At 41.7% G+C, this 72089-nt stretch overlaps 1 protein-coding gene across 1 annotated transcript; it reads left to right on the top strand.

Moving 5' to 3' along the window:
* The first annotated feature begins 21415 nt into the window (after nucleotides 1-21415).
* LOC142149758 (beta-1,3-galactosyltransferase 2-like) lies at nucleotides 21416-48853 on the top strand. Its single transcript, XM_075205060.1, has 2 exons — nucleotides 21416-21653; nucleotides 47525-48853. The coding sequence occupies exon 2, from the start codon at nucleotides 47554-47556 to the stop codon at nucleotides 48538-48540; it is 987 nt and encodes a 328-aa protein (XP_075061161.1). The 5' UTR covers nucleotides 21416-21653; nucleotides 47525-47553; the 3' UTR covers nucleotides 48541-48853.
* The last annotated feature ends 23236 nt before the right edge of the window (nucleotides 48854-72089 follow it).

The raw sequence follows: 72089 nt of genomic DNA, 5'->3' as shown, positions 1-72089 counted from the left end.
ATAATAGATGATAGGGGTATTCATGTTATTGATAATAGAGGTATAATGTATGAGTAGTGGTAACAAATCACATACTTTCAATTAGCCATAAACCAGTGTGAACATAAAGTAGTGGTACTAGGTAGAACGAATTCAGTAGAATAAGAGTTGGAACTTGATTGAAGTGACTGATAGCTTCGGCCACTAGTCCTGTCCAGCTACCAAAAGATCACTCCTGGGCAGCCTCTTAACCTGTCAGTTTTTGAAATGCTCTTGACCCCTCGTGAGATGAGATTGTAACTGGGAGGCTAGGTTAGACCTTGAGAGAAGGTAAATAGTGAGACAGCAACCGAGAACGTCCAAAACACTGTTTCCTGAAAAGTCACACTAACTGTCAGGATGTTGGATCAGGAGAGTAAGTTGTGGAGCAATAATTTCTTACGCTCAGGTTATTTGACAGACAGGTACCAGGTGTAGGCTACCAGCATCACGGCTTCAAGGGTAGCAGAGACACACTGGTGCCTATTCCACCCACTGCAGAGGGGCCAACACTCAGAGAAGGGTCAAAGGGCACTCATGAGTATGTTTTGGAAGGCCTCGAATGCAGTTAGTAGCACCTGAGCCAAAGGCTAAGACAGTTGTCCAGCATGAAGTTGTAGTTTTTCCGGTTTTGTGTTCTTTCATTTCATTCTCTTCTCGGGATGGTCAATTCCTTTAATTATTAGCAAGTGACAGAGACTGGTTCAGGTAATGATGTTGAGGAATTGGGGATGAAGGAGAAGTTAGTAGCATAATCGGTCCAGCCAATTACTCTATTCAATTCAGGGGTAAAGGAAAATTTGGAAACCTTGGAGCTTGGAGAAAGTGCGAGGGGCTATTGTCTGAGTAGCATTACGTCCGTAAGTACGGTGACCCCATGGTTAAAAAGAGGTACACCCAGAGATGCCAGTCCAGTAATATTTTGACTTGAGCAGGCATCCTTGAGAATGATTATCATTCTTGGGAGGGTAAGGTTTTAGACCAAACAAAGTGCTGGGCGTGCTCTCACATACCTCAGTGATTATATCAAGTAGGGCTAGTTCTCTTCCCACTAAATATTCTTGAGGTACCCGAACTATGGGTGGGAGGTCACTAGGGGAAAAAGAACGACACCTAGGTCCCTTAGTCTGAAGTCTCCCAATGCTTTGCAAGCCGATCACTGTTAAATCTGAGTAACTGGAGACTGGGAAGAATGAACAGACAATAGCCCGCCCACAAGTGTTGATGAAAAGAACTGATGACATTATTAGAATTGTGGATATTAACGCAAGCTGAAGGAGATTGTATATGACATTATTGATAGACATAGGATGATGCTATTGATGAACATGAAGTGTTTAAATGTATTCTGAGCTTAAAGACATGCGTTGGACAGAAGAACCTGTTAAACTTGAAGAACTGTAGTAGAGTAGCTGATACATGTTCTATTGTACCTTGTACCGTTCCAAATAATGTATTACGTGTTTTATTGCACCCTTGAAGGGCATACAAAAGGTTATCTCCAAGCTCCAGAAGTGTACGGTTTATAGTAAAAGAATAAGTCGTTTAGAGGATTAAGACTCTCTCTTATGATAACTTGTTAGATCTACAAACAGCGTAGTTATAACCCAATGGGGACTTGCATTACATTGTGGTACTGAGATCCTGCATATAACATCTTTAAGGTGATAGTTTATTATACTATCAAAGGGTGGAATTGTTGAAGTCGTATAATTGGTTGAACGAAAGTATATTGTTAATATTGTTTTGCCGTGCGATTGCGATGTGTACGCCACTTAATACAGCACGTGGTGCGATCGCACGGTAAAATTCTCACGCACACACTCGCAATTACAACATTTAGTTATCTATATAATTCATATTCATATTGGTTCCGTTACACTGTAATTTATGAGCCGATAGTATTTGGTTTATTATTAGTTTATATAATATGATTATATGTACACTTCAGTGATATTCAAGGTTCAGGTTATAGGAAATGTATCATGCCTAGTGTCATATTAAAGCCCTATTCATCAGCAGCTGTCCGGTGCAGTCGGCGAAGAGATCGCACATTGCATACTTTAGTTATTGATATTAGGGAATAAACCTTTGTATGATGCTGGCTATGAAAGGAGCAGACCCCCTGGAGAGACGACCCCCAACTTTGGATTCCTTAGATTGAATCAGCCTATGACCTGTTTACCCTGGAGCCACCCTTTGTCTGGACCTATAGAAACAATCTACGTCATCTCTATTGTTCACTGTGTAACACTGTACTGTATATAATCATAGCTGCACCCCCATGGCCCTCAGTCAACTCTGACACAGTATTCTAAGCAGATATACTGTCCATTGGGTCCCGTGGTTAGCACAGCGAGCGCATGCGATAAGAGCGCGGTATGTATGTATCTTTTGGTATTGGCTGTACTGTACTGTTCTTTATATTATGACAATGTATCTGTGAATTGTTGACTATTTACATCTGCTAAAATAAATCACTTTGTGCGTTAGAAACACAATACGATCGCTTGGGCAATGCTTATTTGAAAACGATAAAATTACTTTAATATTTTGGGGGCTCGTGAGTTTAGGAGGTTACGTTATCTGAAGGTACGCAACGCTTGTGGACTTTGGTTGCTCAACAAAGGGTGGATATTGACTGACGCGTCTCATATGGGAAAGAACGCAATGTGTTCAAAACCTGTTGTCCATTTTGTGTTGAGAAGCCGAATGTCCGCAGTTGCGTAAACTGAAGGAACGCTAACTAGAATCTAGGGACAAGAAAGGAAAATGTTTCTTTTTATTGTCGTTTTACGTTTTAAAGTGTATTGCATTGCATAGGGTATGTGTACTTCCTGCCTTGCGTATGTGAACTTCCGCTAATATTGCCACGTGGTTAAACAATCGTTTTGATAGTTATTATATATGCATAGTATAATTACTTGTGAAAGCCTCTGAGATATTATTACTATTGTTGGGAACTTTTAATTTTCTGCGCAGAAAAGGTGTATAGTGTGTGATTTTGGAACGTAGATACACTGTTTATTATTCATTGTGCTCAGTTGCTGTCTGATGAGGTGGGTTGCATAACTGAAGGACGGTATACAGGGCAGGTATACCGAATGCGAAAACTGGATTTTCCCAAAGCGCTACCAATAGATCGCAAGGTTTGCTAATAACTAGTATTGGTAGGCAGTGTGATCTAACCGCACGACAACCGTTAGTGTGAATTGGTGAAGCAGCTAGGAGGAATTATACTGGAAAGGTAGGTTGATTGTATCAACTTGCGCTCCCAGCGATAATAAACTCAGCAGATTTTGTGGTGAGCCAGGGTATCGAGGAGCTGATAGCCCTTGGGGCCCACAGTGATATTTCTGTATTAGGGGTCCTCGCCGGGTGCGAGAAAAAGCGAGTGGACGCGGCTAATGGAAATACGTCCACCGGGCATTAGAGATCTCTAGAGTGTTTATAGCAACAAGGTTGAAATTGTTTGCTGGAAGGAACAGAGTATTGTGGTACATCTGTGTTCCGCATAGAAGGTATTGTTTGCTGGAAGGAACAGAGCATTGCAGTGTATCTGTGTTCCGCATAGAAGGTACTGTTCAACATGGGTGCTAAGTCAACGAAAGTGAGAAATGCACATAATGATTGTTTAAAATCGTGGCAAATGGAATGTAACACGTGGCAGAGCAGCGAATGCACAGCGGAAGTGAGTGTGGCGAAAAACGTGTGTTCAGCGGAAGTAAGCGTACCGGAAACAAGCATTCCGGAAGTGTGCGTTGCAAAACATGGCGAACGGAGCGCAAACACACCCCCGACAAATTCGGTCGGGGCGGAAAGTACAGCCAAAACCAAAAATGTAAAAACTGTAACTAGTAACTTGTATGTTGTTTTAAGTAATGTTAAAAGTAATGTTTCAGGACAAACAAAAGGAACGATCCCACCAGCAGGGGCAGCGGCTGAAAGTGGTGAGAATAATGTAAAGGTTAACACAGGGGAAGACATCCATTGTACTGCAGCAGCAATTTCAGCAACTAGTTATAGTGATTTGGTAGACTTGCATCCTGTCTGTACAACAGCAGTTCCCAATGGGAAAGCGGACAGAGATAGTGATGTTCCCTTAAAACATGTAGCAAAGCATGATCCATGCACTAGGTCTGAAACATTTTCAATTTTGTCTGATTTCCCTGATCCTAGGAAAGATTTGACCAAATGTCAGCAGTTTATTAGATATTATGGTAATGTGTACGAGCCAACTAATAACGATTGGCGAATATTATTGAAGACCTGTCTTCCTCTTAATACTGATATACAAACGTTCATTAAGGATTGTATGTTGGAGGAGGATGAATCCTTAACCGAGGATGATAATCAGGACAATATTAGACATATAACCACACAGTTGGCCATATATTTTCCAGTGATAGTGGACTGGAGTAAAATTTTTACTATCAAGCAAGTGGATAGTGAAAATGCAACAGACTATTTTTGCAGGGCTCTGATAGAGATGGCCAAATATACTGGGGTATCAGACATAAACAATAATGTATACTACAGGGAGGTTGCTATTTCAGTTCTAATGGATGGCCTCAGGGAAAACTTGAAAAGAAGGGTGCAAACTTCATTACCAAACTGGAAAGGAATCATTGTAAGTGCTCTCAGGGAGTCAGTTATAGGACATGATAAAAGTATAAATAAATATAAAGAGACACTAAGTGATAGGGTAATGATGGTAAGTATCCCAGCACTAGAGGGACTGCACACACGACCACCAGCATACAACCCACATAACAGGAAACCCAGAATAGTGAGATGTTACAATTGCAGAGAAGAAGGACACATTAGGAGAGATTGTAAAAAGGAAGAGAAACAACATGAGTTGAGGAAGTGTTTTCAATGCAATAAAATAGGACACCTAGCAAAATATTGTGCAGACATGACAGGGACGTGTTTCTACTGCCGTAAGAAGGGACACATGAGTAGGAACTGTGTAGAGAGAAGAATGGATACCTGGGTTGGAAATCACATAGACATCCACAAAGGAGGCGTACACTTCTCTCAGAGGTTCCCCTACAATTGATTGCACACTCTGTAACAACTAATACTTTGGGGGAGAATTATAGCCAACTCTAGAGTACAGGTCAGACCTGTAATCCTACAACTAGACAAGGTAAAGGTTAAAACTGTGGTAAGTATTAATGTGAAAGTTTAGAAAGAAACTTATTTAAAAGGTAATCTTTGTTGATTTTGTTTGTTTGTTTTATGTTGTCACATGTTTGCTTTCCTAAATCGCTGGCCGATGGTAAAGAATGAGAATGTTTAGTTTGTTTGTTGTTTAAAGATAACTATCTTGTTTTTCTTCTTACAGATAAAGGGGTACACAAAAGAAATATAGACGTAGTGTTTAAAGGGGTGAGGTAGACAAATAGAAAGATTACTCTTGAAAGACTAATTAACAATAGACAATTGGAACACTCTTTGTTTTAAGCTGCAGTGTCTCATGATAATTTGTTTGGCTGAGAATCATTGTCCAACAATGAAGTATGTACATACTTTTCTCCAAAAATATCGTTTTATGTATCTCAGATGAGTCATCAACAGTTAATTTTTACATTTCTCTATCATAAGTTAGGAAAGTCCGTTGAAAAGGTATGTAGTTAATGTGATACTGAGTTCTTAATGAACAAATGACGGACGACACTGGATTGCACGGTTAAGACCCCCTAGTCAAGTACGGGGAGGGGTCATAGTTAGCAAATAGCTAAGGGGAGCAGTGGAATGAAGTCAGCCATTTCCCCATAGAGTCCAATCCAGCTGTCATTTTGGCTGTAAAATCTCCCTTTCTACATGTATGTTTGTATTCAAATCTTTGTATTCCCATTGTTCATTGCTTTCTTATTTATCATGCTCTACACGAATGCTAGTACCCCTCTATCTTTCTTTTTCTCTATTTCTCTCTCTCTCTCTCTCTCTCTCTCTCTCTCTCTGATCTGGTAGAGATAAAATCAGACACAGTCTCATCAATGGGGCTAAGACAAATTTTTATTTTTTTACATAAGACAAATTCAGAGATACACACACTAGATTGACATGAGTTACAGAAACAGTCAGGGGTTTTGTTTTCATGTGCATAGAAACTGCTGATTTTAAGCAGAACGGTTCTGTTGTGGAAATACGATTCATGTTTTATAGATTGCATATCTGTTTCATTTTCTTTGTTTTTTGTTTTGGTTCGTGCCTCCTGTACAAAAATGTGCCTTTATATGGATGCACAAAGGGTGGGGAGGACAGGAGGACAGAAGAATGCTAGAGGTTAAGCATACAGATATGCATCTCTGTATAGAACATTGGAGTAGGATTTTTACCGCAAGATAAGACATAATGTGAAACCCTAGAAAATGTAGAATTTTCATGTTTTATATTTTTTCACTGTTAGACAGACATGTACTGGATACTGTTATATTTGAAGAAAGTGTTATAGAAGTAGACCCCTTTTGCCTTTCCCACTTAGTCAAGTAGCTGAATGTGAGGTACTGAGAATTGCATGTGAGTTGGCAGAGGGAAAATCGATTGATATACATTGGTCTTTAGCATTTTTCTAGTCTAGGGGGCGATGTTGAGTTGACTGAAAAAAAAATCATTTTATAGCAAAACCAGCACATGAGTAGGACACTACATAGAGGACTTTATACAGTGACACAGTTACCAACTGAAGTAGCTGCTAGTAAAGTCCACACTTACACACACGACCATACATGGCTGTCACACCAGGGCGAACATAGCTGTCAAATAGACAGCAGGGTTTTATGTGACAGTTAACAAATCTATGTTTTGTTTTGTTTTTCGTTGTATTGTTTTAGTTTTAAAATGTGAACACACACATGCACGCATATACATATTGGTTAATATAGGAAGATTTGTGTTACCTGAGGAATAAACTGTCTGGAAGATGAAGAGATGTGGTGAGGAGTCTGGTGGACTCTGGAGAGATGGACAAGGTAGACCAGAAGCTCCCAGAGTGTATCTCCCAGTCCCAGAGGAGGCAGCAAGTGGTCTGGCTCAGCTGGGTACAGAAGGTATGTGCAAGCTGGTAAGAGCATATTGGGGTGCACCAGATATTTTGTCTCAAGCTAGTAGGACGGCAACGTCCTATCTTGATTAAGAGAATGTCAGGAAAATGATACCAATAGAGCCATCCCATATCCCTCCTGCTGATGGGTTTTCCTCCAAGTAAAACAAATACACGTCATCCAATTACCACCATGCAGGATCCTCAAGTATACACAGGTGTACCAATGAAATATGTCTGGGTAAAGGTGTATTGAAATGTGTCTAATGTATTACTGTGTCATACTCAAAGCTTTTGTTATTCGATGTGATAGTCCTAGAGTTATAATAGATGATAGGGGTATTCATGTTATTGATAATAGAGGTATAATGTATGAGTAGTGGTAACAAATCACATACTTTCAATTAGCCATAAACCAGTGTGAACATAAAGTAGTGGTACTAGGTAGAACGAATTCAGTAGAATAAGAGTTGGAACTTGATTGAAGTGACTGATAGCTTCGGCCACTAGTCCTGTCCAGCTACCAAAAGATCACTCCTGGGCAGCCTCTTAACCTGTCAGTTTTTGAAATGCTCTTGACCCCTCGTGAGATGAGATTGTAACTGGGAGGCTAGGTTAGACCTTGAGAGAAGGTAAATAGTGAGACAGCAACCGAGAACGTCCAAAACACTGTTTCCTGAAAAGTCACACTAACTGTCAGGATGTTGGATCAGGAGAGTAAGTTGTGGAGCAATAATTTCTTACGCTCAGGTTATTTGACAGACAGGTACCAGGTGTAGGCTACCAGCATCACGGCTTCAAGGGTAGCAGAGACACACTGGTGCCTATTCCACCCACTGCAGAGGGGCCAACACTCAGAGAAGGGTCAAAGGGCACTCATGAGTATGTTTTGGAAGGCCTCGAATGCAGTTAGTAGCACCTGAGCCAAAGGCTAAGACAGTTGTCCAGCATGAAGTTGTAGTTTTTCCGGTTTTGTGTTCTTTCATTTCATTCTCTTCTCGGGATGGTCAATTCCTTTAATTATTAGCAAGTGACAGAGACTGGTTCAGGTAATGATGTTGAGGAATTGGGGATGAAGGAGAAGTTAGTAGCATAATCGGTCCAGCCAATTACTCTATTCAATTCAGGGGTAAAGGAAAATTTGGAAACCTTGGAGCTTGGAGAAAGTGCGAGGGGCTATTGTCTGAGTAGCATTACGTCCGTAAGTACGGTGACCCCATGGTTAAAAAGAGGTACACACAGCGATGCCAGCCCAGTAATATTTTGACTTGAGCAGGCATCCTTGAGAATGATTATCATTCTTGGGAGGGTAAAGTTTTAGACCAAACAAAGTGCTGGGCGTGCTCTCACATACCTCAGTGATTATATCAAGTAGGGCTAGTTCTCTTCCCACTAAATATTCTTGAGGTACCCGAACTATGGGTGGGAGGTCACTAGAGGAAAAAGAACGACACCTAGGTCCCTTAGTCTGAAGTCTCCCAATGCTTTGCAAGCCGATCACTGTTAAATCTGAGTATCTGGAGACTGGGAAGAATGAACAGACAATAGCCCGCCCACAAGTGTTGATGAAAAGAACTGATGACATTATTAGAATTGTGGATATTAACGCAAGCTGAAGGAGATTGTATATGACATTATTGATAGACATAGGATGATGCTATTGATGAACATGAAGTGTTTAAATGTATTCTGAGCTTAAAGACATGCGTTGGACAGAAGAACCTGTTAAACTTGAAGAACTGTAGTAGAGTAGCTGATACATGTTCTATTGTACCTTGTACCGTTCCAAATAATGTATTACGTGTTTTATTGCACCCTTGAAGGGCATACAAAAGGTTATCTCCAAGCTCCAGAAGTGTACGGTTTATAGTAAAAGAATAAGTCGTTTAGAGGATTAAGACTCTCTCTTATGATAACTTGTTAGATCTACAAACAGCGTAGTTATACCCCAATGGGGACTTGCATTACATTGTGGTACTGAGATCCTGCATATAACATCTTTAAGGTGATAGTTTATTATTCTATTAAAGGGTGGAACTGTTGAAGTCGTATAATTGGATGAACGAAAGTATATTGGTTAATATTGTTTTGCCATGCGATTGCGATGCGTACGCCACGTAACACAGGTCCGTACGCCACCTAACACAGCGCGTGGTGTGATCGCACGGTAAAATACGCACGCACACACTCGCATTATAACATTTAGTTATCTATATAATTCATATTCATATTGGTTCCGTTACACTGTAATTTATGAGCCGATAGTATTTGGTTTATTATTAGTTTATATAATATGATTATATGTACACTTCAGTGATATTCAAGGTTCAGGTTATAGGAAAGGTATCATGCCTAGTGTCATATTAAAGCCCTATTCATCAGCAGCTGTCCGGTGCAGTCGGCGAAGAGATCGTACATTGCATATTTTAGTTATTGATATTAGGGAATAAACCTTTGTATGATGCTGGCTATGAAAGGAGCAGACCCCCTGGAGAGACGACCCCCACCTTTGGATTCCTTAGATTGAATCAGCCTATGACCTGTTTACCCTGGAGCCACCCTTTGTCTGGACCTATAGAAACAATCTACGTCATCTCTATTGTTCACTGTGTAACACTGTACTGTGTATAATCATAGCTGCACCCCCACGGCCCTCAGTCAACTCTGACACAGTATTCTAAGCAGATATACTGTCCATTGGGTCCCGTGGTTAGCGCAGCGAGCGCATGCGATAAGAGCGCGGTATGTATGTATCTTTTGGTATTGGCTGTACTGTACTGTTCTTTATATTATGACAATGTATCTGTGAATTGTTGACTATTTACATCTGCTAAAATAAATCACTTTGTGCGTTAGAAACACAATACGATCACTTAGGCAATGCTTATTTGAAAACGATAAAATTACTTTAATACTTAATAACAATCAAATGGTGATAACTATAAATATTGAAAGTGTTCAAATGAAAAAATATACTTATATGTGGGTATTTTTTTGAGTGTTTTATTCTTCCATCTTCTTAGATGGATGAACCAGATATTCCCATAGAAATAAACATAATAAAAATATAGTGTATTTCACTTAAACACTTATCACATAAAATTGTTACTGATTTAATAATAGTGCTTGCAATAATAGAGTTAGTGTAATCTTCGTAATAGTGTGCATCATTGGTGGAATCTCCCTTTTCTTGAATGTATGTAACATAATCAGCTAAGGGAGAAATACATCTGCTTTTGGTACTACAATTCCCTTTCAGATGTATTAAGTTACAGTGCATTATTTTCTCCTTATACGGTCACTAGATGAAGATAAGCAGAAGGGTATACATCTGTTGTACTACTGTGTCTTCTCAGCTGTGTTATCTTTATTGATTGTAAGCTCTATTGCAATAAATGAATAATACATAATCAATATCTTTAGCAGAGCTCAGGTACTCTTGTTTAATTTTGCAAGATCTTATACATTACACTGAAAGGACAAGAATACACAAATGGGGGAGGCTATGCAACAATTGGCTGTTCCCATCACCTTTAGTAAACAGATGTTTGTATTGACCCGCTAAATTCCTTGGCATGGACACCAGGGACAAGATAAAACTGTGGTTAAGATCAAGGTTTTATGGCCAGGTATCTATGCAGACATTGCTAGATTTTGCCAAGCATGTCCTGATTTTCAAAGAACAGCTACAAAAACATACAGTCCCTGCTCCAATGGTTTCTTCTACCCTACTGTTGGTTTTCCTTACGAAAAATAGGAGTGGATGTAGTAGGACCTATTGAGCCATCCTCTAAAGATTTTAAGTTCATGCTGGCTGTTGTAGACTACAGCACTTGGTACCCAGAGGCGTTCCATATGAGGGTGGCTACCAACAAACAGGATACCAATAAGGTAATGTAATTATTTTCCCATGTGGGTTTGCCAAAGGTGGCTCTCACTAAGCAAGGTACATTTTCATGTCACGGTGGTTGATACCAGGGGTCCTGAAGCTCTTAAAGGTAAGTTTGGTGAGAACACCTGTATATTATCCGAAGACGGTTTAACTGCGCTTTAAAATCCATGTTGAAACTGAGAAGTGGTTGATGAACTTCTACCCTACTTGTTGTTTGCTTTACACGAGGTGTCTAAGGCTTTTAGATCGTTTTTTTTTTTCATCGCCTTTGAAAGTCATGGGAGCAACAGCCAGAAGATGTAGAGAAAGTCTAACAATTTGTTGGACATATGCATAATTATTTGGATTTAGTTAGTCAATTAGATAGAGACAATTTATTAAATACGCCACAGGTCCAAGAGCGACTGTATAATCATAATGCTCATGCTCATTTCTTTGCACCAGGTAATAAGGTTTTGCAGGGAATTAAACGGTTTGCTAAATGTTAACTACAAAATATCTCAACCTGACACTTGGAAAGGGAAACAGATTTAACATATAAATTTGTTAAAAGCCTGGAAAGAGCAGAAGACTTTATTTGTACACCCTTGTAAGTGTGACCTTGATCTTAGTCATCAGGTACCACTAAGTCCCCAATTGGTGCATGTGGTTCCCTGTGAACCAAGTTTAACTACAGAGCAAAAAGGTTCCTTATAGGTCCTAGTGGCTGAGTTTTCAGATGTGTTCTAAGATATTTCAGGGTGGACTAAATCGGTTCAGCATGACATTGTGACTCCACCTGGTATGGTGGTCTGTCAGAGGCTATACAGACTCCTTAGGGGGGAAACAAGAACATATGAAAAATGAAGTATGTAACATGATGTGCTTAGGTATCATAGAAAAGTCTGCTAGTGAATGGTGTACCCCTATTGCGCTTGTCCCTAAGTCTGACACAAGTACCCGCTTTTGTGTGAGTTTACACAAGGTGAATGCATTTTCAAAATTTGATGCATACTCCATGCCAGAGGTAGATGGACTCCTTGATCAGCTGAGGTCAGCCAAGTATATTTTTATTCTCGATCTTAAAACAGGTTATTGCTGGATTGTACTGACCGAGAAGTCCAAGTGCAAAACAATGTTTTCTAACCCCCTAGGATTGCAGCAATTTATGTCTATGCCCTTTCGACTTCATACGGCCTCATCAAAATTATGCTGCAGTTTATCTTTATATGATATCATCATCTACTGTGAAAAATGGAATGACCATCTTAATCGTCTTCCTGCTGTTCTTTAGCCACTGCGAAAGGTAGGTTTAATGGCTAATGTAAAAAAATATACCTTAGGCAATAGAGAGAAAATATTTGGGATACACTCTAGATAGAAGAGGCCTAAAGCACCTTTTTAATATTGTCTAGGCATTAGACAATGCTCCAGTCCCGTGTACAAGTGTATCATCATCATCATCATCAACATTTCTTTATATAGCGCTAGCAAATTCCGTAGCTATTTACAATTGGGAACAAACATTAATAAAGCATTACTGGGTAATGCATACAGACAAAGAGGTAAGAGAAAACTGCTCGCAAGCTTACAATCTATGGTACAATGGGAGTTTGAAACACAAGAACATGTGCTACATCATATTGCACATTGGGCCAGCTAGAATGCAAAGGTAAAAGGTTTTGAGTGGGCTGTGTGATTAGTCACACAAACAATGTTGGTCAGAGGGTTGTTGTCTTGTGTTTCCTGTGTAATAGGGTTACCTAGGGAGATTAAGATGGTGGTTGAGGAATATCTTAAGCTTGCCTGAAGAGGTGGGTCTTCAGAGAACAGTTGAACGTTTGAAGACTAAAGGAAAGTCTTACTGTGCCAGGGAGGGAATTCCACAAAGTGGGTGCAGCCCGAAAAAAGTACTGTAACCGGGAATGGGAGGATGTGATAAAAGTGGAGGAGAGACGCAGATCTTGTGTAGTACAGAGGTGTCGAGTCAGGAGATATTTCGAGACAAATGAGGAGATGTATGTCGATGCAATTTGGTTGACGACCTTGGATGTTAGTAGAAGAACTTTATATTGGATTTGTTAAAATACAGGCAATCAATGTAGAGACTGAAAGAGTGGCATAGCAGATGAAGAACGGTTTGCAAGGAAAATCAATCTGGCCGCTGCGTGCAAAATAGATTGTAAGGGTTAAAGTCTGACTTTGGGAACACCAGTAAGGAGGGAATTGCAATAGTCGATGCGGGAGATGAGGAGTGCATGAATTAAGGTTTTTCCATTGTCTTGTGTGAGGTATTCTGGAAATGTTCTTTAGATGTATGTAACATGATTTAGATACGTGGAATAAATGATAATTGTGAGTCAAGGATTACACTTAGGCAGCGAGCATGCGGGGTTGGATTTATGGTCATGTTATCAATAGAAATAGAAATGTCAGGCAGGAAGCTTCTTTTTTTGGGTGGGAATATTATTAATTCAGTTTTTGAAAGATTGAGTTTGAGTTGGCGAGAAGACATCCAAGATAAAATTGCACAAAGACAGTCAGTAAAGCGAGACAACACAGATGGTGAAAGATCAGAAGAGGATAGATAGATTTGTGTATCATCAGCATAGAGATGAAACCGAAACCAAAGGAGCTTATTAGTTTTACAAGAGAAGTGGTGTAGATAGAGAATACCAGAGGCCCTAGGACTGAGCCTTGTGGTACTCCAACTGATAAAGGGAGTAGAGCAGAGTTGGATCCAGAGAAATGAACGCTGAAAGAGCGATTAGATAGGTAGGATGAGAACCAGGATAGGACAGTGCCTTCAAGACCTAGGGATTGTAGCATTTGTATGATGAGAGAGTGGTCAACAGTGTCAAATGCAACAGAGAGGTCCAGGAGATTTATAAGAGAGTAATGGCCTTCATTTTTTGCTGTGATCAAATCATTGACAACCTTGGTCAGCACAGTCTCTGTGGAGTGTTGAGAGCGAAAGCCTGACTGGAGAGAATTAAAGTAAGTTGTTTGATGTCAGAAAGTGTGTGAGGCAAGTGTAGGCAATTCTCTCGAGATGCTTGGAGGGGCATGGAAGCTGAGAGATGGGGCGGTAATTTGAGAGAGAGTTTTTTGTCAGAATTTTGTTTTTTTAAAATGGTAGTTATCACTGCATGATTGAATAGTGATGGAAAAATACCAGTAGAACGAAATAGATTGCAGATTTTAGTTAGAAGGGGAATGAGCACAGGAGACAGGGACCTACTAATTTGTGAGGGTATGGGATCAAGAGGACAGGAGGTAGAGTAGGAAGATGAGAAGAGAGTAGAAACTTCCTCTTCATTTGTGGGATCAAATGAAGAGAGAGTGTGAGAAGGTGCTACAAAACAAATTGAGATGATTGCTTGTCGAGGGAGATGATAAAGGGCAGTCGCTAGGGTTTGGTGAAAATGTAGTACTGCCCAATCAGGGGAGAAGAATGTAGAAATTGGGGAGAGAAGGTGTTGGAGAGATATGGAAAACTGTTGAAGATCAGTAGAGTTGATATTCCTGCGGATGTGAGGAGGCTTGGATAAGTTTGACACTGGGAAGGGTAAAGAACTGGGGGTGAGTGAGTAGCTAATAAGGTGATGATCCGAGAGGGGGCAAGGAGTGTTAATGAAATCAGAAACTGAACATAGTCCAGAGAAAACAAGATCAAGACAGTGGCCATCCTGATGAGTAGCGGATTTAATCCACTGGCAGTGGTCAAGTGAGGATGTAAGAGAGAGTAGTTTGTAAGCAGCATTGGATTAGAAATAGGGATGTTGAAATCACCCATGATGATGGTGGGGATGTCAGAGGATAAGAAGTGAGGGAGCCACGCAGAGAAGTGTTCAAGAAATTGTTGGTGTGGTCCAGGGGGGTGATAGATGACAGCAACACACATAGAGAACGGGTTAAAAAACAGCATGTACTTCAAAAGATGTGAACGTGAGTGATGGGACATTTGGAAGAAATATGAACGTGTACTGAGGGGAGATAAGTAGTCCAACCCCACCTCCTTGTCTGCCTCCTGGTCTGGGGGTGTGGGTGAAATAGAGACCACCATGTGAAAGGGCTGCAGGTCAGACAATGTCTGATTGTGTGTGCTGTGTTTCTGTTATTGCTAGAAGGTTTAGGTTATTTGAGAGGAAGAGATCGTGTACGGAGATAAGTTTGTTATAAACAGTGTATAACAAAATAGTTGCACTCCTTTTCAGGATTGGCGGGCTACTATAAGAAGTTTATTCCCAAGTTTTCTACATTGGCGGTCCCTTTAATGGACCAGCTGAAACATTCGGCTAAAAATCGGGTAGTATGGTCTACTGATTGTCAGGCTGCTTTTGTTACTATTAAGTGGATCCTTTGTGAGGGTCCTATTTTACAGTCCCTAAACTACTACACAACTTGTGCCCGATGTGGGACTAATCAGGGATGTGCCTAGTGATTCTGCTGCTTGAGGTGATAACTAATAAGCACCTTTCTCAGCAATAGCCACCTCTACATAAACATATGTAAATCAGTTGTGTGTAAAACAAATATTGTAATTGTTAAGCATTATTAGATTCACCAACAATACCAATAGATGATACAAATAGATCCAATTTACCAGCCAACCAGTGCATACTCATTTGTCGCCCACCACATGGATACTGCGGATTAGGAAACCAGCTTACTGAGGTACTCAAAATTATGAAAAATAAGGTTGCTGAGATGCTGGAAGTTGGGGGTCATTGCTCTTTTTTTGAAAGGATATATATCGCACCAGGTAGACAATTCCTCTTTTTACCATAACCATCTCATTTTTATAATGGTTTAATCAAACTATATTGTTATGGTTTGGAGGACAGGTGCACCCACACTTAGTGTCAATTTTTAATTGTAAAGAGAGAGAGAAGAGTAGTGATAACGGGGCACTCTTTGTCTGAATAAAATGTAACAAATCTTTATTAATATACATTAAAAAGTGTACTTATATATGGAACATTTCATTTTTATAAGTACAATTGAGAAATAGCGAAATATTTAAAAGATGAAATAATAGTATGATGATTGTGTTAATAACTGTTAAAAAGGTAGTAAATTACTACCTTAGCGCGTCGCTAAATTAGTGTATGGGAAAAATTATTTTAATTTTAATTAGTACATATAATAGCCCAACACTACCTGCTATATAAATATAATGTAACAGTTGAGCTGTCCGGATTTTGAGTCCGTTAGACAATATAATAGTTGTCTCTAATATTAGCTCCTATCTTAATCCATCCTAATAGATACAGATAGATAGTCTCTTGTCTGTGTTGGATAATCCAATAAGACTGATTCCGCTATACCAGTACTGCTATAAATGAGTAGTCAGCTATATGAGTCTTCCTAATTGGTTTAAATGAACATCTTGATCCAATTAGACTGATTACGCTGTATTCTCTGTTATAACTAGATAGTAAGCTATGAGCATTGTACTTTATATTGTGAGCTCTGTGAACTGAATAACCAGCTGATCAGTTTCAGATTGTAGGCTTAGCAGAATAGCTGCATCTTAACGGAATTAGCTGATCTAGCGATAAACTGTCAGTCTCAGACTTTTTGCTTAGCAGAATAGCTGTATATTAACGGAATCAATATCTGTCTAAATAAGCAGGAGAGCGGCGTGCTGTGCTGCCAACGCGCGTTTCGCTATCTGTCTTTACCATAGACCTTCAGCAGCAATTGCAGTGGATGTCCCAGAAAAGAACTCATTGACTACTCCAGATTAAACAAGGTGGTAGTGATCATTTGGGGGAGGGAGCTTGAGCAAGCGATACCTTGACCAGGGAGGCACTGGAGCAGTCATCACCATACTCTTGCTCTATGAGTTTACAGTGATGCCCTTCAGGGAGAAGAATGCTCCAGCCACCTTCAAAAGGATAGTGAAATATATTCTGGTGGGGTGCCAGGACTTTGCCCAGACTTACTTAGATGACATTGCCATCTTTAGTGATAGATGATAGGAGCACCTCAAGCACATCGCCAGGGTATTGTGCTACATCCGTAATGCAGTTCTGACCATCAGACATGAGAAGTGTCAGATAGAAAAAGCAGAGGCACTATACCTAGGGCACCATGTTGGAGGTGTCAAAGTCAGCTAATTGGATATGGTCATTTCAAATTAATATCTAACAATCCGATTGTCTATGTCTGAAATTATGCAAATAGCAAGCTACGGCGTGGATGAACGTAATTAACCACAACACATGCGAACACTTATACACACATTTACACAAACGCATACATATGTAATTAGCTCATATTAAAATCAGTTGCATCACATAGTTATTTGTAATAAAATGTAGCAGAGTTTATGGGGAAATATTATAATGTTATATACACGTTAGTGAGATCTAAGGTTCAGGTCACAGGAAACATGTCAGCGCCTCGCTGATCAGCGTGTCTGGTTGCCTAGCAAACAGACGCGTCACTTCCTCCCCGCTTGGCTGCCCGGCTACAAGTGCTGAAAGCGTTCCCGTTGCTAGGCAACGGGGCGCTGCATTTAGGAAGTGCTACGATGCTAGTATTATGACAGCGCTGTGGTGCTGAGGCTTATTGGCTACCAGAAGTATTTAAGCCTTTCTTGGTCCCACCTCCAGTGCCAGAGTTTCAGGTCCATTCCTGTCCTCCAGCGTTTCCCTCAGTGTTCCTGTTATTGCTTGTCTCCTGACCTTTTGCCTGTCTCCTGATTTTTGCCGTATTGCCTGTGACCTTTGTGACCCGGATTGCCCTGACTGCCCCTTTGGATCTCCCTTTGTACCGCGCTGCCAAAACGCTACCGACCCAGCTTGACTCACCACCACTTCGGATTCTCCTTGTGTACCTGCCTAGTCCGCACCGTTACCGAACTTGCCTTTCTGACAATTCCTCTCGTGCTTCGCTATCTGACTCGTGGAAGGACCGCGACCTGCGTATTTCCTGCAGCTAAGTCCATACCTCTTTGCGGAGGTCCCTGGTGAACATCAGGGGCACGTTAGACTCCGCACCTTCCTTCGAATAGTGCCAACGATAGCAGGTACGCTATACTCAGTCGCGACAAAACATATCATGTCTGTTATCATTCTAATCCCCTATTTATCCGAAGACGACTGGTTCAATCACCGAAAGGATCTCACCTTGCGTATGCTAGATATGGATTATAGGGAATAAATGATCATGTATGGTAATGTGTGTGTAATGCTAATAGACCAGTTTGAATTAGTTCTTGGCGGGAAGATTAGTATGCATCTTCAGGAGGCTGACACCCACCCTTGGATGGCATTGTTTGAACTGGCCAATGACCTGTATTACACTGGATCTTTCTGAAGCCTGAACCTATGGAAACATGACAAATCATCTGTATTGTTTTCACTGTATCACTGACTGCATATAAGCAGCGGCTCTGGGACCAGTATTCAGTCACTTTGACCACAGACTTCAGGACTGAATGATGGAATGCTGGATCCAGGGCGCCTGCAATAGTAACTGCTGTACTTATTTTATTTGAATTGTTACTCCGCTACTTTTTGCTATTTAATCGAATTGTGCTTTGGAACCACATCACTGGAAGTGGACAATCGTTGTTGGATAGCTACTACACGTACATATCAATTTGGGGGCTAATCGGAGCGAGTGTACCGCACGGTACAGTGGGAGACCGTGATTGTGACTTGGGCAGAGTAGCGGAAGGAATTACACTGGCAAGGTTGGATAATCCTAGTGCTACCAGTAGTAATACACTCAGCAGCTGTGCTGGAATGACAGGATATTGAGAGGTTGATATTTTTCTGTTTCCAGCCTCTGTTAGGTTTGTTCTTGATTGAGTACGCTAACAATCGGGTGTTATTGTTCAGTGCTACTTAATCGGGAAGAGGTGAGTGGATGTAGCCTGTTTAAATCGTCCACGGCCAATAAAAATCTCTAGTGGTAGTGGTGTGTGGCAAAGCGTTGTGAAAAAGTATGTTTTCACAATGGGTGCTAAGCAAACGCTAGAGATAGTTGATGTACTGCCTAAGGAAGGGCCGATTGGTTTGACGAGGTTTCATTCTTTAATATATATGGTGCATACGCAACAGCTTATTGCCACAAATGGGTCAAGATGACCAAGGATTAAGTGAGACCTTTCCCAAAGATTGGTAGTTTCGATTCAGAGGTGTTAAATAATGTTAGAGATAAAGTGCGTTTTATTAAATCAACAAAAATGAGAATTGAACATGATGACTGTTTAAAATTGTGGCAAATGGAAGGCATCACGTGGCAGAGCAGCGAGTGCACAGCGGAAGTAGGCGTTGCAAAAAGCGCGCGCACAGCGGAAGTGAGCGTTGAGAAACGTGGAGAACTGAGCGCAAGTGCGCCCTCGCAGCCGAATGTGATTGAGGTGATAAGTACAGCGAATACTGTATGTTAAGAATGTAACCAGTAACTTGTATCCCATAATTTACATTAAGGATAAGCTAACAAGGGAAGAAGGTGAACCCACCGTCATTTCGGCCACTGCCCATGCTACTAACATGCAAGAGGCACCACCTGGACAAGGAAAGGGAACGGTTCCACCAACAGGGGCAGCGGCTGAAATCGGTGAGAATAATGTAGAGATTAATAGAAGGGGAGACATCCATTATACTGCAACAGCAATGCCAGCAACTAGTTCAGAATGTAGTGATTTAGTAGGTTTGCATCCTGTCCGCACAATAGCAGTTCCCAATGGGAAGTCGAAAAGAGATGGCGTAGTTCCCATAAGACATGTAGAAATGTATTGTCCATGGACTAGATCTGAACTGCGTGCAATTATATCTGAGTTCCCAGACCCTAGGAAGGAATTTGTTAGAGATTTAGGTTATGCACATGAGCCAACTAATAAAGATTGGCGAGTGGTGTTTAGGGCCTGTCTTCCTCCCGGTACTGATATACAAAAGTTTATTAAGGATTGTATGTTGGAGGAAGAGAAGTCCTTAACAGATGATGATAATTAGGAAAATATTAAATGCATAATCTCTTAGTTGGCCATATACTTTCCTGTGGTAGTGGACTGGAGTAAAATTTTCACTATCAAACAGCAGGATAGTGAAAATGCAGTGGACTATTTTTCTAGAGCCCTGATAGCGATGGCCAAATACACTGGGTTATCAGACATAAAGGATAATGTACACTACAGGGAGGTTGCTGTTTCAGTTCTAATGGATGGCCTCAGAAAATTTGAAAACAAGGGTGCAAACTTCATTACCGAACTGGAGAGGGATCACTGTAGATGATCTCAGGGAGTCAGCTATAGAACATGAGCTGCTCATTTGTAGCATTAGCTGACTGTTCCATTCAGAAGCTTTAGGATGCAACAGCGCAATCTGAGAAGAACTTTCCATGCTGCATGCTATCTAACATTCAAAATACACTATGCATGGTCTTTCACCATTTTTCTTTTGGGCCCAGCCCCCCTTCATCTATCTATTTGCCTAAATGTCTACAGATGCCGCTGTCCATCTAATGAATTCTGATTCTTAATGTATCTTTACTTTCAATGATGCATGTTGTCTAATGTTACAAATATAGTGTACCAGGTCATGCACAGACAAGCTATTCACTTGTATTGCATGGAGATACCTTATGCACAGTGCTGTGTCACTATTTTTCATAGGCATTGTATCTTTTATTATAAAGCAAATAACTAACTCCTTAGGTGCAGGATGAATACTATACATAAAAAATAATAAGTAAAATCAATATAAAATATAATAATTTGATAGAAAAGGCTGCTGTAAAAATAGAGGATTGCCACTTACCCCCTTACCTTGCCTCCCTGCCGGTTATAACATCCTGTGTACTGACCTGCTCTGTTCCTGTGTATACTTTGCTACCTGACCTGATTCTCCGTTGTGACCTGTGGGAAAACAAGGTGTTAATATCACCTCAACCTCTCTGCACCCCGTTTCTCACAAACTGTGGGCTATAAATACATAGAATTTTTCTAGCCCTCTGGTTCCCCATATTTGTCAGTCATATTTAAGCTTGTATATATTCTATTTTGAAAGTAGTTAAAATGTCTGCCGCCATGGTTTGTTATCTTGCAGACTAGTCCAGTGTGTCACCCTAGAAAAAAGGATTATTGTCCACCAGTCCTGTATGAATGTACATCACTCCAGGGGGTCTCTTTTTTTTGTTTAGTTGTGGGTCTGTGTCTGCTAGCATAGGGAAAAGGCCCACAGACAGAGCTCTATGTTTAATTGCAGAGGACTTCATTGTGTATTTAAATGTAAATGTGTCTGGATTGTAAATAAACTCTGCTGTATAGCCGCAGAACTATACCTGTCCCTAATTAAATCAGGAGAGACTCATCTGCTATCCCTTTGTATGTTTACCTGTGAAAAGGTAAACACAGAAAAGGACCAATCAGGCGGGTCCTTAAACTTATAAGGAGGCATTGTTTGCTTTTAAAAACCAGCTCCAGAGAACAGCAAATTGGCATCACTGCCAAGTGAAAGCTGAATCGGGCTGGTGTCGAGACAAAAATCTCTGCCTCTGACAGGAAAGGGACAATTGCTCCCTGGAGTACGGCCGTTGCCCTGATCTACCTCTCCAGGTCTTGGGGAGCTGTGTGTCCGCCGAAAGCGCAGTGACAGTGACTCAGGGTCACTACCTTTGTTGATAGCCGTAAAGGAGAGAGGGGGATAAGCTTGGATTGATAGAAAACAGTCCCTGAAAGTGACAAGGATACTGGTGAGGTGTTTTCATTATACCCTGTATGTTGTCTATGCCAGACTGTAGTGTTATTTGTTGCAAGTTATTATTTAACTATGTTTATTGCTATTTTGTGCTACCATTTTGCTAAATAAACTCATTTGTATTATTTTGGATATTTGCCTGGGTGATTTTGAACCTTGGGTAGGTACCGGGTAGGCCAGCTGTGTGGTGCAGAAGGTTACGTTAAACCTGGTATCCTCACATATCCCTTGGCATTGTTTTTGGACCCTGCATGTCTTCTGTTTGCTCTGACCTTGGCTTTGTTATTGGATATCCCTGCTGGCTGCTAGTCCTGATCCTTTGGCCTGTTCCTGACTACTCTGCCTGCTAGGGGCCACTGACCCTGGCCTGCTTCTGACCTCCTGCTCCAGTCTTGGCTACCGCCTCCTATACCAGCTGCGCAATGGTCGCCATAGATAATCTTTTACCACGCTAGACATTAAGACCTGGGGGCATCCAAGTACCTGCGAGCACATAAAGCTCTATGGGAAAAATTGCTGCTAAAGGTGAAGACCTCTATACCACCTGTTCGAAAAGTTTATCTTGGTAGCCGTTAGCCCTAACAGGATCAAGAGTTTTTACATCCTAAATAATGACTTCAGAATACAGAATACAGTGTAAAATTGTATAGCTGCTCCATCAAAGACATTTTATTTACATTTTCAGAGTCTCCCACTTTTTAGAACACCCCATAATTTTATTATATATACACAGCTGCACTAATATATATTAGACTATATGTGACAAATACTAGTGTCCATTGTCCTAACAGCTCCCACTTAATTATGTACAAAATGTCCTTGCAGCGCAAAGCAGATTTAGTCATGTGCTTAATTGGCTGCATCATGGAAGAATATCTAATATGGTGGGAAACCTGATATACTGGAAATGTGAGCAAAATTGCCTGAAGCTTTAACAGATTTTACAATTACATTATGTACTGTTGTGTAAAGCAATGCACCTGTTGGTGTGGTGTATTGTAAAATATAAAGTTATAAATCTGCATTTTATCCAATATACAATTTGTAACCTCTGCATATAAGTATATGTGTGGAAATCTGTGCTGAAGGGGTTAAGTGAGACTCATTTTTTTAAAATCATCTTCTCCAGCTGATAGTAAGATAAATAGTAGATTACTGTGATTATTTTTATGTTGCCTAAACATACTGCATAAGCAAAAGACAGTATAGGTGTACTGAGGTCCAGCTCATTCATATTCATCAGATTCAAGCTCTGGACACTTCTTAGGTACATGTTTTTAGCTGTACCATCTGCACTAATTACAGGGCTACAGGGTAGGTGTAAGCGCCGACTGAATGTGATGACTGACACATTTGCTTTCCAGAATACATGTTTGCAAGTTAGTGAAATGGTAAAAGTAGATTTTAAGTACGCTTTAAGAACATTCAGATTTCATTTTCTGATGTGAATTTATATTGCACATATGCATGTGTGTATCCTGCAGTGTATTCTGTCTGTCAACATATGGCAAGTAACGTATAGTCAGAGCTTATTTATACCCAGATTCAAATGGAAACACGTCTTGAGATCCTCTTGTACTTGAATATGGGCAGACGTGTGTGCAAGTTACGTGCAATTTTATTAAAAAGCAAGTTGCGTTCATATTGTGTTTCTAGATGAATCAGGCCAGTGTACTTCAAACTTGTGCTGGAACACCAGCTATGAAAATGGCAGTGAAAAATTTTACGCAAATTGAAGAGGGCAAGTTGTGAAGTTCCCGAGATAACCTGCGAGGTTCATTCTTACTTTGCATTCCGCACAGAGCCATTCGGTTTTGTGTTTGTAAATTTTTACGTCAATGACCAGAGCCTGGACCAGGGGCTGGCTGGCAAATTTTAGCCTGGAGGTCGGGGTGAGATTCTGCTCAGAACCCTTTTAGGAACATTTTAAAGGAAAAACATTCAGGTAGCCCAGATACCCAGGCCCAGGTAGCCCACTATGAGACCAGCCTGGGGGTGGACACCCCCTAGCCCAGACAGCACCTGGCTGGGACAATGGCGGTCAATTCATTGTGCTGTATGGTGTGTTGAGTTAAGAAATTTCACCAGTAAAATCTGTTAAATTTTGCAACCCAATGCTGAAAGGTGTTTATATTCCACTGTAAACTTTTGAAAATTTTGCTCATCTCTAGTTGTCAATAAGAATGGTTTACAAGGGTTGACAATCTTGTCATTAAACTACACTTATACTGGAGTTAAAATTGAGGAAGCATTATTCCCTGAGCTAATCTTTTGTCCTCTTTTATCCTGTTTTGCACGTTAAACTTACTAAAAAAGACAAAAAGGAGAAATATTCCCTCTGGCTGTACTATTGTGCTTCCAATTTAAATTCCGCTGGTTGCAGTTATTACATAGATTATGGCTTATGGCAACAAAAAATAATAAACAGCAACAAAAAAATGAGCACGACTCAAAACTAAACCCATAATTTATTGTTTATAATTAACTTATTTCTTATAAAAGCAAAAACTCCCTCTAAACCAACCCCACGAAATAAGATTATGCAATGTAATGTAAATGTTTAAATTATTTTTCAGAACTAATTTAAGTTATTCTTTATAAATAAGTTATTGCTTATGACTACAAAAACAAGCACTCCCTCAAAATGAACCTTTAAAATGGGCAGAGTGGATTGCCAAATCTATTGAATAAATAGACACAAGAGGATTAGTGCAAAATGATAGTTACTATTCCTTGTGAAGTGGGCACAATTAGAGCCGCAATGATTCTCAGGGCACGTGTCATAACGTCACAGGGCGGGTGCCCAAAATTACGCGATTTGACAAGACCCCTCCCCTCTCCACCCATACCTCCACCAGGAACTCCAGGAGGGGCACTTCAAATTGTTAGCAAGTATGCAGGCCAACTACCATGACCTTGGGGCATCCTTAGTTACTTCTTTGTCAAGAACACTGATCAGGAACTGATTTGATACATGTTCAATTTAAAAGATGAATTAAACCATCAGGTGCCTGCATGAAAATTAAATGGTTTCTGACCACCTTACTCGACTCCTCAAGCTTCAGTAAAGAGGACTGGCTTTTATAGGCCTGTACACTGCTAGCCACATATCTTCTCAGCATTATGGGGAGAATCCAGGTCACAGTGCATTCTGGCTGCCGGAATGGTTGCCTCAGTGCATTCCACATTCATTCCACTGCCGGAATGGTTGCCTCAGTGCATTCCACATTCATTCCACTGCCGAAATGGTTGCCTCAGTGCATTCCACATTCATTCCAATGCTGGAGTGGTTGCCTCAGTGCATTCCACATTCATTCCAATGCTGGAGTGGTTGCCTCAGTGCATTCCATACTTTTAGGAGTATGCTTAATAATGTGTTTTATTAACTCATTTAGTGTTGACCTGGGGCCTTGAACTTCTGCACTTAGTATCTGTGGGTGAAATACATAACCAATACACTATCGTGCCACATCTAAATTTAGCACATGCAAATGATTCATACGTCATATATTTTTACTTAAAACTATTTTACCCATACTATTGCCACAACACTAACAGCTTAGCTCCTTAATGACATCTGTAATAATCGTTATAATTTCTACTTACCCTACAGAAAATCAACGTTGCTAACATGTCAGGTCACTTTTACACAAAAACACACTTGGACAATTAGAACGCACCTGGGTGCTCCTAATGACGTGTCCGGCATACTCTCCGGCCTACTCACCTGCATTTAATTCACTAATTACATTGCTACTTAAAAATACCTTGCTTGCACTTCTGTGTTGTTGCGAGATTCACAGTTCTGGGTAAGTAGCCCTTAATGGTGAAATGTTTCATAATCTCTGCTGTTTATTGCTGTACCTTGCTTAACACTCATGTTTATTTTTTTTGAAAAGGTATTGGTGAGCTAGAGATAGAAAATGATGCTGAAAGGTCCTAATGCTAATGAATTTTATGTTGAAGGTTAGTGGAAAAGTCTTTAATTAGCTGCAGAGTTTGAATATTGAGGCAACTGTGTAGACTTGGGATGTGCCTCTGCATAGAGACCTCTCAAATGTAGTGACACACATAAATATTATCCATCTATATTTATTTATTTGTTACCTGTTTACCCTCCCCCCACAGATCTTGGTCTTGGATTGTGTTTTTTGGGTGTCTAGTGATTGCTTTTTGACATTCCACATTTGTCTGTGTGTGTGGTAAGTAGAAACCAGATATTGTTTTATTACATATCCCTTGTTAAAACACTTTGCTTTAAGAATGTCCATGCTATTCTATTTTTATTTTTATTTATTTTTTTCTAATAACTTTATTTGAAGTGTTTTTTGGACCCTACCTTAAAGACACATTAACACTCTGTGCTTGAGTCATTAAGGAGAGCAAAGGATCAAAAATAAGTAAATGTTCTAGTGGACAAACCATGTTACAATGTAAGGGGTGCACATTTGTTACTTTTTTTGGAACAAAAGATAAATATCTTCACATTTCAAAGATCTGTGGTCAAATCATGTGCAAGCTTAGTCAAGGGTTGATTATCTAAGGTATGGTAATTCAAAATGGGAATATGAATAGACATGGCCTGGTGTGTTAGTGAAATGGTTAATATGTGTAATAATAGGGGAAAAACCATGGCAACCTGTATTTTACCTTTACAATGTGTGTAGAAAGTATAGCTTCATGCCTCTAAGTTTAGCCTTAATGTCTTTTGCTAAATGCACGTTAATGGGGTAGTTTAAATCTACAGCCTAATGTGGCAACATATTTGACGTTTGGTTTTCTACAGTTTATTGATCAGCACATATAGTGTTGAGAAGTACACATTTTTCACACTTTATTTGTTTTTCTTATATCTACAGCCTTTAGATTACACTTGGCCTGCAGTGCTGGCTTTTCTGCCATTGCACTTCCTTTTGGAGTTGGTGGATGTTGCCATGGTGAAAGGTGTTGACAAATGTAAGTAGTATAGTGATATCTGCACTAAAATGTGACTGGCCAGTGAGTGTGCTCCATACAATAATGTCGTTACTAAGCCTGCAATGTGTGGTTGCACAAACAAAACATATGGCCAGATGCTAGCTATGTAACATATGGGTTTGGTGTTTGTAATTAAGTCAAATAGTGCATTCAGAATCCTAGGTATAGTCCAAACACACAAGCCATTATTATTCACTATAATATTACCAGCTTTTTTACACATGCCAATACAGTGCTCAACCTCTTGATATCAAAATGCAAGTTGTATGTGTGAGCTAATATTGCCATATTAAATTGTTGATTCTCATTCAACAGGGTGCGTTGCCGTGGATTTTGGATTTGTGCAATTCGTGTCTCACTACATGTTGAAGTATTTCTCCAGAGCTCCAAGGCTGCTTATGTCTCTCTTCAGTCTGGCCAGATTGTCATCTCTTCATCCAAGGAACTTTGACACACACAGACCATTACCTTGTTTGCTTTGTTTTTGTTAGCACGTTTGGATATATGTAATAAATCTAGCCTATGCTGCAAATGTCTCAGCAATCAGTTGTCATGCCATTTTGTACCATTACTACAGTGCAGTGATTAATTTTTTAATACCCATAAATCCATGTGTAGTGCTTTCCAAACTATTGTGGAACAGGTTTTTTTTTGAAAATATATTAAATCTATATTTGGTTCTTTTGTCCTTTGCCACAGATACACCATAGCCTACAAACACGCTCAATGGGGTTAATGTTCAGTTTTAGAAAATGTCCATAGTGTGGAGGTTTGTATGTGTGTTTGGTTGCTTAGTAGTAAAATTATTGTACATTTTAAGCTTTTAGAGGGAACATGGGATGTGCCTAGCAATATAGGCATTCCATTACAGGTAAACGTATAGAAATAAAGCCAAAATGTTAGCAGTGTCAGGTCAAACACTACCAACTTTTGGCCCTTGCCCAAACAGGATAACAATCTTCTTCTCTTGTGCTAGTGGCACTTTGTTTCAAAGTGGTCCAACACCCACATGCCAGACACAAACCCCACACTAACAATCATGGGGAATGCGTTAGGGCATTAAGCTAGTGGAGTCTTGCTACAAGGCCATAATACCAATATGTGTTAGCCACCTTTGGTGTAGCAAATATTCCAATCTCCACCCTTTTCTTGGTGTTTTTACAATGTTTATTTGCTCGGTTATGTAATACCTCACCTAGGGCCTGATTCATTAGTGATCTTCTTATCTTGTGCAAAAGGTAAGATGCTTATTTTTACGAAGAAACGGGGAGATAAGAGTGAAGTAAAGATGGATTTTCATCCTAACATAAGAAATTCTTCACTTATGCAGTGGATTTTGCTTCTTATCTCCCTTTTCTGAGCATGAACAGAGTGGATTTGCTTAAGAGAAGCAAAAAACGACAGAAAAGATCCTTAATGAATCAGGCCCCTAGTTTGCTAATTGGTCAAGCCACCTATATTTGAACTTACAGCCAACACAGATATTCCACATGAGAACTAGTTACATTAGTCTGATTACACACATTGTTAGGCAGCAGTCACTTGACATGTTTGCTGAACCTGACAATGTAGGTCTCCAATGTTATTGTGGTGTAGAAATGTGTAATTGTTTCTCAATACCATTTTCAGGTAGATTGCCCTCTGAAAGTGGAAAGTAGTGACCAAAGTCACATTCCAGCTTTGTTTCCATTCAAACCCTGTGTGTGTGTGTGAAGAGTAAATTGTGTTAGTTTGCGCCCTAATACCACCTATGTCTGTTTAAACTAGAGATGAGCGCACTCGGATTTATGAAATCCGAGCCCACCCGAACGTTGCCGATCCGAGTCGGATCCGAGACAAATCCGGGTATTGGCGCCAAATTCAAATCTGAAACTGAGGCTCTGACTCATAATCCCGTTGTCGGATCTCGCGATACTCGGATCCTATAAATTCCCCGCTAGTCGCCGCCATCTTCACTCGGGCATTGATCAGGGTAAAGGGAGGGTGTGTTAGGTGGTCCTCTGTCCTGCTATATCTCGTGCTGTTCAGTTAAGTTCTGTGCTGTTCAGTTAAGTTCTGTGCTGTGCTGTGTCTTGTGCTCTGTGCTTCTAAGGGCATAGTTATTTCCCCAATATTCCAAAGTGTTTAAAAAAATAGAAAAAAGTTATTTAAAAAAAAATACAAAAAAATAATTACTTTTTTTTTTAATTACAACAAAATTTGCACAACCAATCCTGCAGTATAAGCCCATTGGTACTGCAATATTACCAAGTTCACACATTCAGCAGTAAAAGTCCAGTGGTTCTGCAATATTACAAAGTTCACACATTCTGCAGTATCAGTCCAGTGGTGCTGTGTCCTGTGCTCTGTCCTGCTGAGTTCAGTAGTGCTACTGGGTCCTGCGCTGTGTCCTGTTCAGTCCAGTGGTGCTGTGTCCTGTGCTCTGTGCTTCTAAGGGCATAGTTATTTCCCCATTATTCCCAAGTTTTTAAAAAATAAAAAAAAAGTTATAAAAAAAATTAAAATAAAAAATTTAAAAAAAAAATAATTATAACCAAATTTGCAAAGCCAATCCAGCAGTATATAAGCCCATTGGTGCTGCAATATTACCAAGTTCACACATTCAGCAGTAAAAGTCCAGTGGTACTGCTATTACAAGGTTCATTGATTCAGCAGTGTATAAGTCCAGTGGTACTGCTATTACAAAGTTCACTGATTCAGCAGTATAAGTCCAGTGCTACTCTCCTGTGCCGCATATAATTTTTAAAGGCTTTGCCGAGTGTGTGTGGCTTAGGGGTACGCTCTCTTGTGCTACATATAATGGAAAACCAAAATTTGGAGGATAAAGTAGGGAAAGATCAAGACCCACTTCCTCCTAATGCTGAAGCTGCTGCCACTAGTCATGACATAGACGATGAAATGCCATCAACGTCGTCTGGCAAGCCCGATGCCCAATCTCCTAGTACAGGGCATGTAAAATCTAAAAAGCCCAAGTTCTCAAAAAATAGCAAAAAGAGAAACTTAAAATCATCTGAGGAGAAACGTAAAGTTGGCAATATGCCATTTACGACACGTAGTGGCAAGGAACGGCTTAGGCCCTGGCCTGTGTTCATGACTAGTGGTCCAGCTTCACCCAAGGATCTAAGCCCTCCTCCCCCCCCACCTACAAAAAAATTAAGAGAGTTATGCTGTCAGCAACAAAAACAAAACAGCAAAGAACTCTGCCTTCTAAACAGATGACATCACAAATCCCCAAGGCGAGTCCAAGGGTGTTGTTGGTTGTGAACCCTGACCTTCCCATCACTGTACGGGAAGAGGTGACTCCATCCAGCATTTGCAGCACGCCCTCTGCATATGCTGGAAGGATCACCCACAGTCCAGTTACAGATTTGGCTAATGAAGGTGTGAATGTTGTACACTGGGAGGAGGATGTTGATGATTATGATGCAGACAGATACCAAATTGCCTTTCTCAATTTCTATTTATATTCTAGATTATATAACGGCTGAAAAGTTTTCTGTTTTACTCCTAGTGGAGAGGGGATCTGATGCAGACAGATACCAAACTGCCTTTGTCCATTTCTTTGTATATTTGAATTTCTAGTTCTACAGTCTATGCAGGCTGCTTTATTTATATTCAACTACAAGTGTAGGGCGGGGGGGGGGGGGGTCATAGATAGCCACCAAAGTAACGTGGTCCATTTAATTTCACTTTCTAGCTCCACAGTCTGGGCAGCCTGCTTTTTTTATCTTCAAAGTATTTATATTTACAAGCCTTGCAATCTAAATTAACTAGAGGTAGTGACGTGGTAGAACTCCAAAAGGCAGTTTGGAAGCCCCTGTACAAACTGGCTCTATTTTTTAACTGAGTTGTCCCCCCTCCAGTGTGTACTCGGAAAGAGTTTTTAGTGCAGCGGGGAACCTGGTCAGTGAGCGGCGAAGGAGGTTGCTTCCTCACAACGTTGAAAAAATGATGTTTATAAAAATGAATAATCAATTCCTCAATCAAGTACAGCACTGCCCTCCAGACAGTACAGAGGGACTGTGGTTGTGGAGTCCAGCGGGGACGAATTGATAATGTGTGAGGAGGAGGAAGTACACACTGTAGGGGGAGAGGAATCAGAGGTTGAGGATGAGGACGACATCTTTCCTCAGTAGAGCCTGTTTAGTTTGTACAGGGAGAGATGAATTGTTTTATTGGTGTGGGGGCCCAAACAAACCAATCATTTCAGCCACAGTTGTTTGGTAGGCCCTGTCGCTGAAATGATTGGTTTGTTAAAGTGTGCATGTCCTATTTCAACAACATAAGGGTGGGTGTGAGGGCCCAAGGACAATTCCATCTTGGAACTTTTTTTTTTGCATTATATGACCAATCAACAGTCGTTTGCCATGTTCAAAAAGTAAAACCAAATTTAAACAAATTCAAGAAATTAAACCAAAAGTAAAATGCCCTGTCATAATTTAAAACAAGAGGTATTGACGTGCTCTAAAACTACTGTATTGTTGTTTATATTTTATAAACACTACACTTGAAAGCTTGAGTCTTTCAATAAAAAAGTAACTGTCCATTGCACGAATATTTGCAACAGGGACAATTTTAGGGTTAAGAAAGTCAACTAATAACACTTCGACGCTGTCTGTCTTTATAAACACTACACTTGGAAGTTGGAGGAGGTATTGTGGCCCCGGCACCAAATTTACTACCGGGGCCACTCCACTGTGCAGTCCATATTTAGGTGTATCAGATATTAAACAACGGTGACAGTTGATGCCCAATTTTTTAATTATATTGTGGCCTCGGTACCAAATTGTGTACCGGGGCCACCACACTACGCAGTCCATACCCTTTTTTGGTGGAATTCTGACCCGTGGAGGGTTTTTTAATTATATTGTGGCCTCGGTACCAAATTGTGTACCGGGGCCACCACACTACGCAGTCAAGATAGATAGATGCGTATCATAGATAAAGTACATTCAGTAGTGTGGGGCAAATTGAAAAATATTCAAAATGCACTGACATTATCAAAAACAAGAGGTTTTCACACGCTGAAACTCCAACATGTATATGATGGAGAGGATGGAGGAGCAGCCGTATGTGCAGTGTAATGCAGACCTGTTGAAGGTTTTTTATATATTTTATTGTGGTGCCCAGTGCCCACTACTCTACGCAGTCCAGATACTATTTTTGGGTGTAATTCTGACCTGTTGAAGGTTTTCTATATATTATATTGTGGTGGCCAGTGGCCAGTCCTCTATGCAGTCCAGATACTATTTTTGGGTGTAATTCTGACCTGTTGAAGGTTTTCTATATATTTTTTATTGTGGTGCCCAGTGCCCACTACTCTACGCAGTCCAGATACTATTTTTGGGTGTAATTCTGACCTGTTGAAGGTTTTCTATATATTATATTGTGGTGGCCAGTGGCCAGTCCTCTATGCAGTCCAGATACTATTTTTGGGTGTAATTCTGACCTGTTGAAGGTTTTCTATATATTATATTGTGGTGGCCAGTGGCCAGTCCTCTATGCAGTCCAGATACTATTTTTGGGTGTAATTCTGACCTGTTGAAGGTTTTCTATATATTATATTGTGGTGCCCAGTGCCCACTACTCTACGCAGTCCAGATAATATTTTTGGGTGTAATGCAGACCTGTTGAAGGTTTTCTATATATTTTTTATTGTAGTGCCCAGTGCCCACTACTCTACGCAGTCCAGGTACATTTATTGGTGCGAATCATACAAGTTCAGGGTTTTTAATATATATTGTGGTGACCCACTCCTCTACGCAGTCCAGGTACATTTATTGGTGCGAATCATACAAGTTGATGGTTTTCTTATTATATATATTGTGGTGACCCACTCCTCTACGCAGTCCAGATACATTTATTGGTGCGAATCATACAAGTTCAGGGTTTTTAATATATATTATGGTGACCCACTCCTCTACGCAGTCCAGGTACATTTATTGGTGCGAATCATACAAGTTCAGGGTTTTTAATATATATTGTGGTGACCCACTCCTCTACGCAGTCCAGGTACATTTATTGGTGCGAATCATACAAGTTCAGGGTTTTTAATATATATTCTGGTGACCCACTCCTCTACGCAGTCCAGAAAGATACCTTGTTGCAACGTTTTGGACTAATAACTATATTTTGAGGTGTTCAAAATACACTGTAAATAAGTGGAAATGCTTGTTATTGAACGTTATTGAGGTTAATAATAGCGTAGGAGTGAAAATAAGCCCAAAAACTTGATTTTTAAACTTTTTATGTTTTTTTCAAAAAAAATCCGAATCCAAAACCTTAAATCCGAACCGAGACCTTTCGTCAAGTGTTTTGCGAGACAAATCCGAACCCCAAAAATAATGAAAATCCGGATCCAAAACACAAAACACGAGACCTCAAAAGTCGCCGGTGCACATCCCTAGTTTAAACATGCTAGTCAATGTTAACAATAATTTTCTGCTCTTGCATTTGCCCATGCCTTGGGCAAGGGAAGTACAAATCCTTAATGTACAGATATCCTCCCTTTAGGATGATGGGTCCATGTTCAAATTCCTTTAACACCATCTAATCCAAGTGTGTTGGGCCGAGCACACAGTCATTTGAGGGTTTAATGTCTGGTAGATATTGTTGATGTTTACATTGTTAGGTGAGGCATCCACTTTATTTGGCTTATAGATGGTGAACGTGTGCAATGGGTACCTGTGTCTGTATTGGCAAGAAATCACAACATACCAAACTTCAAATTATAATATGTTGGCCGTTATATAAAATAGCTTGGCCTTGCTTAGATGTTTTCCAAAACTGGAAGGGAGCAAAATCCAAGTGACGTGGCCACTCTAACAATGAATGAATCAGTGTACATAACGTAAGAAACTCTAAGGTCAGTTTGTTTTAATAATGTATTCAAGGTTCCAGATTGGTTAAACTATCATGGATTGGGGGGATCAGATCATAGAGTTTAGAAAAGTCATTACAGGATAGAGGCGTTTGGTGGACAAACTACCTCTTGGAGTCTACTTACTTGTATTACAGAGTGTGCTTCTTTGCCTGAGCAAACCATACCTATACTGCAAGGTTTTTCATTTGCTTCTTACATGATTAGTCAGACACACAGCACTACATACACCCTTATATTGTGTCAAACGGTCACGTTAGTCTGTATTTCTTGACCCGAATCAGGACCCTTGGGACTAGCTGGAGCAGGTCTGAATCTGAACAGAGCAGCCTGGATGATCTTCCTGCTCATGTTCTTGCTGATTGTCCAATCTAGCAGGGGAATGAGCAGTCTGAAAATGTGGACAGAAACACTGATTTTGTAATGCAGCCAGAAACACTGGAGCCAATAACTATCCTCTGGAGAGAAGTGTGTTGTTCAGGCAATGAACAGATCACAGCAGCAGGTTTAAATTGGTTGTCCCAAGCAACTATTGGCTGATCACTTCATGGGATCACAGGTGCTGAATCTGGTTGGTCTGGAAGGATCACCTGACTGCATCCAAGATGCCTGTGCACATGCAGCTGAACAAACAGTGTGTGTTTGATTACAAACGGAGCTGTGGAGGACGGGAATGTTGCTGACGACCAGAAGGGACCCAGGTAGCCGTGATATGACAGCGGCTGATGGGGTAAGTGCACCTAAGATCCAAATGTGAGACCCAACCCTATATGTGCTTAGTGCAATAAGGTCATGAGGTTACATTTAAACAAGTGTTATGCTAAAGGAAGTCCAGTGTACCACACACTGTGCATTAGCACTATTCTTAAATACAAATCCCTTATTGGATTTTTAGAATTTGCACAGAATCTTACCTGTACAAATTAGTAGTTAACAATATTTGTCCTATGGCATCATGTCCAAAAAAAAATCAACTAATTTGGTTACCTTAACACCTGTCTTTTGTGGCTCCTTTGTGTCAGGTTACAGTTTGCAAATGCATTACTTCCTTTACAGGATGATTTGCCCTACCTCTAAGGGGGCACTGTAGTTGCACGCTTTGTTTGAAATAATTTACTCTGGCAAATAAAGAAACACTGTGTCAAAATCATTAAGAAGCTTACCTTAAAACACTTCTTGTTTAAGTCTTCTTCAGCAAACCATGGCCCTGAATCATTCTGGAAAGGTAAGGCAAAGTAACTAAGCAAGGCCAAAGCATGTGAGTTTGGAGGGGGATGTAAACCAAAAATGTCATCGGAGATCTAATTTTGGGGTAGGAGAGGTCCTAGCTGACATGAACATTTCAGTGTACAAATAAGCTATCAAGTATTTGTGCGGTACATTAGGATACAGACATTATTTTTTTTGGGCCCTAAACCTATTGCTAATTTGCACCACTTGAATTTTAAAAGGCTTTTGAGCAGCATACAGAAATATGTATCCTTGACATCTAGGTTCATTACTCAATCAGGGCCATGGTTTTGGTCAGCACACTGATATTAGATACATATTTGTTTGAATACGTTAATGAATCAGGCTGTTTGTTCGGAGATGATACTTTGGTTAGAGTTGATAACAAGTATTGTTATTAAAAAAGCATAATAGAATATGCCTTACCAAATAAAGAGACATTTCAGTAGTAGGAAATTTTTTAATCCAAACAAAAACTATACATATTTTTGGCATATATTAAATCATATTTTTAGGTTAAAACAATACAAATTATTTTTTCTGAGCCTTTTTGAAGGGGGTTGCAAGGGAGGCTCCCCTACTCCGACTTCTTGTCACCCATGATGTAGAGGAGTCAGAGGAACCAGGCAATGGGGCAAGGCAAGCGGGTTGTGTCCGACGAGGTGAAGGTGCAGGGTCAGGGGATGGGGATGGGGCCACGACAGGCGAGGGGGAAGTGGGCACAACAGGGGATTGGCCAAAGCCACGGGCAAAGGCTAAACACATAAGACGACATAGTTGGGGGTCAGGGAGGGTGGACGCGTCAGACACACCAGGGAGGGTGGACGCGACAGACACACCAGGGAGGGTGGACGTGACAGACACACCAGGGAGGGAGGAATCAGACTCAACATGGAGGTTAGAGGAAACAGACAACTGGGATTGTGCCGGAGGTGCGTTGGGAGTGGGCATGCAAGATATCACCCAGGAGTGTTGCAATATTTGTCACTGAAGTATTTAAATTATCCATTTTGGTGGCGAGTGTCGTCAGTAAAGAGGTGTGTGTGCTCATGAAAACGGAGAGTGTGTTAGTGAGACTGGTGATTTGCTGATCCGTGTGTTGGACAGTGCTCGATATTTGTGACAGGTGAACATTCTGTGAATCAGTGGCGTTTTTAAGATTTTGGGCTGCGTGTGCGAGTGCCCGCTGCCTTACATATTTAGCTGGAGCCAGCTGAGCTTCCTGCACATCATGGGCAACTTCATCATGCACTGGTGAAGCAGGCGCCTGCTGCTCACATTCTGTAGAGAGATAATAAGTAAAATAAAGTAATTAGAATCAAAGAGTAAGGTGCGATATTATATTTGCAAAAACATCTTACAATGCGTGATGTAGCATTGGTAAAGTGTCAGCTTCCCTTGAATGTGCTAGCAGCCCTTGCCGGTCCCCAAATACATACATTGCCACTTATGGTCTCATATTTTAGGATGAGCCCTACATATTGAGACCATTTGTCTTCAGTGTGTAAATTTAATTTCCTACTATGTGATAGTCAAACACATTTTGCAATTGAAGTTTACCTTCACACACACATCCTGAGAGTTGACACTTTTACTCAGACAGATACAAAGCTTTACAGACATTAAGTAAGCAAACTCATCATGTACCTAGTGGAGAGGCCTCTCCTGTTCGGGGTGGGCTAGAGCCAGTGTCTGTGTCGCCCACCCCAACTATCTCCACCAGGGCTATTGCAGTCCTCGTCCGCTCCTCGAGGGGTGTTAAAATAGTACGTAGTGGAGGCTACTATGTCACAATATCCATATTTATCTATAGCGATATCTATATATATTATTTGACAAATAGACACAGTCAGAAAAGTTAAATAGGGCTATTATTTTTAAATCGGATTAGTACCTTTTCTGTACTTCAACCTTTGTACGCTCATACGGAGATATTTCATTGATGAGCCGTGTGATTTCTTGCCAATGCGTTTGGCGCTCGCGTCCGGTTATTTGCTGGTTGCCACTGTGGAACCTCGCCAGAACCTCTTTTACCAGCACCTCCAGCTCCTCCTCTATAAAATTGTTTTTACGCCTAGTTGGCAGCCCTGGTGCCTGCACATTACTTGGCCCAGCATCAGACATATTCCTATTTCAAAGATAAGTCGTGTCTTTATAGGCAATGCACACAGTCAGGTGGTGATACAGAATCTAAGCACATCCACCCCCTACATAAGGTACCATTTCACAAACTTCTAACTATGTCTAAAACACATGCCCCTTATTATAATAAACATTGTGGCTTGTCTATTTAACGAGCATTGAGTTTGGCCACTGCATTTTGACAGACATATTTGTCAAATACTATTGCAACATTCTCCTACTACTACTACTACTCGTCACTTTTCAAACCATAACATTGGTTTACAGGTTAGCAACACACCAAAATGAAGGATATCACTCAGTTGCAAACCCTATATTGTGTAATTATTATTAATATTTGGTTACAAATCAGCCAGCAACACACTTAAGTGTGTACTCCAAATGCAATTTGGGAGGTATGTGGCCAAAATAAGTGTATACATTTGGACCCATGTGTCCATCAATGCAATGAGCTAGTTATTATGGTGTTGAACATTGATAAGGTTGAAAAGAACTTAGCATACTGTAGGCTACTATTGAAAACTTTCCATGTTAAATGTAAGGCCAAGGGCCCTTTCCATAGCAGTTTATTTACAGTCCGGCCACACATATTGCATAGCAAACAGTTTGCTACATTAGGAGATAAAAATAATTTTGAAATCTTACAATCTCTGAAAAAGCGAATGAACAGGCACTAAACCAAAGCACAGGTGGGTTTAAATGGAGTTTTGAATTAATAAACCAGGTGTACACTCTTCTTCCTAATTGCAGAGCACACAGTACTCGTCTCAGTGCAGGCGACCGCCATGTTCTTGGTGGGAGAGACAATCAGAGACACAACACAGGTGTGTGAAAGCTCCGCGTGTGACGTGAGCACGCCCATACGTGCTCAGCGAACCAATCGGAACGCAGAGGCCCCCATTTTGTGTGATAGACATTATTCCAAAATGAGGGCTACTATTTTCGCCAGGCGTGAACTGCGAGTCCTTACAGAGGGTATGGACAATGTACCCTCTGGAAGGTATGTGTCCAACGAAGTCAAGGTGCGGGCCTATGAAAGGGTCCGCAGCTACCTCCGCCTCCGATATAATATTCGGAGAAGCATCGTTCAGCTCCAACGGCGGTGGAGCGATCTCCGACGCCGCCAGCCCCAGCTTCTGGAAGAGCTCCGTCGTGAGATTAGAATAAGTGAGTTCTCTACTAATCGCAAAAACATGTCTACACATATATATTTGCTCTATGGCCCTGATTCATTAGGGATCTTAACTAGAGAAACTTCTTATTTCTTCTTATTCCACCTGCTCCCACCTCGCTCACCTCTTTAATCTGTCCCTCTCCACCGGCATCTTCCCCTCCGCCTTTAAACAAGCTCTCGTCTCACCCATTCTCAAGAAACCCAATCTTGACCCCACCTCACTCTCTAATTACCGCCCCATTTCCCTTCTCCCATTTGCCTCCAAAATACTTGTCTGCAACCGTTTCTCCACCTACCTCTCTGAACACTCCCTCCTTGACCCTCTCCAATCAGGCTTCCGCCCCCTCCATTCCACTGAAACTGCCCTGGCTCAAGTTACAAACGATCTCCTTCTCTGTTTCCACCTCTGATTCTCTTTCCCCTTCTTCCTCCCTTCCAGTCGGGGTCCCTCAGGGCTCTGTCCTTGGACCCTTACTATTCTCACTATACACCTCTTCTCTGGGTGCACTCATCAGCTCCTTCGGCCTCAAGTACCACCTTTATGCTGATGACACTCAACTCTACCTTTCCTCTCCTGATCTCTCTCCCTCCCTTCTTTCCAGGGTATCCACATGCCTCTCTGCCATCTCCTCCTGGATGTCCTCTAGATTTCTTAAACTCAATCTTGCTAAAACTGAACTCATTGTCTTTCCTCCCTCTTGTACCTCCTTCCCCTCTGACCTCTCCATCACTGTTGACAACTCATCTATCTCCCCTGTTCCCCAACTCCGCTGCCTAGGTGTCATCCTCGACTCCTCTCTCTCCTTTGCCCCTCACATTCACTCTCTCGCCAAATCCTGCCATTTCCAGCTTCGCAACATTGCCCGCATTCGGCCCTTCCTCTCCCAGGATGCCACCAAATCTCTCATCCACTCTCTGATTATCTCCTGCTTGGACTACTGCAACCTTCTCCTTATCGGCCTCCCCCTCTCTCATCTCACTCCCCTTAGATCTGTACTTAACGCTGCTGCTAGGCTTATTTTCCTCTCTCGCCGTTCCACCTTTGTATCCCCACTCTACCAAGCCCTTCACTGGCTCCCCTTCCCCTACAGAATCCTTTTCAAGCTCCTCACTCTGACTGACTGACTGGTCAGGAATTGAACTCATGAACCCAGCTCTGTGAGGCAGATGTGCTAACCACTAGACCACTGTGCTTTATGGAAGAGTATGCAATGCATTTTGCTTAAAAGGCAAAAGATGTATTTACAGCACATACATTTTGATACATTCGTTATTCATGTGTTTTTAATGTAGCCATGTCCATGCATTTTGCGTACTATACGGCGACTTGAAATTCTAAACACAGAAAGATCGTGAGCAATGTGTTTGTTACAAGTGTGTATTACGCTAATTAGTAGCAAAGGAAAAACAACCATTCAGAGTGTTGCACATCATTGTTATTTGTCAGTGATTAATGAGTAAGAGCTATCTCTTAAAAATAAGCCCCAGGCATTTGTGTTGTGTTGTGTTGTGTGTAAACAAACTGTTGGTCTCTCCCACAGTGGGCGTGAGGTTTGCATTGCTTAGCTTGCCGTCAATCAGTTGAGTACCGTCCGTCGCTTGTGCTTGTAGCATGTTTAAAGATCCGCAGGTGGGTGTGTTTTCTAACGTTTGCACTGCTTATTTCCGTCACTTAGACCACATGGGGGTGTGTTTTTGCTGTTTGAGGTGCTTATTTCGGTTTACGTCACTCAAAGTATGCAATGCAGATGCGTATGCGTTTGCGAACTTTGATGAATCGGGCCCTAGATGAGTATGTGCAGGTGTATGCAGGTGGTTAGTTAAATCTCCTATTAGCTGGTGAGGTTGTGAATGCTGTGTTTGGTCACCATTATAATCCATAAGGTAGACTAGAGCCCGAGCAGGTGGTTCTGAAAAACAGCGCACTTCTACATGCGCCGAACTTTGAATCTTACTTTTCTGCAGGGGAACGCCTTTACTGTACATTGCCTAAGTGCTTCCATCTCTTCCCAACCATGTTCCCTCCACAAAATCGTAGGCTAATGTAAGTGTTTTTTTGTGCGCAAGGGTTAATTGAACTCTGCTGCTGCGCTCTGTGGCGTATAATCTGAATCTGGGCATGCGCAGAATAGTTGTGTGTATTATACGCACAAAATCGCCAGAGGCGATCCTTAATGATTCAGGCTCTATATCTCTGATGCAATACATATACTAATATGTATGTGTATGTGCGACAGTGGAGAGTATTATATATTGTAGACTATATTCCCTGAGAGCAATCCTGTAATTTTTCTTTAGATCTACCTTCTATCACATATAAATAAATTCTGATATATGTGGTGATAGCAGTGATTAAATGTTAAGCACCCTCATCAGGATAAGACCAAGGGGTAAATGTGTCAAACAACACTTTTTGCGACGGTTATAATCCTCCACCAATCATAATAAATTCCCGGCGGTTTACTGCTGTAAACTGATGTTTTTACTATAGGGCAGTTTGAGGGCTCAATGTAAAAACGCCAGTAAAAAAAGACAGCTTATTTAAATACCTGCTTCTTATACACGAACCCCAAAACTTACATGATTATAACGTGAAATAAAATATGCATTGAACACGGAATAATCTTGGGATTCTGGAGGACCAAGATCAATGTCATCTGCCTCTAGGCCAGCAACCTTATTCTCTTCCATCCACTCCAGAAGGCAAAATATCACACACAGAGCAATGATGTCACACACAATATCCATCACATATGTAAGGGCTCCAGCAGACGAGTCTAGGCAACGGAATAGGGATTTTAAAATCCCTAAGTTGCTGGCTTTGGGGGGGGGACAATGTCTGTCGTCCTCCAGAGTAATTACTTGTGCAATGAATGGTTCCGAAAGGTTCTTGTGCCCATTGCAATGCACTTGGCCATTAAAGTTTAGCTTCAAATAAATGTCTGTTACTCAAGCTTAGAAGGTAAGCCTCTTGTTGGTCTGCCAGTGCAGATATCTCTATTTCAGCCTGGACACGGGACTCTCTTAATTCTTACACTTCTGTTTGAGAAGCTCGCTCTTCTAATGGTGCTGTCTGAGCTAGGAGGGTTTCGGCAACCAGCTTATCATGCTGAATCTTTAATTGTTCATATTTAGTCTGATATTGCTTTCCAACATTTTCAACCTGGGACATGATCATAATTTGTTCTTGTGTATCTGGAACTTTGGCATCAAGTTCTTTCTGCAGATTTTCCTTTTCATTCCTCAGTTTTACTGCTTCCTCTTTTGCTCTTTATCATGGACCTTTATTTGTATTCTGGTCTGCAACTACCCTTGCAATATCAGTTTTTAACGTTCCATTCTCTTCAGTGAGCTGCTGTATTTGGGCCTTCCCACTTTTTACACCTTCCTCAAGCAACTTCTTTTCCACCAGCAAAGTTTCTCTTTTCTTGCCGAGTTTGGAGTTAGATTCTTGCAACAGTAACACATTTGCTTTAAACTTCTGTATCTTGACTTGAAGATGTGGTATTTCACCGTTCACTTTTTTACTCTAATAATTGTCATGTGCCTTTATATACTCTTGCTTCATTTGTTCTACGCATTTCTGCAGCTCTGCCATTTTCTCCTCATGTTCCTCCCGCGTCACATAGTCAGAACACATCTGTTCTATCAATTTCTGCAACTGTGATTGCAATTCTACATGTATGATAGCTTTTTAGTTATTTGATATTGCAACTCTGCATTTACTACAGCCTTGCCTTTTAGCCTTTCTTGCAAGCCTGCCTCTTTTCCAACCCCAATCTTCAGCTGCGTCTGTAACTCTGATTTTAGAGCCATCTCCCTGTCCAACTGAGCTTGAAGGGCTGCTTCCTTAGTAACCTCTTTCTGCAGCTCTGTCTGTATCTCAGTCAGGTCTTTTGTCTCACTCTCCAGTTGCTTCCTGATCATGGCTAGCTCAGCTTTCAACTTTCTCCAACCTTGTGGTCAGTGGGGCAGAGGCTTGCAGGTGCGTTGTCAGCGGTATGTGGTTTTCCCACAGCCTAGCATTTTCTGATAGGAGAGAGCTTGCTCTGTTTGCCTCCTCTTCATATTTCTGTGACACATCTGCCAATTGCTTCTCCAGTTATATGATCCTTAACTGCATATCCTTCATATCTTTTTCATACTCCTGGCGAGGAGTGGAGGATACTTGGAGAAGCATCATACCCTCCTTTAGTGTCTTTTTCTCCACCAGTAACTTGCCCTGTTCCAGCTCAGCCTTCATGTGATTCTGCTCTGACTCTGCTAGTTTTTGGCTTAGTTGAGCAATGGTCTCCTCGCAGGCTCTCTTGGTTTCTGCGTGCAGCTGTGCTGGGACATTACTACTTCTCATCTGCCCCTTTAACTCCTCAATATGCCGCTGCAGCAGGACTTTCTCCGCCTGCAGCTTCTCCTTTTTCTGAGTAAGAGTACTGCTCTTTACTTTCATTTCATCAAATTCCTTCTTAAGTGTGTCCCATTTTGCATCTGACCTTTTCATCCCCCTGTCTGCAGTTACCAGAGCTTTTCGCCTCTCTGTCTTCACGGTTTCAAGGTCTTGTTGCTGAGACTTCTGTAGTTGCCTTCAGGACTCATTAAAGTCTAATTGTTGTCTCTGGGTCTCCTCAAAGGCTAACACTTTCACCCTAATGGCTTCCTCTTGAGCCATGGCATCCTGTAACTGGTGTTGACTTAGGGCAGTTTTCTGGGCCATAGCAGCTTGTAGAAAGTCTTTAAGCATGTCCTCCTTTTCAGGGCATTACATCACAGCCTTTTCCCAGAGTTCAAAAAAATGTGGATCTAGCCCTTTATCAGACATAACTGTAGCATCATGTAACAGCGGTTGCCTAATGGCTGTCTGCTGGGCCGTAACAGTTTGTAGTAAGTCTTTAACAGAAAAATCCTCCTCCTCTAATCAATCACAATGATAAGGGTCATAATCCACTGCTACAAAAACGTACTCCAAGTTCTGATTTTTGTCTCTCTCCATATCGACACTTTGACACACCTGTATGCACTTGTTTTGGGTTGAGACGGTAGGCTTCTACTTTTTCTTGTCCATTGTAGCTTGAGAAGCAGCCAATTTTATCTTTATACGGACAAAGCACTTTCTTTATAGAAGGAGCACCTCACTTGACTTAAGATGTGTGGCACTACAACACCGAGCATATATCACAAACTTTTCCTTTGCAGGGCATAAGTGTTTGGGTTTTTTGTTTTTCTTTAAACTGCTCAGTAGTTTTGCAAACACATTTGCATGCTTTTGTTGTTTCAACACAGAAACATCCACTTTACACTTGCAAAAAATTCTCAAACTTTTCTTCTTTAAAGTCTCTTGCTCTTTGCTTATGCACAGAACCAGGCAACACCCAACCTGTGCTTTGCAGAAATACACATCTTCAGCAACATATACTTGGGTTTTCTTCCCAGACTTAATGAACACACTTGATTTAGAGCAATTAAACTCAGTCCATTTAAACACTTGATTTCTTTGCCTTTAATCTGTGTCTCATTGGTCTTTTCCTACACTTCTGTTTTTCCAACACAAATAACCAGTTTTCACTGACAACATTTAACTCCTCTCAAATCATCATATATGCAGCAACTCTGTTTAAACAGTATTTCACAGTAGGATTTATTACTCACATCCATGTGGTTCTCTGGTTCCCACTGTTGCTGTGCATAAACATTTAAATTAGCTGCTTTTATCCACATAACAAGACATGCACGTATTGCTCCATAGTGTCTGTCCTTTTTAAACTTTCCAAGCACACACACAGAGCTGGTTTCTGCAAGTATCTCCAAGACTGCTGCTATTCTTGACATGCGCAGATCTTTGCAACCCAATTCTCCACCATATGTAGTATAATCAGGGGAATAGGTACTATCTCCAGGGAAAGATGTGATGAAAAGCAGCAGTAAACCACACAAGTCCAAAGGTTTCAGGTTAACAGCCACAGCTTGTTTATTCACCAGCTTTCAAACAAAACAAAACATAAACAAAATCCTAGCCGTCTGGCTACTATCTAATACATTTTTAGCAAACCCTCTCTCAGGGTTTGACACACCTGTTTTGGGTTTGACCTCACAGTCAACATATTATTGCTCAGCACAGCAGAGTGTCTCAGGAGGCAACTCATCTCCTCCCCAGGTCTGAGACACTGGTTGCATATCCTAGCTGCCTTTTCACAGGCACCTCACAAGGCACCTCACAAGTCTCTTGATCAGTCTGTTTAGAGACTGGCAGGCCAGGAGACCCGGACTGGGCATTATGTATGGAGCCCACCCTTCTCTTTCTCCATACATAACACCATGGACCCTTACCATGTTTTGTTAGCGCAGGGAAAAACCCTGGGTGAAGATTTACCCACACATCTACACATTCTCCCTGATGTTTTAACGTACACAATGCTCGAACCCTGGGACACATACCTCTGTCATTTAGCCTCCTTCCAGTGACTCAGTCACAATATATATATATATATATATATATATATATATATATATATATATATATATTTATATATATATAATTTAATCTGTGTCGTTATAACTTTAATGTACCTGGGCTACATTAATCTGCTTCTTCCCTCCCTTCTTCCACCCTTCAAGCCATAGACATAAGTAAGTGTCATTTGCGTTCAGACACGAATTGCATGCAGTAGCAGTCATTGGCCTAAGTTCCAGTCTGGCGCAAGGGCTAGTCCACGCAATATACGTGTCACGCGGCGCTCATTCGGCTTCCATAACCGAAGACTAAGACACTCACCTGTCTCTCATTAAACAGACTTCAGCCCCTAGTGTTGGATCTGCACATGCGCAGACCTAGTACCTGTCTTTCCGTGGCAAGATTCCTATTGGTTCCTGGTTCTGGCTCTAAACTTGAAAAGGCACTTCCTCCCTTTCCTCTGGGCCTGTTTATCAAGTTACCTGTCTGATTAGGATCCTGCCTATTCCTTGTGCCTCCACCTGGATCGTCAGTGTCTCTGCTGTGTGTTGCTGTTCCACGGGCTATACTGCTCAAGCTGCACCTGTCTCCGCTGTGTTGCTGTTCCATGGGCTATACTGCTCAAGCTGCACCTGTCTCCGCTGTGTAGCTGTTCCACGAGCTATACTGCTCAAGCTGCACCTGTCTCCGCTTTGTTGCTGTTCCACGGGCGATACTGCTCAAGCTGCCCCTTTCTCCGCTGTGTTGCTGTTCCACAGGCTATACTGCTCAAGCTGTACCTGTCTCCGCTGTATTGCCGTTCCAAGGGCTGGACCGCTTAAGTTACACTTGTCTCCGCTGTGTTGCTGCTACACGGCTGTGCCGCTCAAGCTACATCTGACGCTGCTGTGTTACCACTCTACGGGCTGCACTACTCAAGCTTCACCTGTCTCCGCTGAGTCACAGCTCCCCAGGCTTCTCTGCTCAAGTCGCAACAACTCCTACTATCGTGCTGCCTGGCTCATCTACTCTGCATCTGTCTCTGTGGCTCGGTTGCATTACAGGTGATATCATTGAAGTTGCTTGATCTCATCTACCTCTGTTGGCTGAACCATACCTGCAGCACTTGTATCTATTTGCATAGTTGTATTACGGGGTATTCCACTCAGGCTGCACTTATCGTGCTTACCCTGCTGGCTGGACTGTTACCTGTACCTCTCTTATCGTGCTGCCATATTGTGGTCCCAAATACCTAAGCTGCATTTGTCATTTCCATTCTGCTGCTGGACTGTTCATGCTATTACTACTATTGAATATGCCGTTATACTGCTAAAGCTGTATTCATTCCTGTTACGCTGCTAGTGGAATTGTTCACGTTGCCATTACTCTCCTTGTGTCTATATACTAAAGACTGTTCTGTTCAACCCCTAGTCATCATTAAATCGCTGATTGATTTGTTCAGCCTGCATCTGTCTTCACTCCGCTGTTTGGTTGTAAAACTTACATCTCAACATCACCAGTGTGTTACATATCATTTACAAGCCACTCCCCTGGGACCTTGCCTAACACTCCTGGTAGGGACCGCGACCTGCAGGCGAATGCCGCTTCGCCCAAGTCACCTTGCGGTGACCCCCGATGAAGACTATTTGCCCGTTAGACTCCGCGCCCTGCTAGGAGTAACATCTTGTTGGGCAAGTCCAAGAGTCCAGAGTAACAAACCGTGACAATACGACACAGAAATCGACTTACATCCGAACATCAATCAGGCCCTTATTGCTGTAGACTAGTCTACAGATCACACTGGTCTCCAAACAGTAAGAGCAATGAGTGTCAGTACAACAGAAACTCTAACCTTACATGTTTTTATCTACCTTTTTTGTATTGATCTAATGTAAGTATTAAGATATGGCTATATAAAAAAAAGTCTTGTTTCAAATACTTGCCTAGCTTCTAAGATCTCTGCTTGTAAAGTTAGCTATTTAGTGCAGCTTCATTATTTACCTTTTGTTCCCTCAAATTCCTTTATCTCATCCTAGTGATCTCTGCCAATCTTATTGAGGAGTGATAACCCTCACGTGACAATAGCTTGGACTGACAGACAGAACTCCTGAATTTGTTAATAAACTGCAAAGACATACCATAAAACTAAGCATAGTATACATGTCACTGGTCTCTTATTGACTCTTTACCCAAGCCAACCGGGGAGAAGTGCACTCAGACTTAACCGGGAGTGACTCCTGTACCAAATCAACACCACCGATCATTTTCTGCAGTCTTATTCCTTCCCCAGTACTGCTAACATTGGTACAATGTCTCACAGAGAAATTCTGCCAGCAGGGCAGTGATCTCTATATCTGCCATGGTAACGGTCGCCGTCTGTTGGGGCTAAATGAAAGGCACCTCTATATAAAATCCATTGTATATAGAGTATCCAAGGGAGCTATGGTTCTTTCGTTGTAATTTTAATTGGTTCACAGAATTTTCATAATAGAAGATACCTACTTGTCACATGGCAACATTTAAAAATAAACAGAAGAAATGCCACTGGCATCCTTCCAACTGAGAGGGGGTCCAAGGTGGGCTTAACATTTATTAATAATGCCTGGTACCACACTCTCATCACCCTGCATTCCTGTGTGCTAGACATAGTTGTGCAAATAGCATTATTGACGTTACAGTCTCTATTTTAAACAGCAGAGGAGCAAAACTAAAGATTAATGCAACTTTCTTTAATGGCTATGGGGATTTGCATGTTTCTCTGGTTGATTATGGTTTTTAGATTTACACATCTTCCAGTGTAGAAAACAATACAATGACATAGTGTAACTTGTATCCCCAGTTAAAAGAAGGTTGAGCATCACTGGTTGAAAGTAAAGGAGGGTTGGGAAATTATTTAGATGTTTCCAACAGTCTATTGAATGGTCAGGGAATATGAGGGAGATCTGTTGGACAGCTTACAAAAAAAAATGTTGCCTTTCATTATTATAATTTGCTTTTGACATCCTATTTTCATACATTTAAATTCCTCTTTTTTTGCAGGAATCTTGGTGAGATTCATAGAAGATAATATGAAGTCCCAGATCTTGAAATATATTTTACTTGTGCTGATTTTTATTCTTATTTCTGGATACTTATCCTATAAAAATATTACTGAAAACCACTTAAAAGTCAAGGTAAAAAAGACACCTGTAAATAACTTGACCTATCCAGCTTTCCAACACCCTCTGGCACCACCATACCCATTTCCATACAAGTTCCTTATTAACCAACCAGAGAAGTGCAAGGACAGAAACCCATTCCTAATTATACTGGTGGCTAGTGAAATCCAGGATATAGAAGCTAGGAATGCCATCCGGGAAACATGGGGTAATAAAAGTAATTATGATGTTGATGTGGTAACACTTTTTCTGGTTGGGATCTCTAAACTTGGAAGTGACCGAGTCCAATGGAAGCTTGAGGAGGAGAGTGAAGCCTTTGGTGACATTGTACAACAAGACTTTTTGGACACTTATTATAACTTGACCCTAAAATCCATAATGGGCATAGAATGGGTGGTGAAATTTTGCCCCACTGCTAGCTACATTATGAAAACAGACAATGACATGTTTCTCAATGCAGATTATCTGGTCCACCGGATTCTTCACCCAGAGTTACCAGTCCGTACAGATTATTTTACAGGATACATAGTAGAGAATGCTAAACCTTATAGGAGTGAAAAAAGCAAGTGGTATGTACCTAAGGAAATCTATCCCAACGACACCTACCCACCCTACTGCATGGGTGCTGGATATGTCTTTTCAGTGGACATGGCAAAAAAAATCTATGATGTGTCTCAGGTTATTCGGATGATCCCCATGGAAGATGTTCATTTGGGAATTTGCCTGTATGAGCTCAAGATCCCACTCACTAGTTCGACTCCTAACAAATTTAATGTCAAAATGATTGCTTACAACCGATGCAAATTTAAACAGCTCGTAACAGTTCACAGTTATAAAAAGGAGAAGCTGAGGTCTGTGTGGGAAGATTTTTGGGGTAAGAGATCGTTGGCATGTTGATTTCAGGAAAGGCACCTACATTACAATGGAGCTAAAAAATATGAGGGAAAGATGGAAAAACAGGAAATGTAGCACCTTACTTGATCAGCAGACTTCTTTATACAATCGATAAGGACATGGCACAGCATGCATTGAATAAGTTATGTATAATATGTTTGACATATATTATGTAGCTATTTTAAAATGTATTTAATTGATATGGAGAAACTTCTTTGACAAGGCATTCATATATAATATTATAAGGGGATGATACATTACCTATTTTAATGTTATTATAATACATTCAGGGGCGCATGCAGGATTGTTTCCCCCCCCCCCCAGACCCAGCGCTGTCCTATACAGCAGCCGCGTCACTGTCAAAGAAGCGTCCGCGGCGGTGCTGTATACAATACAGCACTGCCACGGACGCTTGTTTGACAGCGCCGCGGCTGCTGTACAGGACAGTGCCGCTATGGTTGCCACTTAGTTAGCGCATGGGGGGGGGTTCTGGAGACTCAGAAACCCCCCCTGTGTGCGCCACTGACATTATAGATGTTATAGTGATTATTCTTTAATGAAGATAACAAAACAAGTAAAATGTGTAACAGTTGCACCATATTTTATATTGGGTTTTTTTTAAAACAAATTGTGTCTGATGTTTCCTCATTTAGGTTTTCTTAAATAGTAATAATAAAGATGCTGCCACAATAACAAACAGTAAAAAAAAATCAATGTATATGAGAGAATATGCTTAAAAATCAAATCTGATTAAGGACTACTTTATTAAATAATTAAAAAATGCAGTTAAAATGTCAAAGAAATGTGTGCACAAACAAAACTCAGCTTACATACAAAATTATAACCAATAATCTAATATATAAATGCTTAGTGGCGTCTGTGTGTGTGTTGAAAAAAAAACAACAAGTTGCAGCGCCACCTGCTGGGCAGAGTTATACATTGACCTACTAAATTCTTAGTGTGTGTGGGAAAAAGAATTCAAAAAGGGCTGAAATTTGGTAGGGCTCAAACTCATTTTTGTGAGGTAATTTTACCTCATGAACACACATGTGTAGAGGCGTGCGTTAGTGTGTGTGTGTGTGTGTGTGTGTGTGTGTGTGTGTGTGGAAAAAACTATTTTCTCAGAAAGGGCTCATCCAATTGACCTGAAATTTGGTATACTGACATTATTTGACAAAAAAATTAGAATAGTCAAGTCAGTTAACTTCCATCATCCCCCCTTCCCCCCGTGGGAGGGGTAGTAAAGGCTAAATTTACGAGTTGAGGAGTCAAACTCATTTTCGTGAGGTAATTTTACCTCATGAACACACATTAAAAAGGCCGCTTGCGTCGGGAAGTAACGATCTTCCCCTGAGGAGGACTGGGCTATGGCCCAAATGCATGACAAGAACCTTTTTAAGACCTTAAGTATCTTGATTTGACTAGAATGCATGAGTATCATGCACGGGTTAACTTGTATAGATATATTGGGCCTGATTCATCAAGAAACGCAAAGTAAATGCAATTTGGTTTTTTTATAAACCTTATGAACATTGCACAGCATACGCCAATTTAAGTAAAAGTGGATCCATTTCAATATGGATATAAGTACCTTCTGGCTATAAATTACTTGCTGTATGCAGACAGACACAACACACTTCAGGATACGCCACTGCCTACGTGCAATATAAAATCCCATCAGTACACATGGAATAAAAAATGAAATGCATTAACACATGTTAATAATATAATCATTAAATAAAGATACATTAAAAAAATGAACATTAACATGAACACATGTATCATGATGTTATTAATGCCTACTGTACATAAAAAAGTACTTTAACAGTTGCTCTTAATTGCAAACACATTTTCTGGCATGCATATGGGACTGTCAATTGTATCAGTCGGCACTTACACCTGCCCTGTAGCTGGTCCAAGTTATACTGCTAAAAATCACATTCCTGAGAGATGGTCAAAGCTTGAATTGGACAAGGGTGCATGCGCTTGACCTTGACACACCTTTACTGAACATTGCCTACGTGCATACACCCCTTCACTCCCCCATTCTGCCCTTCAAATCCTAGGCTGTTGGAGTGGCATCTGCGTGCAAGGATGAGTTGCATGTGCTTACATTCACTGGTGCATAGTCCATTTCTGAGCATGCGCAGAGCAATTTAAAGTAAAATACGGAACACAACAGGACTTATGTTCCTTGATTAACCAGGCCCATTATGTTTAAACCAATAATATTTCAGCTGTAAATTTGAAAACGGGAAGTAGATATCACCAGCACTCCACAACCAAATGCAGCTCAAATAAAACCATGCACTTGTTTTCAAACATATAATCAATTAAATAAGATTAAGGAAAGTCTAAGCGCTTTTGTGATCTCTAATAACAATCAAATCGTGATAACTATAAATATTGAAAGTGTACAAATGAAAAAATATACTTATATGTGGGTATCTTATGGTCACTAGATGATGATAAGCAGAAGGGTATACATCTGTTGTACTGCTGTGTCTGCTCAGCTGTGTTATCTTTATTGATTGTAAGCTCTATTGCAATAAATGAACAATGCGTTATCAATATCTTTAGCAGGGCTCAGGTACTCTTGTTACATTTTGCAAAATCTTATACATTATACTGAAAGGACAAGAATACACAAATGGGGAGGTTATGCAACAATTGGCTGTTCCCATCCCCTTTAGAAAACAGATGTTGGTATTGGCCCACTGAAATCCTTGGCATAGACACCAGGAACAGGATAAAACTGTGGATAGGATCAAGGTTTCTTGCCAGGTATCTATGCAGAGGTTGCTAGATTTTGCCCAGCATGTCCTTATTTTCAAAGAACAGCTACAAAAACATCCAGCCCCTTCTCCAATGGTTTCCCCCACCCAATTGTTGGTGTTCCTTATGAAAAAGAGAAGTGGATCTAGTAGGACCTATTGAGCCATCCTCTAAAGGTGTTAAGTTCATGCTAGCTGTTGTAGACTATACCACTTGGTACCCAGAGATGTTCCATAAGAGGGTGGCTACCACCAAGCAGGATATCAATAAGGTAATGGAATTATTTTCCCATGTGGGTTTGCCAAAGGTGGCCCTCACTAAGCAAGGTACAATTTCATGTCACGGTTGATACCAGGGGTCCTGAAGCTCTTAAAGGTAAGTTTGGTGAGAGCATCTGAATATTATCCGCAGACATTTTAATTGCACTTTAAAATCCATGTTGAAACTGAGAAGTGGTTGACTAATTTATACCCTACTTGTTGTTTGCTCTATGCGAGGTGCCTAAGGCTTTCAGATGCTTTTTAACATTTGAGCTTCTTTATGTGAGAACACCTTGTGTTATTCTTCATCTCCTTTGAGAGAGCAACAGCCAGAAGAAGTCTTACAAGATGATGGACATATAATAATCATTTGGATTTAGTTGGTCAATTAGATCGAGACAATTTATTAAATAAGCAATAGGCCCAAGAGCGACTGTATAATCATAATGGACATGCACGTGTCTTTGCACAAGGTAATAAGGTTTTGCAGGGGATTAAACTGTTGGCTAAATATTAGCTACAAAATATCTAAACCTGACACTTGGAAAGGGAAACAGATTTAATATATAAATTTTTTAAAAGCCTGGAAAGAGCAGAATACTTTATTTGTACACCCTTGTTAGGGTAACATTGGTCTTAGTCATCAGGTAACTCTAAATCCCCAATTGGTGCATGTGGTTCCCTGTGAACCAAGTTTAACTATGAAGCAAAAAGGCTCCTTATTGTTCCTGGTGGCTGAGTTTTCAGATGTGTTCTCAGATATTCCAGGGTAGACTAATTAGGTTCAGCATAACATAGTGACTCCACCTGGTATGGTGGTTTGTCAGAGGCTATACAGACTCCTTAGGGGGGGGGAGCAAGAATATATGAGAAATTAAGTATGTAGCCAGGGCCGGTGCAAGGTCTGTAGGCGCCCTAGGCAAGGTTTCAGCCTTGTCGCCCCCCCCCCCCCCTTTGTCAAACACACAAAAAAAATGATAATATATAAATAAGTATGTGTGAACACTTTGTGGACCGCAATGGGCCCGTATTGTCACACACTCAAGGGGGTAAATTTATTAATGTCCGGATTCTTCAACTCCGGCGTGTTCAGCGTCTTCGGCGATTAAATTTAAAGCGGCACTGCATTGTAAAGGGAAACTTCCCTTTACAATGCAGCGCCGCTTTAAATTTAATCGCCGAAGACGCCGAACGCGCCGGAGTTGAAGAATCCGGACATTAATACATTTACCCCAAGGTGTCTCAGTAACCACCTACAGCACACAAACAATATTCTGATTGGTGAGGGTCTCAGCCCACAGCCAATCAGTGATCACTTTGGTTCAAGAAAGAGTGTAAAATAAAAAGAACAACCCTTACCTTATCCTGGCTGGCAAGGATGCAGTCCAGGCGCACTGATGCTTTCAACACTTTCCAAGCTCCACTTCTACCCTTTGGGAAGTTACAGCAGTAATTGATTTAATATTGCTTGTTGACATAATGTACGTTTTTCTACAACATAGTTTACATATCAAATATAGAGCATGAAGTGCCAAATAATTGTCATTTTTTTGCCCGCATAGCTTGCAAATCAAATATAGAGCATGAGGTGCCAAATAATAGTCATTTTTCTCACGCATAGTTTGCAAATCAATTATAGAGTATGACATGGCAAATAGTCATTTTTCTATGGTATAAAAAGGACTATTTGCCACCTCATGCTCTATATTTGATTTGCAAGCTATGCGGGCAAAAAAATGACAATTATTTGGCACTTCATGCTCCATATTTGATATGCAAACTATGGTGGAGAAAATTATTATTTTATTGGCACCTCATGCTCTATATTTGACAATTGAAAATCAAATATAGAGCATGAGGTGCCACTCCACCATAGTTTTACAATGAAATAAAGAACATGAGGTGCCAAAGAATAATCCAACCCCCCCATTTTTATTTTTTGTAACTCACCTCTTCCTTATTGGTCCTCGTGCACGCCTTTTTACAAATAAAAAAACAATAATAATATAAAAATAAAATTTTATTTACTTACTTTTTTTCTCTTGTCAGGAGATGCAGGGGGCTCCTCACACTTCTTCTGTCCTCTCCAATGGCTGCCAAAACGCTCCTCAGCTTCCAAAATCACAGAGGAGGGGAGTGGATCAGAGTGGTGTATGCTGGGAGGGGAGGGGGCTCTGGGAAATAACTTTACTCACACTGTCAGTGACAGACAGTGTGAGAACATGAGGGCGGGGACAGCACTTCTCTGCATCTGGAGGGACTGGAGGCGCCGCCGAAGAGGGCTAATATCACATGATCACTGAGAGTCAGTGATCATGTGTGAGTGCGGCGGGCAGCGCGACCCGGGCGCATCCATTGGAAAAAAAAAAAAATCAGACACAGCAGGCGCCATTCCGCCGCTGTTCCAAACACCGCTGACTAGATTAGAAAATCTAGTCAGCGGCGCCCTGCAGGTCCCGGCGCCCTAGGCAACTGCCTAAGGTTGCCTAATGGGAGCGCCGGGCCTGTATGTAGCATGATATGCTAGGTGTAGCCCTATTCTGCTTGTCCCTAAGTCTGACACAAATGCCCGCTTTTGTGTGAGTTTACACAAGGTGAATGCATTTTCAAAATTTGATGTATACCCCATGCCACGGGTAAATGAAGTCCTTGATCAGCTGAGGTCAGCCAAGTATATTTCTATCCTTGATCTTGCAACAGGTTATTGACAGATTGTGCTAAGTGAGGAGTCCAAGTACAAAACAATGTTTTCTAACCCCCTAGGATTGCATCAATTTATGTCTATGCCCTTTCGACTTCATACGGCCTCATCAAAACTATCCTGCAGCTTATCTTTATGATATCACCACCTACAGTGGACACTGAAATGCACATCTTAATCATCTCCCTGCTGTTCTTCAGTTCCTGCAACAGGCAGGGTTAATGGCTAATGTAAAAAAATGTGCCTTAAGGAAAAGAGACAAAATATTTGGGATACACTGTTGGTAGCAGAGGCCTAAAGCCCCTGGTTATTAAAGTCCAAACCATAGAAAATGCTCCAGTCCCATGTACACATGTACAACAAAACATTTGCGCTCCTTTTCAGGACTGGCGGGCTACTATATGAGGATTATTCCCAAGTTTTCTAAATTGGCGGTCCCTTTAATGGACCAGCTGAAACATTCAGCTAAAAATAGGGTAGTATGGTTTGTCAGGCTGCTTTTGTTACTATCAAGTGGATCCGTTGTGAGGGTCCTGTTTTACGGTCTCCAGACCACTAAACAATTTGTACCCGACGTGGGACTAATCAGGGGTGTGCCTAGGGATTCTGCTGATTGAGGTGGTAACTAATTAGAACCCTTCTCAGCAATAGCCACCGCTACATAAAAATATGTATATCAGTTGTGTGTAAAACAAACATTGTAATTGTTAAGCATCATTAGATCCACCAACATAATCAATAGATGATACAAATAAATCTAATTTATCAGTCAACCAGTGTATACTCATTTGGCAGCCAACCACATGGATACTGGAGAAGCCAGAACCATCAGGAACCCGGCTTACTGAGGTACTCAAAAGTATGAAAAATAATGTTGCTGGAAATGGGGTCGTCGTTCCTTCCCAAAAACCCTCAGCAGCAAGTGCAGTTGATGTCTGAGATAAGGGAGCATTGACTAATCCAGAATAAACAAGGTGATTGTGATCATTTGGGGGAGGGGGGGTTGAGCAAGAGATACCTTGACCCAAGGGAGTGCTGGCAAAATTTAGCCCAGGGGGTAAGACTTGACTCAGCAGCATATTTTAAATGAGAAAAAAAAAAATTGCAGGGTGCCCAGTGACCCAGCCCAGGGTAGCCCACTATGGGATCAATGCTTTTTCTGGCTACTGCAGAGATTATTAGAAGTAATTTTCTGTTTCCTCTTCTCATCTGTGAAGATGTGGGGGTAAATGTATGAAGCTCCGGGTTCTTCAACACCCGCGAGTTCGGCGTCTTCAGCGCTTAAATTTAAAGCGGCGCTGCCTCGTAAAGGGAAACTTCCCTTTACAAGGCAGCGCCGCTTTAAATTTAAGCGCTGAAGACGCCAAACTCGCGGGTGTTGAAGAACCCAGGGCTTCATACATTTACCCCGTGGTGGTTATACCTAAAGGTGCCCATTCAGTTAAAAGCTGTATTTTGTAGAAAATTTGTGGTGGCACACGGTTGCATTTGTCACCAGAATCATTTGATGTAGGGGCATTCCCTCATGCAATGAACAAAAAAAGCATTTTGGGCATGACATTTTAAACAAGTGCTAGTGTCTGATAAAACAATATTATGTCTTAATTGTGGAGTTAAATGACCTCTATGAAAGATATTGTAAAACATCTCCCTGTATATACTGTTTGCCAATGTGGTGATTGAAAAGTTTTTCAAGATCTTGATCATAAAAAGTGTGATGTGACCACATTATTGCTTTTTGAGGAAGCGAACAAAGAGCATAATAATGTGGGGAATATATATAAAATCATCTGTGCACCTCTGGCTGGTATATATAATCATGTGTGGGAGGCATTGTTTGAAAATGTGTCAATGCTGCACTATTTCACAGGGGTGAAGGTTGGAGGTGGAGTCCTCAAAACCCTGCCTAGGAGTAAATCTTCAACAGAATTATATTGAAGGACATGGGTGTGCTTATCATTTTTTTTATCTTTCATAGTTTGATAACAGCTGCACCTAGGAAATGTACTTGTTCCAGGACTACTACTAACCTTGGCTGTAATTAAGTCAATGTACTAATAAAAATGTATAAGAACACGAAGGTTCCTCAAATGCCAAAAGAATGATAAAGAGAAAACACACAACGCAACATACAACCAACCTCAAGCTATCTCATATTCATCTACACTTTGAACTTCCTTATAAAAGTCACACACCCATTGTGCAACCTACTTACACCTCCCCAGGATACACTATTCAAAGACGTCAGTAACCCAGGAACACCCAGTCATTACTTTACATTTCATCCTTATCAACTTAATGGTTATATTATAAGCTCAATTATAAACCAAAAGCAATAATATAAATATGTAATTCATATTACAAGCTGTAAAGTATTGAATGTATATTTCATTTTTTTATTATATATTTTAACATAGGACTACATTATGTATTTAACAGGTTTCCACCGGTTTGACAGATTTATCATCGGCTCCAAAGCAAAAGTGTTTTATTTTTCTCTTTGTAAATGTTGGTTAAATATTTATATCAACTGCAAACTCCATGTCACCTAAGCATAAATTCAGCTACACAGAAATGGTAATCTACTAAATTTTATTCCAAAATTAACACCTATACAGCAAACAACTTTTCAGTGTAGAGTCCCTTTGGTCCAGTATCCTTAGATTATTATGTATTGGAGACAAAGGGGCCTCTACCCTGAAACTTTATTTTCTGTATGTTTGTTTTTTCTGGAATAAAATAAGGCAGATAAACTTTTCTATAGCTGTTCATGGTCGCTCGGGGCTTGCTCATTCTTGTTATTGGTCTTTCGGGGACCCTTAACCAGAAATGACCAAACATAGATGTCTGATGTTCCAATGGAAGTTTATTTCTATGTAACCAACACTTGTTAGATGATTTCGTGTTGCCAAATCACTTCTGACATTTTTCCTGAGACAAAGAAGCTCTGCAAGGTGTTTAATCAACAATTAAATAAAAAATATATATGAAAGAATATTCTGAGCCTTTAATTTTAATATATTCAATTTTTTAATATTGTTATAACAAACTTAGATACGTAATCATTACCTAACTATACACTTACTCTCCCTAGTGTCAAACTCTTCCAAACCTCCTCACAACTGCAGGAATTTCAACTCTATTGATTTTCAACAGTTTTCCACCTCTCTGCAACACCTTCTTTCCCCAATTTCTACATTCTCCTCCTCTGATCGGGCAGTACCCCATTTTCATCAAACCCTAGCAACTGCCCTGGATCAAGTGGCTCCAGCGACACTACATACTTCGCGTAGAATTCGTTGCCAACCGTGGCACACTACAGTAACACGAACTCTACAAAAACTTTCTCGTAAAGCAGAACGTCACTGGCGTAAATCTTGCACCTCTAATGATTATATCACATATACTGATATCTACCACTCCTACAGAAATGCTCTGGACACTGCTAAACAAACCTACTTCCAATCTCTCATCTATGCTCAGGCTTCTAATCCCAAACGCCTCTTTAACACATTTAACTCTCTTCTGAATCCTCTTGCTCCAAATCCTCCAACTAACATCAGTGCACAGGATCTTGCTTCCTATTTCAAGGACAAAATTGATAAGATCAGGGTTGAAATGGTATCATCTCCCTTGACAAACAATCGGCTCAATTCCTTTGTAGCACCCTCTGACACTCTCTCTTCATTTGATCCCACAAATGAAGAGGAAGTTTCTACTCTTTTCTCATCTTCCTACTCTACCTCCTGTCCTCTGGATCCCATTCCCTCACAAATTGGTATATCCCTGTCTCCTGTAATCATTCCCCCTCTAACTAAAATCTCTAATCTATCTCTTTCTACTGGTATTTTTCCATTACTATTCAAGCATGCAGTGATTACTCCCATTTTAAAAAAACAGAATTCTGACCCTAACTCTCTCGTAAATTACCGCCCCATCTCCCAGCTCCCATGCCCCTCCAAGCTTCTCGAAAGAATTGCCTACACTCGCCTCACACACTTTCTTACAGCAAACAACCTATTGGATCCTCTTCAGTCAGGCTTTCGCTCTCAACACTCCACAGAGACTGCACTGACCAAAGTTGTCAATGATTTGATCACAGCAAAAAATAATAACCAATACTCTCTTCTAATTCTCCTGGATCTCTCTGCTGCATTTGACACTGTTGACCACTCTCTCCTCATACAAACGCTACAATCCCTAGGTCTTGAAGGCACTGTCCTATCCTGGTTCTCATCCTATCTATCTAATCGCTCCTTCAGTGTTAATTTCTCTGGATCCACCTCTGCTCCGCTTCCTTTATCAGTTGGAGTACCACAAGGCTCAGTCCTAGGTCCTCTGCTATTCTCTATCTACACCACTTCTCTTGGAAAACTAATAAGCTCCTTTGGATTTCAGTATCATCTCTATGCAGATGATACACAAATGTATCTATCCTCTCCTGATCTTTCACCATCTGTGTTGTCTCGCATTACTGACTGTCTTTCTGCCATTTCATCTTGGATGTCTTCTCGCCAACTCAAACTCAATCTCTCAAAAACTGAATTAATAATATTCCCACCCAAAAATGGAAGCTTCCTGCCTGATATTTCTATTTCTGTTGATAACATGACCATAAATCCCACCCCGCAAGCTCGTTGCCTAGGTGTAATCCTTGATTCACAACTGTCGTTTATTCCCCACATCAACTCTATATCTAAATCATGTTACATACACCTAAAGAACATTTCCAGAATACGCACATATCTGACACAAGACACCGCAAAAACCTTAATTCATGCACTCATCATCTCCCGCATCGACTATTGCAATTCCCTCCTTACTGGCCTTCCCAAAGTCAGACTTGAACCCCTACAATCTATTTTGCATGCAGCGGCTAGATTGATTTTCCTTCCAAACCGTTATTCCTCTGCTGAGCCACTCTGTCAGTCTCTACATTGGCTGCCTGTATTTCAACGAATCCAATATAAAATTCTTCTACTAACATACAAGGCCATCAACAAAATTGCACCGATATACATTTCCTCACTGGTCTCGAAATATCTCCTCACTCGACACCTACGCTCTGCACAAGATCTAAGTCTCTCCTCCACTCTCATCACATCCTCCCATTCTCGGTTACAGGATTTTTTCCGGGCTGCACCCACGTTGTGGAATTCCCTCCCTCGCACAGTAAGACTTTCCTCTAGTCTTCAAACCTTCAAGCGTTCACTGAAAACCCACCTCTTCAGACAAGGTTATGATATTCCTCAGCCACCATCTTAATTTCCCTAGATTACCCTATTACCATCCTCTACACAGCTAACGCAAGACAACAACCCTCTGACCAACACTGCAACACACACACCCCACTCAATACTTTTACCTTTGCGTTCTAGCTGGTCCATTGTGCAATATGATGTAGCACATGCCCTTGTGTTTCTAACTCCCATTGTCCTATAGATTGTAAGCTTGCGAGCAGGGTTCTCTTACCTCTCTGTCTGTATGTATTACCCAGTATTGTCTTATCAATGTTTGTTCCCAATTGTAAAGCGCTACGGAATTTGCTGGCGCTATATAAATAAATGTTGATGATGATGAAAGATTGCGTAAAATAAATGACTGGCATACAATATATTCAGACAGGTATTCCCAAGGTGCATAGGTCAGAGTATGGAATATGCGTGATTGGTGGCAGGCATAAGATGGACAGCAGAATAAACTCGAAACACACTAATAACCTAATATAGTACAGATAAGGTATAATTCATGGACACATTAATGAAATGTATACATATAAGTAATTTCATAAAAACACAAAAAAAAATCAGGTATTAATCAAAAATCAATACAACTGTTTTTGTGGACAGAGTTCAGTAATAAGAATGATCAATACAATGTATATAGGATATGACGAAACCAAATGTGTGGAATAAAAGAAAAAAGAAAATGACAAGAACTCCATAATGTCCATGTCTGTAAGGTATATACTAGTAGTCAAAAAATCTCAAAGATAGATTCCTATATTAAATCTTGATTTACAATCTGTGGTAACAGATATGGATATATCCCGCTGCAGGCAAGCAGGGTTGGCTGGTCAGCTGTGAATATAGTGCCAACAGCGCAATAAATGCTCAAGACTGGTCATTCGAGCAGCGGCATCTCTTCCACAATGATTTCCTTCTGACCCTCTGCTCTTGAGTTTTGCTGGCACAAGGTCCTCTAGAGCTGACATTCAATGTCCAGCCCACCACTGCATAATTTGTGGGGTCGAGACCCACCACTTGTTCTCAAATCTCAGGCCTTGGCCCAAAAGCTAACACTGCTGGCTGGGTGCACTGACCCGATGTCAAGCCGTTCCGTAGTCAGAACCTACTGCTAGTGTCAGACTTTCTCAGTGAGGCTTCTACCCACTCTCATGCACAGTGGGACTGGGACCCACTACCACACACTTCACTTCAAGGGCTTCGGGGCCCTGAACAGTATCTATGACAGAGTTCTGTCTTGCTCTGACCTAACTTAGTACCTCTGAGAGGGCATCCGGCAGTCGGTACAATGGCATTCACTTGTGCAGCATTAACCTTGCATCTAAGCGGACCATAATCCAAGTCTAATGCCGGGGTCACCTGTCTGTGATCCCCCTTGTGGGACACAGCCCACTATCCTGTACTGCCCAAAGGGTGAGCACACCTAACCTGAGCCAGTACCCTTGTCGCCCTTAGATCCTTTTGTGTTCCAACTACTGGCTACTGAAACCCAAGCAACTATGCCACAGACTGTATAGTGCAGGTTTGGTGCTTATGATATTTGCTGAGCCCTGGACCACACCTTGTGTGTGATCCTCTGCAGCAATACCTGGCTTGCTTAACCTGGACTGGGTGAGCCTAATGCTTGTTGCCAATTGTGAGGATACCAGGCTTGATGTATAGCTATTTCCCTCACAGCTGGCCTCCCCAATAACCCAGGTAAATATCCAAAATAATATAAATAGGTCTATTTAACAAAATGGAAAAATAATATTTAAATAATAACCTGCAACAAATAGCACTACAGTCTGGCACAGACAACATATATGGTATAATGAAAACCCCTCACCAGTATTCTAGCGACTCTTGGAGGGTACCGCCTATCCAAATTAATCCTGGGACACACACCCTCTCTCCTTTGAGGCGTCCAACAAGGCAGCTGTCCTGGGTTACTGTCACTCCGCTTTTGGCACACACACAGCTCCCCAAGACCTGGAGTTGTAGATTAGGACAAAGGAAATACTCCAGGCAGGGGCGGATTGGTCATAGGCCTTACCGAGAGGTTTCCCTGTAGGCTGGTGACTTAATGAGGCCGCCACATGTATTACTTTTTTTGTATATATTTTTTTTCTTTATATCCTGTGCGGGGTGGGGGCCGGCACTACTGGTGGATGAGCGCCAGTTGTGTGTGTGTGTGCGTGAGATGCGGAGCGCAATAAGTGGCACTTGGGGATCTAATCAAAGCGGGGGGGCAGCACTATAGGTGGAGCGCAATAAGTGGCTGTGAGATGCAGGGAGCGATGAGCGACACTTGGAGATTTAAGTGGAGCAGGTGGGGGCTGGCACTACAAGTGGATGATCGCAGTGTGTGTGTGAGATGCGGGGAGTGATGAGTGGCACTTGGGGATCTAAGCGGAGCGGGTGGGGGCCATCACAACAAATTGCTGGTGATCTATTGCTGTGTGGGAAGATGCTTGATAAATGTCCATGTGTGATGACATCACACACAAGTGCAGATCCAGTGTAACAGCGCAGAGGTGTGGGTTGGAGTAAGGACTGCTCCTCTGACTTCCTTCACACAAAGAAAATGTACAATACATAGTAGGTTATGTTAACGCTGATACACACAATCATATTCTCACTAGCACCATATGTAGATTATATACCTGCCTCTAGCTCATCTCTGAATACATACTGTACCACTGGCAGCATGAATAATCACTTGTTAATTGAAAAACAAAAAACAATATTGTTGCAGATATACAACAGAAGGATTGAATGAGACCGAGGTGATATAAACGCTGAGGGGGCAGGCAGAGGAAAAAGTACAGGCATATCAGGAGTTAACTTATCTGGGTGGTGGTAAAAACCTGAGTTATCCAATCAGTAGAGCCGGAAGGGGACGGGTTAGTTTTTCCAGAGGGGGTTTATAACATATAGGAAAAGGATGTGACTTCCTCTTGCCGGATAGATTTGTTACCCACCCACCCATCCCCTATTGGTAGTATTGGTACTGGTACTAGTGTTTACAAGTGGCGGTAAGCAGCCCAATCAGCGGCCATTTTGTTACATTGAAGGCATAGTAGGCACTCTCCTCTTAAAGGGATTGGGCAATTAGTCAGAATAGCCCTTTGGGGCTAAGGGGCACCGCTTAGGCGGGCGGGCCTCAGCTAATATGCCAAATGGGGGAGTTTGGCATTTTACGCCTAGTCAGGTCCAAATTAGTTTGGACGGAATTTACAACTGGTAGGTGTGGCCTGGATGCTGATTGGTCTGTTTAGGTTGGCCACCAATTTTTCCCCAGCAGGTTCGCCTCTAATAAATTCCTGACCTTTCAAACGCCAATTCAAGTCTCTGTGTCGTTATTTTAGTTTGTTAAGTTAACTCTGGTAAAGGTTAAAGATGGTATAATATGTGGTCCACCATAAGCGGTTTAATAGATTTCTATGCTATCTCTATCTGAAGAAAATAATTGTTAGTCCTGTACCTCAATATATAGGCCAGGGATGCCCAACTAGCCGTGCGCCATAAACATTTTGATCCCCCCACCATTTTAACTTCTATCGCTCTAGTGCAGTGGTGCAGGCTGCCCTCTGATTCTCCACCTATGACCCTCAGGAAAGGGGGGGGATGTTGCCATCTAAGGATTGTATCCTATTTGGCATCCGCTGTCGGCTTCCTTTTTAGGAGGTGGCCCAGTCAGAAGAGAGACACAGGCAGCGATTTGCGAGGCTGCATGTTGCTCATGCTTGCCAACTCTCCCGGAACGTCCGGGAGACTCCCGGAATACTGGGAAATCTGCCGAAGTCTTTGCTTCATGACATTTTTTCATATTCAGGTATTTAGGTGGTGACACATCAAAGGGATGAAGACAAATATATTTGATTTCTTTTTGGAAGATAGGCAAATTATTTTTCAAGTCTGCAACAACAAAATCTATGCAAAGAGTGGATTTGCGAAAAACAGGAAACTGAGACACCAGTAAGGCAGTCATGGCCAGGGCTGCCATCAGGGGGGTACGGGGAGTACTGTTGTACCAGGCCTGGGCTCACCAGGGGGCCTGGTACAACAGCGCAATATATACTTACCTGGGGGCCCGCCGCTGGTCTCCGCTACTGTTTCTTCAGCCTGGACAGCCAGGCACGAGGATGCGATCGCAGGGGTGGAGGAATCATTCCCCCTGCGATCATGTGATCACAGGGGGAATGAATCCTCCACCCCTGCGATCGCATCCTGGTGACAGCCAGGCTGAAGACACAGTAGCGGAGACCAGCGGCGGGCCCACAGGTAAGTATATGTTGCTCATAGGGGGGGGGGGGGGGGGGCGCTCATCGGGGGGGGGGGAGGCCCAGGGGACACGGGGGGCCCGTACTGGGCATGATTATTTCTGAAGGCGGCCCTGGTCATGGCCCCTTCTTTCATCCCCTTATTAGAGTTCATCTTCTGAGATAACTGAGAGGTTAAAAAGGGCTACTGACATCAACAGCATCTGAGACAGTAGAATGCATATCTTTGATTTCAATGTCACCCACTGATAAGAGATTAAAATCCTTACAAACCTCACTTGACATAGCCCTTAATAGAATCTCAGTTAAGACAGCTTGTATTACCCCAGTTGAGCAAAGAACAAGCATTGTTGAGGACACGGTCCTCAGAATAATCTTCTGAGATGGCTGAAAGCTCCATAACTGCTATAGACAAAAACAACAAGCTCCTCATTGACAAGAATATCAACTAATACTTTTTGAACCACCACAGTTGAGCAAAGAACAAGATATATTGAACACACAGTTCTAGTTATACAAAATTTGATCAAGTTCCAATCAAAAGCATTACTGTAAACAGACAAAATAAATGACCTATGAAATATGTACGACAGTAATAATAATTTATTAGTATCCTGGTAACTATCTAGCTGTCTAGTTTGGTCAAAAGCAGCCTTATGTTTCAATTGGCTTCCCTGGTACCTCCAAAGTGGGTACAAAATCACCTAGGTAATAAGTGGGCACAGTAAGGGGACATTATCGTGAAACACAACTCAGGTCTAGGAAATTATACATGAATAAATACCAGGAGGACACAGCACTAGTCACCATTGTTTGGAACCTATAAAAACCCAGATTTCGTTTTGAAGTGAAACTTCTTGCCGTCACCTAGTGAAACGCCTTTGTGGAGATGAAAATGTGTAACAAAAGCGATATCATGCACTCCTCCCGCTCACTCTACACTGCTCCATAGCACAACAATGTCACTCACCGGACTGTGAGTGCCATTTCTCCTGTGTTCAGGAACCGTGGCCGTCCGCCATCCTGAGGGTCTGCGCATGTGCAGCCCTTATTAAACCTTCAGTACCTGTTGCTTTTAATTGATTGGATGATCAGGCAACCCTCCCTATTTAAACCACCTGTGATCATTACCTGGTTGCCTGATCTTGGAGTCTTATTGCCCATGAACCTCTGAAGGTGTTCCTGTGTTTCCTCGTGTATTCAGCTCCAGCTGATTCCCATCTACTACGTTTGTGGTTTCCAGACCACTTAAACTCTCCTGTGTTCATCGTGCCTGCACTTAGCTGATTCCTATCTGCTTCTGCTGCCGGATTCCAGTCCGCCTCAACTCTCCTGTGTTCATCGTGCCTGCACTCAGCTGACTCCTATCTGCTACTGCTGCCAGATTCCTGTCCGCCTCAACTCTCCTGTGTTCATCGTGTCAGCTCTCCACTGATACCTATCTGCTTCTACTACCGGATTCCAGACCGCCTCTACTCTCCCGTGTTCAGCGTGTCTTCCCTCCGCTGCCTCCGCTACTACTGCCGGATACCAGACAGCCTCAACTCTCCCGTGTTCATCATGTTTCCAGTTTTACTTACTACTGCTTCCTGAGTATTGCTCCGTTGATACTGGTTACCTGCCGTGCGCTGCACCAACCTGATTACCGCTTCCATCCTCCAGTGGTTTCTCCTCCTGCCGGCGTTCAGCCGTTCAGGTATCCCTGCACGTCTCACTGACAGCCTGCTCTCCTGAACCGCGGTATGCATACCTTCCATTGACTTTGCTTTTGTATTGCATATCCGACTGGACTGTGTTGTGTTCATCTCCGGAGTCTTCTATCTACTGAAGCTATTGTGACTATTGACTTTGTGTCCTACTACCTGGATCGCTCTAGTGACTTTGTATACTTCAAGCAACGCTTGTCAGTTATTATTGTATTGTGGATATCATCGTGGGATCAAGTTCCGTGTGCCCCGTGTATCCTCTGCATTACATTCATCTCCTCGTGCCCCTCCTCACATATATATAGCAGTGGTACAACTTGCTGACGCAGACCACTGACTCCTGTTTCCCTGTGTTATGTGCGTTTTATCGCTAACCAATAACGATTGTCGAACCTCGATTTGTGTTTCCAAAGCACAAAGATTTATTCGCAATAAGTGGAAAAATATGCTCAAGCGAAGTAATAGTAAATACAGCCGTTACTTATCGCAGGCGCTCTGGATCCAGTGCAGTCATTCAATCCTGAAGTCTGGGGACAAGATGTCTGCACTCTGGATCACAAGCTGCTGCTTATATACACAATCAAATACAGTAATACAATGAAGATGGTATAGCTTGCATCTATTGGTCCGGGTCTCAGGAATGTCCAAGGGGTCGTCAATCATTGGCTGGTTCATCCTAAGGAATCCAAAGGAGGGGGTCATCTCTGCAGGGGGTATGCTCTGCTCTTCCCGCCCGGATTCCTTAGTCTTAAGTAGTTCATAATTTCCTATCATTCATAACTTGCATATGCACTCTGCGATTCCCTCGCAGAGTGAATCAAACAGTAGGATATGTAATAAGGTTCATTATGATACCACTCATGATGTTATTCCTTTAACCCATTCCGTGTATTTCACTAATATGCATGTAACTCTGATATATCATATAAATACTACTATATTTCGACATAACTGACTATGTGTTGCAACTACCATTAATGTGTACTATTTTATAAGTATGCGTGTTTGTGCGAATGTACGGTAAAAGACCGATTACTGTTGCTGCCACGTGTAGTGGATGCGTACGCCCTTTCACGCCGTAGCGTGCCCTTGTACGTCATAGCGTACCGTACGCATCTTTTCAGACAAAGACAACCAAGTTTGCTAGACTTTAATTGAAATGACTTTATCCAATTTGCTGACTTCGACAGTTCCACCCTTTGATAGTGTAATAAACTATCACCCAATCACCGTTTCAAGTTCAGGATTATACAATACTTCTTCACAGACCATGATCTCAGTATCTGGTACCACCCTTTCAGTCTCTTTCTCAGTGTTACTCCCATGAGACCGTTTTCCACACTTCAACACAGTAGGAACACATTTGACAACTAAACCAATTGCTAAGATGACACCCAGTATAAGGAGAAGGAGCTTACCTACACTCGCAATCATTTCCTGTACCCACTCCCCCAGACCGGAGAACCATTTTGCTGGGTTCAACCATGAGAACCAACCCGCCACCTTTTCCCCGACCTCATATAACGAAGAATTATGGCTCTTTCGAAATTCCCATTTCAGCTGCAAAATTTCATCCATCTTCCGGTCTATAACCTCTTTAGGGTCTTCCGTATTATTAGTAATGTACGTGCAACATTTGACACCGAACTGGGTGGCCAGTGTCACACAGTACCCACCAGTAATAGAGGTGAGATAATTTAGTACCAGTCTATGTTGCACCAACTCCTTCTTGTACGCTTGTAGCTCCCTTCCAGTATACCTGAAAGTGTCATCATACATCTCGGTGATATTATCTATTAATTTAGCTAGGTCTTGGATATATTTAAAGTTTAATGTTCCCCGAGCGGTCCTGGTGAGATCTAGAGCAACCATAACTTGGAAACCAGCAGTTTCACTAATCAATTTTGTAGCTATGGGTTCCTCACCAGGAATCATATTTCTCTTGCCACGGTGTTCATACTGTGTGTGTATGTATGGTGGTGATGTAGTCTTGTGAATATCTACCATTTCTTCATGAGTAATAGTCATGATTTCAGGAACCAGTTTAGCTATGAAACACAAGCCCTTGGAACTCGGAGTCACCCAGGAATAAGCTTTCCTTCCACAAACAAAATACACATCATCAGGGAGAACATAAGGAGCAGTATGCCCATGAATTATATCACACAGAGTTTTGATAAAACTACCCATGCCTAGTGTCTCCATCTGCTCTAGACACGTGTCGGCATTAATGATATTTTCACATTTATCTGTAGAGACTTTTCCAATAGATACCTTCTTATGTTTGGTTATACGCCCTAACTTGTGACTTCCATCAGCATTCCTGCCTAGTAGTGACCTTGTGAGTCTCTCTCTAAAATGAGTGTGGCGAGCCATTGTCTGATCTGATAGGTCAGCCTCCCAATTCTCCAGGCGCTTTGCATGAGATATGTTTAGGCACAGCAAAGATCTGCCTATGGAGTATTGTCGAAGCGTCAGACTAGGGGACCTAGTGTTATTGTACCTCCCTTCTATGGGCCTCCCACCCCTTAATTCGAGTACTTCGGATATGTTTAGCGGGAATGGCACTAGTCCTATGTTATGCTGCCCTTGAGGCACGTGAGAGCACACCCAACACTCAGTTTGGTTTAGCACCTTACCCACCAGGGAGTGATAATCCTCCAAAGGATGCCCGCCTATATTCAGAGTACTGGGGGACTGGCATCGTTGGATGCATCTCTCGTCAACTAGGGAGTTGCAGAACATGCAGATACAATACTCCTCAGACAATAGCCCCTCACACTGCCTCCGAGTTCCTGAGCTAGCAGACCTTTTCATAACCCCTGGACCAAGTTTGATAATGGGCTGCTCAGGATATCCTATTAACTTTTCTTCGGCCTCCATTTCATCCGTATCACTCCCAGAACTCTCCTCCATCCTCCATTCTCCTTCACAAAAATAGAATGTCCTAGAAAAAGTAAAAACAAGGAAAATCCTGGAACAAAAGAAAAACAAAAACCGCCACTCCATCGCTGGAAAGATAGTTCTGAGGCAACGTCTCTGGTTCAGGTGTCTCAACTGCAGGCTTTAGGTCTCCCGGAACAGGCTCACAAGTGACAGCTCTATGTCGTCGGTCTGAGTCTTGTCTTGCACTTTCTCCGGATTATGGACTCTCCTGCAGTGGGTGGAATGGACCCAAGTGTCTCTCTCTGCAACCTTCAGTGATGTAGTACTGGTCAGCAGCACTTGGTACGGGCCTTCCCAATGGTCTGTTAAACAACCTGAACGTAAGAAATTGCGGATCATAACATAGTCTCCAGGTTCAACATCATGACAGTTCGTCTCTGGCATACCAGGTGACAGCATTTTTAGTTTTTGTTGTTGTTGTTTCAGCTGTCTACTCATTCTTATAAGATATTGTACAGTCACTTCATTATTACATTTTAAGTCGTCTTGTGGACTCACGATCAAATGAAGTTGTCGTCTCAACAGTATCTCAAAGGGGGACAGATTAAGAGGAGGTCTAGGAGTGGTTCGAATGCTGTGGAGGACCAACGGCAAAGCCTCAGGCCATGCCAACCCAGTTTCAGCCATTATCTTACCTAGTTTGTTCTTGATAGTACCGTTTACTCTCTCCACCTTACCACTGGCTTGTGGTCGGTAAGGGGTGTGAAGTCTGCTACTGATTCCCATGAGTTTACACATATTTTGGAAGACCTCACCAGTAAAATGGGTACCCCTATCACTTTCAATGATTCTAGGGATACCGAACCTACACACAAAGTCTTGTACAATTCTCTTTGCAGTGAACACAGCAGTATTAGTGGCTGCCGGATATGCTTCTACCCAACCGGAAAACACATCAATACACACTAACACATACTTTAGATTCCTGCACGGTGGTAATTGGATATAGTCAATTTGTATTACCTGAAAAGGTCCGTCTGTAGGAGGGATGTGGGATGGCTCAGTTGGAATAGTTTTCCCAACATTTTTCCTCAAACAAGTAAGACATGACATTGCTTTCTTACCAGCTTGAGAGGAAAATCCGGGAGCACACCAGTATGCTCTCACCAGTTTGCACATACCTTCTTTACCCAGGTGAGTCAGGCCGTGTGCTGCTTCAGCCAGGCTTGGATAGTATGTTCGGGGAGCTACAGGCTTACCTTGTCCATCCCTCCAGAGTCCTGAGGACTCTTGACCACATCCCTTCGCCTTCCAGACCGCCTTCTCCTGCAGGGAACACAAATCTTGCATTTCAATTAATTTCTGCGTGTCTAATGTCTGAAAAACCATCATAGTCTCGGTCGATACAGTCATAGGTTGCCCTGCTGCCCATTTAGCAGCTTCGTCTGCCCTGTTGTTGCCCAATGACACTGGGTCTTCTTCAAAGGTATGGGCTTTGCACTTTATGACGGCTACTGTTCTGGGTAACTGTATCGCTGTCAGAAGTCCTTTTATGTGTTGTGAGTGTGCCACTGGTGTACCTGCTGCTGTCGTAAAGTTTCTAAGACGCCAAAGGGCCCCAAAATCGTGCACTACCCCGAAGGCGTACCTAGAGTCAGTATATATATTGGCTGATTTACCCTCTGCCAGTTCACACGCTCTCTTTAGTGCTACTAGTTCCGCCACCTGGGCTGAGTGAGGTGGACCAAGGGGTTCAGCTTCTACCACATCCTGATCGTCTACAACAGCGTAACCAGTACATAGCTCTCCTGTCTCTGTCTGTCTATGGCAACTTCCGTCTGTATAAAACGTAAAATCTACATTTTCTAAGGGGGTGTCACGTATGTCGGGCCTTGCAGTAAAGGTCTGATTCAGGTGTTCCATACAGTCATGCGTGTCAGTATTCTTGCCTAACTCATCATCAACCAGGGTCTCCTCACCTCCCACCCTTTGTGTCTCTTGAGACACATACGGAAGGTATGTAGCTGGATTTAGGGTGCTACATCGTTTGATGGTGATGTTTGAGGGTGCCATCAGGGCTAGTTCCCACTTTGTGAATCTAGCTGAAGAAACATGTCTGGTTTGGGCTGAATTTAACAGAGCTGATACAGCATGGGGTGTATAGATGGTTGAATTATGTCCTAATACTACATCCTCGCTCTTACTTACTAGAAGGGCCGTTGCTGCTACACTTCTGAGACATGTTGGGAGTGATCTTGCCACATTGTCTAATTGTGCACTGTAGTATGCTACCGGTCTGCTAGCGTCACCATGTTTCTGTGCGAGGACACCTGCTGCACAGCCATCAGCTTCTGTACAATATAGCTCAAAGGGCCTTTCATAATCAGGTATTCCCAATGCAGGTGCTCTTGTCAGACTATCTTTAAGATTAAAGAACGCTTGCTCTGACTCTTCTGTGTGTACGACACGTTCTGGTTTTGAGGAAGAGACTAGCTCCTGCAATGGTAATGCCAGAATAGAAAAACCTGGGATCCATGACCTACAGTATCCACACATCCCCAAGAAAGTACGAATCTGCTTCTGGCTCTGTGGCAGGGTCATGTGTTGTATGGCCTCAATTCTGTCGGTTGTCAGGTGTCTTAGCCCCTTAGTGAGGCAGTGTCCTAAGTATTTGACCTTAGTCTGACATGGCTGTAATTTATCCTTTGCCACCTTGTGCCCTGTTTGTGAAAGATGAAGCAACAACAATTTAGTATCATGTAAACATGACATAAAAGAATCAGAGCACAACAACAAATCGTCCACATATTGAATTAGAACAGACCCATTGTGGGGTTGAAAGGATTGCAAACAGTCATGTAAGGCTTGGGAGAAAATACTGGGGCTGTCAATGAACCCCTGGGGTAGTCTGGTCCATGTGTATTGCACTCCCCTGTAGGAGAATGCAAAAAGGTATTGGCAGTCAGGGTGAAGAGGGACTGAGAAGAAAGCAGAACATAGATCAATGACAGTAAAATGACTGGCAGACGGTGGAATCTGCATGAGGATGACAGCTGGATTCGGCACTACGGGGAATTGGCTCTCAACAACTTTGTTAATTCCCCTTAAGTCCTGGACTAATCTATAGCCCCTCCCCCCACTCTTCTTCACAGGGAAAATGGGACTATTTGCTGTACTGGCTGTACGAATTAAAATCCCTTGTTGTAACAGCCTCTCAATAACAGGATATACCCCTAGTTCCACCTCCGGTTTTAATGGATACTGTGGGATTTTTGGAGCTATCCTACCACTTTTTAGATTGACCATGACAGGGGCTACGTTTGCCATCAGTCCAGTGTCCTGTCCATCTCTGGTCCATAGGGAACCTGGTATTTCCAGCAACATCCCCTTTACTTGAGATGGACTTTGTTCTATAACAGGAGAGTGTAACATTAACCTTTGAGGGGTGTCCAATATGTCCTGTACCTCATGTGCAACCTTCTCGGGTATATCTAGGAACACACCATCTGAAGTACAGTATATGACACATCCCATTTTACATAACAAGTCTCTCCCTAGCAAGTTAGTAGGAGCCGCTGCAGCCAAGAGAAACGAATGCTTAGTATGCAGAGGCCCGATAGTAACTTCGGCGGGTTTAGTTAGAGGATAATGTAACACTTTTCCCGTCACCCCCATAGCTGGAATAGTTTTGCTGGTCACCTGTAGGTTGAAAG

The sequence above is a fragment of the Mixophyes fleayi genome, chromosome 4, assembly GCF_038048845.1.
Source record: "Mixophyes fleayi isolate aMixFle1 chromosome 4, aMixFle1.hap1, whole genome shotgun sequence".
NCBI classification, from domain to species: Eukaryota; Metazoa; Chordata; class Amphibia; order Anura; family Limnodynastidae; genus Mixophyes; species Mixophyes fleayi.
This window is presented reverse-complemented; position numbering and strand designations above follow the sequence as displayed.

Bases quoted from the DNA above. Each gene is read 5' to 3' on its own strand.
- LOC142149758 (XM_075205060.1), top strand. From the start codon at position 47,554: ATGAAGTCCCAGATCTTGAAATATATTTTACTTGTGCTGATTTTTATT.